Consider the following 72,089-nt stretch of genomic DNA (forward strand, 5'->3'; position numbering starts at 1 on the left):
ACACCGTGAGATTCCTATGTTGCGCATGCTGGTTGGCTTTATGCGATCCTTTCCTAGTCGTTTAGCGATGGCTATCCGTTTGAAGGGTTGTAACATAGGATTCAGAACACCGTGAACTCCAGAAATGGATAGGGTTACTTAGGGCTGTTTTCAAACAATTGTTTTTCCTTCGAGGGCTTGTTTGATTCCGATCTCTGTAATTCAAAAGTGGCAGGTATAAACTTACAAGACTTACTAAGTGTTAGTAAAGATCTTGATCAAATAAATGGTAACCAAGTACTATAAGAATAAGAGTTATTCTGGTATTAGTATTTAGTCAAGAATGTCTTGATTCAGTGAAAGAGTAGTCAACTGCCTTTCGGTGGGGGCTATTCTGACTCACTGGAGTATCATAGCAAAATAATAATGAGAATGGGTACATTATTTTTACTAAATAAATTGGATTAAAAAGAGTTAAATCAATTCTCTAATAATTTTACTTTTTCAGCAATGTCAACATCCATCATACAACTGCTAGCTTCTGAAAAACTTAACGGCGATAATTACAGAACTTGGAAATCGAATATATACATGATACTAGTAATAGATGATCTTCAATTCGTTTTAGCAAAGGAGTATCCTCCATCCCCTAGTCCCAACATAAACCGAGTAATTCGGGATGCGTATGATAGATGGGTTAAAGCTAATGAGAAGGCTCGTGTTTATATTTTAGCCAGTATATCTGATGTATTGTCTAAGAAACACGAGATCTTAGCTACTGCAAGAGAGATCATGGACTCTTTGCAGGGCCTGTTTGGAAAACCGTCCACATCTGTCATGCAAGACGCAATTAAATTCGTTTACAACTGTAGAATGAAGGAAGGAACCTCCTTAAGGGAACATGTTTTGAACATGATGGTTCACTTCAATGTTGCAGAAGTGAATGGAGCCGTCATGAATGAGAAAAGTCAAGTTGGATTCATCATGTAGTCTCTTCCGAAGAGATTTTTTCAATTTAAAACGAATAGAATGATGAATAAGATTGAGTATAACTTGATAACTCTTCTCAACAAACTCCAGATTTACAAATCTTTATTGAAAAATAAAGATTCAGAGGCTGAAGCAAATGTTGCTTCTACCTTAAAGAGGAAACCCCAGAAAGAATCGTCTTCTGGGAGTAAATCTGACCTTTCTTTCTCCAAGAATAGAGGTATTCAAAAGAAAAAGAAGGAAACTGGGAAAGGGACGGCTTCAGTTGCATAGAAAGGAAAAAAGGAAGTTGCCAAAGAAAAATGTTTCCATTGCAATGAAAATGAGCATTGGAAAAGAAATTGCCCTAAATATCTTGCTGAGAAGAAAGCTGAAAAAGAAAGACAAGGTAAATTAGATTTACTGGTTATTGAAACATGTATTGTGGAGAATGAAGATTCTATCTGGATATTAGATTCAGGGGTCACTAATCATGTTTGTTTTTCTTCTCAGGAAACTAGTTCCTGGAGGCAGCTTGAAAAAGATGAGATTACTCTCCGGGTTGGATCAGGGGAGCGTATCTCAACAAAAGCAGTGGGAGCTATTAAGTTAACTTTTAGAAATAAATATCTGTATTTAGAAAATGTTCTTTATGTACCTTCTTGTAAAAGAAATTTGATATCTATTTCCTGTTTGTGGAACATTTGTACAAAGTAAATTTTTGTGTTAATGACGTTCATTACAAAAAGAGGTTTATAAATCTGTTATGCAAACTTAGAAAGTAACTTATATAAGTTTAAACCATCTAAATTTGAAGCTGTAATAACACAAAAATATTTAAAACAGCTAAAACTCAAAGAAAAAGGCAACACATTTCTCAGAGTACCTATCTTTGGCACTTGAGACTTGGCCACATTAACCTCAATAGGATTGAGAGACTTGCTAAAAGTGGACTTCTAAACAAGTTAGAAGATGTTTCTTTACCACCATGTGAGTCATGTCTCGAAGGAAAAATGACAAAAAGATATTTTTTCTGGAAAAGATCTTCAAGCCAAAGAAACATAAAAGCTCGTTCATTCGAACCTTTGTGAACCGATGAGTGTTAAAGCACGGGGAGGTTATGAATATTTCATTAGATTTATAGATGATTATTCAAGGTATGGTTACATTTACCTAATTCATTTTAAGTTTGAAGCTCTTGAAAAGTTCAAGGAATTTAAGACCAAGGTTGAGAACCAATTAGGTAAATCTATTAAGATAATTTAATCAGATCGAGGTAGGGAGTATTTGGACTTAAAATTCCAGGACTATATGATAGAACACGAGATTCAGTCACGACTCTCTGCACTGGGAACACCTCAGCAGAACGGTGTATCTGAATGGAGAAACAGAACCTTGTTGGACATGGTTCGGTCCATGATGAGTTATGCTCGGTTGCCTAACTCGTTCTAAGGGTATGTAGTAGAGACTGCAACTTACATTTTGAATAACGTTCCCTCTAAGAGTGTTTTAGAAACATCTTATGAGATATGGATAGGACGTAAAGCTAGTTTACATCATTTCTGGATTTGGGGTTGCCCGATACACGTGTTGGTGTAAAGTCCTAAGAAATTGGAACATTGTTCAAAATTATGTCTATTTGTAGGTTACCTTAAAGGAACGAGAGGTGGTCGGTTATATGATCCTCGGGATGATAAGGTAATTGCATCAACAAATGCCACATTCCTAGAGGAAGACCACATTCGAGATCATAAAGCTCGTAGTAAACTAGTATTGGAAGAGATTTCAAATAATGCTACAGACGAATCAACAAAAGTTGTTGATCAGCCTTACTCATCAACAAGAGTTGTAGATAGATCAAGGACGCCTGGTCCATCACATCCTACTCAAGGGTTGAGAGAGCCTCGATGTAGTAGGAGGGTTGTGAGACAGCCTGACCGTTTTATGGGTTTAACTGAAACCAAAGTCAACATACCTGATGATGGCTTAGAGGATCCATTAACATATAAACAGGCAATGGATGATGTTGATCAAGATCAATGGATCAAAACCATGGACTTTGAAATAGAGTCTATGTACTTTAATTCAATTTGAGAACTTATAGATAAACCTGATGAGGTAAGACCTATCGGTTATAAGTTGATCTACGAGCATAAAAGAGACCATACGGGAAAGTTATAGACCTATAAAGCCCGGTTAGTAGCAAAGGGTTATACCGAGGCTGTGGAGGTAGACTATGAAGAAACCTTGTCATCTGTTGCTATGATCAAATCAATCAGAATACTCTTGTCTATTGCCACTTTTTATAATTATGAAATTTGGCAAATGGATGTCAAGAATGCCTTTCTAAATGGAGAGCTTCAAGAGAGTATTTATATGGTCCAACCAGGAGGGTTCATTGAACAGAGTCATGAGCAAAAGGTTTGCAAACTGAAGAGATCTGTTTATGGATTGAAACAGGCATCTAGATCCTGGAATATAAGATTTGATACTGCGATCAAATCTTATGGCTTTGAACAAAATGCCGATGAACCGTGTGTACACAAAAGGATCATCAACTCTACTATAGTATTTCTAGTTTTGTATGTAGATGATATCCTACTTATTGGAAATAATGTAGGATACCTAACTGACATTAAAAATTGGCTAGCAACCCAATTTCAGATGAAATATCTGGGAGAGGCACAGTATGTTCTTGGGATTCAAATAGTTCAAAACTAAAAGAACAGAATGCTAGCCATGTCTCAAACATCTTATGTAGACAAGGTGTTATCTAGGTTTAAGATGCAGGATTCCAAAGAGGTCTTTTACCTTTTAGGAATGGAATACATTTGTTGAAGGAACAATGTCCTAAGAAACCTCAAGAAGTTGAGGATATGAGACGGGTTCCCTATGCATCAGTAGTCAGAAGTATGATGTATCCAATGCTATTACTCGTCCAAACATATGCCTTGCAATAGGGATTGTTAGTAGGTATCAATCTAATCCTGGTTATGAACATTATACTATTGTTAAGAATGAGAACAATATTGTTGATCTGTTTACAAAGGCCCTCCCGGCTAAGTTTTTCGAGGGTCACCTAAAGAGTTTAGAACTACGTGTAGAATAAATAGGGCAAGTGGGAGAAAATGTGGGTATGAAATGCCCTAGTTTATTTTTAGTTTTCTCTCATAGCACTCAACTTTGTTGTAACCCCACTAGGAGTTTTAATCCAGTGGGAGTTTGTTGGGTTGTATGTCCTACAACTCGTAGTTTTGTAAACAGTACACATATATGAAGTTTATTCAGATAAGTGTTGTTGATTTTTTAATAACTCTAAATCTAATAAACTACGAACCCTTGGCTATTGTCATGAATACTTGGACTTTATGTGGAGAAATAAACTTGATCAAGTTCGAGTAAAATAGCCTAAACCGTCTATAGTACTTGGTTTAGGTTGGGTACCTATTTCTGGAGATACTATCGAATATGACCCGCTTTATGATTGTTAAAAATGTTCTAAAGTGTCATAAATGATGTGATCGATTTGCTCATGTAAAGACATGCGAGCGGGAGTGTTCTATACGATTAGGTTATGTAAGACAGACCACAAAATCATCATTGTTATGTATTAACACTGATTACTGTAAACACTGAATAATTTCACTTTTTGATGACCTAGATAAATTGATCTGAATCCTGAGCTATCTATTCACTATTGTTTATTCGTGAGGGTAAGCCCAGCGTCGCTGCTCAATATGTCTCCCATTTCAGGGATAAGACCGGGTAGATGGCTGAGGACATAGAATTTGCAAGATGGAATTCACTCCTACCCATTTTAGGGTTTAGTAGAAAGGTTGTTCCCTTAAGGGCTGATCTCGGATCTTGAACAAAGGACCCCATCTTCTCATTGGCCTGAGAGGGAATGGATTTAGTGATTATAATCCTAAATCAATTGTTCATTAGAAGGACAATGGTACTTACGGAGAAAAGATGTAACTCAGGGGTATTTCGGTATTTGACCTAGCTGAGGTTACGAATAACCTGTGAAGGATCAACTTATTGATGAAGGTTATATCAAATGAACACATAATATATCTACAGTGAAGGGAGTGCAACTACAGGCTATAGTGGACAGTCCTGTTAGTTAATGAATGTTGATTAATTAGGTTAAAGAGTTTGACCCGTTAGTCTCGAATCGTTGGAGTCCATGATCTGTAAGTCCATCGGATCTCCTTACTAGTGCATAGGTTGCTTAGGACTGTCAGGTTGCTAGTCTTTCGATGGTTCCCAACCCCTTTTCTCAAAAATCCCATTTCCTTCCATGAGAAACTATGGGAAATTTTGGAGTAGTATCCCGTTGAGTCATCTATCATATCAGCAGGTTTGTTTTGCTTCAATCTCCCTTATACAAAGAAAAAATTGAAGATTTAGTTACGATTAGAAAAAATTCCACCTAGAGGTTTCTATTGTATCAATCTACCCTTGTTTAATTCCTGTTGAAGCATATACTCAGGGGGTGGGTGCAGGGCGGACGATTTCAAAGCGGACTCCCATTCATTAGATAGAGAAGATTGCCAAGATTTCGTGATCCACTGCCGAACTTATTCCTTCCAATTCAACGCAATATGCACAAAATTGAATAACTAGGTGAAGTGAGAATTTTAAATGTTCAAATTCGGCCTTAAGGGAAATTGTATTTTATATGAGATATAATATACAATTAAATAATTTATTTATTAATTAATTGTTTTTTAGAGTATACTTGATCATTAGCATGAAAGTATTTTTTAAACTTGATTAATGTGATTAATTAAAGCTAGGTGTCTTAAAAAATTTAATATGTGATATTAAATTTGTTTATTTTTATTTAATTGAAATTTTTTTAATTAAATAATCTCCAAATTTGAAAATTGTATTTCATTTTTTTAATAAAAAAATAGTTAGTGGAAAAAATCCTATTGTTGGATTTTCTCAGTAACTAAGTGGACATTGAAGTGACATTTCCCAAGCTTGACATCTAGAGATTACATGCTAATGAAGTTTGAGGTGGAAGACATGCAAAATGGGATTTTGTATGTGTTTTCTCTACAAAAGGCTTTGTGTTTTATTTTTGCAAGACTAATGCTTTCTCAACTTTTGACCTAAATTCTTCCACCTCATTTCTCTTTACTCTTCTTCTTTCTATAGTGAAATTTTGGGATTGGTGTCCTAATTCTCCCGGAGTCTCGTTGTTTTGTAAAGATACACATTGTTTAATGAATAAAATAACTGTTATTTAATTCTGGCATTTGCTCATATCCAATAAACAAAGCTCCTTGGTTATCTTATGTGAACTTAAGTATGTATATGTGATATACAAGTGGATCATGCCTTAAATGATAACCTAAATAGGTCTGTAGTATAAGGATTAAGGTGGGATACCTGATCCTAGTGACACTACGGATACAGCCCGCTTTTTAGAGGTTTGCAAGTGTTGTAAATACTACAGATGATTGATCCTGACCATTCTTATGGAGACGTGCGAGCGAAGGTGTCCTATACAAAGAGTTTGTATAAGACCTGAACCACGAGATGACTAGACTCTGTATATAACGTCGTTGATACTAGAGACTTGCATCTCACCTAAACGACCATAGGTGACATGACCTCAATCTTAAGTGTTTTGGGAACTCCTATCTTTGAGAGCGGTCCTTTAATTAGTATGGGTGAGAGTGGTCAGATTGCCAACTCAACATGCCTACCTTTTTGGGGACTTGTCTGATCTAGGAGCTGGAAACTCAATCCACAAGATGGAATTCACTCCTTTCCCGAAGTAGGGATAAGTAGAGAGATTGCTCCCTTAAGGGCTGATTCTGGGGCTTGAACATAGTGGCCACAACTTCATTTTGGAAGAGAAGACTCAGTCATAGTCCTCATAGTAGGACTATGACTTATGTTCATTAGAAGGATCAATGGTACTTAAGGAGACAGATGTAACTACAGGAGCATAACGATTATTGGCACAACTATACTTACGAGCGATCTATGAAGGGTTGTTGCACTGTTGATTGGTTAAGATGGACACATAATATATTTGTGGTTAGGAGAGTTCAGCTGTCGGTCTTTAGTGGAGTGTCTGGAAGTTAACGAATGGTGGATCCCGTGACTAAAGACTTTAGTCAGTTATTCAAGTACCGTTGGAGCTTCGAGCTACAGGTCCATGAAGTCCCCTTGGTAGCTCAATGGATTCAGTTGAGGATCAGTTCTTGGTGTTGATTTGAAATGTTCAAATTGACAAGAGATATTTTGATTATATATGATATAATCGGTATGATGTATGAGATACATCTAGTGGAGGACTGATGTGAATGAGATTTACATTAAGTACTATGGAATAGAAAAAGAACTATGGTTTATATGTTTCATGAGATGAAATATTAAAACTATAGATTATAAATATAGTATGATAAGTTGGTTATCATTTATATTCATAATAATATTAATTATTGGATAATTAATTCTTTTTCTTTAATAACCAAATGAGTGGGTGGTTATTGGATTCATGGTAACTGTGAGTTTAAAAGGAAAATGGTTTTCCTAATTTGAGTAAGATCTTACAAACGATTGAAAAGTTTTTCAGAAAAAGTTTTAGAGATTACTCTCTCGACAAAAAGAAACTCACGGAGTTGTCAAGTAAATATAAATTTACTAAACGACGGCTAAGGCGAGCTAAACGACCGTGCAGTGGCGAGCTAAATGATCGTACAGTATTTATCAAACGATCACATAGCTTTTGCTAGACGATCGCTTGCCCAAAGTAAACATAGTGTCTGTAGGCAACAGACCGAGCTAAATGATCGCATAGCTTTTGCTAGACAATCGTAAAGCTTTATTTAAACGATTAGGCATCGACCAATACGATAGGTCTCCGATTTCTCCCACTTGCCCAGCCATGTACGATCGGTGTTTCCTCCTTCGTCTGCCTCATACCAAGTCCGAACAGAGCCCACCCTCTGGATTCTCACACCGAGAATACCAAGGTAGCCTTGTTGGTGGTGTCATACTCAACTCGACACTGTCAAAGTTCTGTGGAGGCCGTTCGTGCTGTTGTTGAGGAGTTTGTGGCCGAAGCGATTGTTGAGGACGAGTGCGAAGAGTTCATGTTGTGCTGCAATTGTGTAGATCGAGCGTTTGAGGTTGTTGTTGTTCGAGTGGTCATGCGCAAAGAAGCGTGGAGACGAATCTTCCAATGTTCGTAGAGTTTTCCCTTTGTGCATTTGTGGTTATTCATGTTGTAATTTCTGTAGTAATTGTATAACCGCTTGTTTGAAGTCGATTGTAAATGTATTGTTCATTCATGATTGTGGTTTGGAATAATCTTGTTTTTGTTGCTCATGGAAATCTCGAATTTGATTTCCTTCCATTGGTATTAAAGATAGGTTCCCTAATATTCCAAATTGCAACTCTGAATTGAACGCATTTTTTAGTCGCAGTGGGTTTCTGCATTTGTGGTTAACCATTTTCTGCATCTGTAGTGCGTTGATGAATGTTTCGGGTTTAAATTTCCTTTTTGTTAAAGCTTTGAGTATTACAAAGTGTTAATTGTAAGGGCCCCTGTGTTTTTAGGTGAAATTAACATCACAATCGAGTCTGTAATTCAAAAGGTTTGAGTTCGTCGAGTCGTTTATGATGAAGCTTCGATGCATGGTGATGCAGTTCTCAATGAAGAAGAAGACCAAGCGTTGGTCGAATCCTGTAGCCTCAGGTAAACGATCATTAGGATTTAACTAAACGATCGTTTAGATTTTTCTAGACAATCGTGTAGTATTTTCTAATCGATCATTTAGCTAATATTAAGCGATAGGGTAAATCGTTTACTCTATCGCGTAGTGTTGGTTGCCCAATCACGTAGGGGCTGGAGGTAGACAATCGTAGAGGGAGCATGTAATGCTCGTCGTTTAGTAGAAGGTGCGTGCCAGATGATTGTGTAGTTAGCAAGCTTCATCTCTTAGTTACTACCTATGCGATCGCGCGTATGCGATACAGAGGCGCTAGCTAAGTGATCGCTTAGGCGATGGTGCTTCGCGGTATCGTAGTCGTTTAGACAATCACGGAAGGCGGGCATTTTGCGAAGCACGCTAAGCGATCATGTACTTCAGGTTTCATCTCTTCGTAAAGGTACACGATCATGTAGTAATAGCTAAACGATCGTTTAGATTTTTATAGACGATCGTATAGTAAATGTTAAACGATCGTTTAACTCTGGGAGCGCTGATAAGCAATAGAGCAAAGAGTTTGTATTATTGTGTAGACAATCGTGGGGTGCTTAGTACATAATGGTTGGTTGGAGAAGCGATACTTTGTCTGAGCGGTTCATGACCCGGTTCACCTGTTTGAACTGGAGACTCCTTGTCTTTTTAATAGTTAGCTTTCCTTTTGTGTTTTTAAGGAAATTTTACCCAGTTCATTAACTTTGGTTGCTTATACATGTGATGTATAGTGCTTATATGCCAAAATGTTTGTCATATAGTTAAAACCCACCTTAGGTTGTGCAATTATTCATGCATCATGTATTATAAATGTTATAATATTGCATAAAGAAATTACTTGAAAGCATGCGCATGCATCATAAAATATAAGATTTACATTTTTCATGCATTGAGCATTCTCATGCATCATCCTTTTATTATAAATGTTATAGTCTAAGGGTGAATGGAAACATGTTTTGCTTGTTTCATTGTTGTTTTGTATAAGTGTTATATAAAAGAAGTAGCAATGAATGGACAATGCATTGAGCATGACACTTAGGCTATTTATAAGCGTTATGAATGCCTTGCATGTGTTAGCTTAGCATTATGGTTGTTTCCATTTATAAGTGTTATAAAGGAAATTAGACCTAAAATCAATATTCAGAGTTGCATGCGGACTTAGGTGAACTCAAGTTTTTTAAAAGGGTTTTAAAATTGGATTGAGATAGACCTAAGTTCAAGTGATTCTAAAGAGTTTAGTAACCTAGATTAATCTTTTAAAATCGGTTTAATAGGATTAAATTGGTTGAAATAAAAGATTAAATTTGTTGTAAACCTATTTATAAGGGACTTTTTATCTAAGGCGGGTTCTGTCTAAGCTGGAGTTCTTAACTTGACGGAAACGTAACACCCCTACCTGGGAACCTACCTGAAAAAGTGAATTAGATAGATTTTCAACAAGCATGCGACGATTTGGTCAAAGATTCCGTTAAAGAGTTTAATGGATGATGATCAAAAGTTGTTTAACTATCCAAGGTAAAAGTTACTCTTGGGAAAACCTAAAAGTCACTTAGTTAAAATCCTTAGCCATGTTTTTTCTAAGTAAGCTAAACCCTAGGCTATAAAATACTCAGAGGGAGGAAGAGGCGTATCAGATATGTCTATGATTCCACTCACATTTCTCGCTATATGTTCATACCGTGAGATTCATGCTTGGGCTCGTGGTGCCTAGGATGCATCCCTCTTCGGATGGTGTTTACATGAGTCAATATCAAAGTGGACGGAGAGAGTGTTTATAGTAAGTGGGTGAAGAGTGTGTGTCAACACGTTCTATGGTCTCTGTCATTGGTTCACATCGTGAGATCATTCTCTTCTCCCTCGTGTCGCCTTTGGTGCATCCCCCTTCGGATGGGTTTTGTGCAGTTGGTCAATATCAAGGTGAACTCCAGAAATGGATAGGGTCGCTTTAGGTTTTTTTATAGGACACCCCAATCGGACTTTTTCCCTTCAGATTAGCCTTTTGGGATGGACCTCTAGGGCTTAAAATGGCAGGTCACACTTACGGAAGATTGTTAAGTAAGTTAATGTTCTCTTGGCCAAATTAATGATGGCTAGTCGTTATAGAAGCAAAAGTTGTTTTGGTATTAATGACTGGTTGAGAACTTCTCAATGTAGAGGAGGGACAACTGACCTCCCTTCGGCGGCTTTTGTCCTAAAGCTTTGAAGTGTCATTGCGAAAATAGATGTCACGAAGGGTTCATGTTAGTTTTACTAAAACCTTATTGGATGTTTTTTTTTTGTTTTACAATGGGTATTTGCTTAAAACCTAACGTAGGTCAATGTGTTTTTCTTTTTAGAAATTGGTGAGTATTTCCGTTTAAAGTTTTTAAAATGATCGATTATTTATAGTGGAAAGAATCGTGTGAAACGAATTTCGTGGCAAACAACTTCGATCCCACTCTTTTCCAAAAGAGGAGACAAGACAGTAAATATGATTTATTGGTCTTGGAGATGTGTCTGGTAGAGAATGATGATTCTGCTTGGATCCTCGATTCAGGCTCTACCAATCATATCAGTTTCTCTTACTAAGGATTCAGTTCCTGGCAAACGTTGCCACAGGGAGAGATGAGTACTGGTGAGGTTATTTCAGTTGTTGTTGTAGGCAGGCTGAAGTTATTTGTTGACAAGAAACATTATCTGTTACTGGATAATGTTTTTGTCGTTTCTTTTATTAAGAGGAACTTAATCTTGGTTTCTTGTCTCATTGAACAAGGTTACACTGTCTCCTTTTCTGAGAATATAGTGTTTATTTTCAAGAATGGAGTGGAGATTGGTTATGGTTCAATGGAAATAACTTATATGTACTAAGGGCGTTAGTCATAAAAGCCTTGTTTAACACTGAAATGTTCAGTACGGTAACAACAGCTAAAAGACCAAAGGTTTCTCCAAAATAAAACGCCCATCTTTGGCATCTTAGGTTAGATCACATCAACCTCAATAGGATTGAGAAGTTGGTGCAAAGTGGACTTCTAATTATTTTAGAAGAAAACTCCTTGCCAGTATGTGAATCATGTCTCGAAGGTAAGATGACCAAATGACCTTTTACTGGAAAAGGTTACAAAGCCAAGGAAGCCTTGGAGCTTGTACATTCAGACCTCTATGGTCCGATGAATGTTAGAGCTCGGGTGGGTATGAATATTTCATCTCTTTCATAGATGATTATTTAAGGTTTGGGTATCTTTTCCTAATGCAACGTAAGTCTGAAGCTCTTGCAAGTTCAAGGAGTATAAGGCTGAAGTTGAAAACTTGTTAGGTAAGAAGATAAAAACACTACGATATGATTGTGGTGGAGAGTATATGGATGATAGAACATGAGATTGCATCCTAACTCTCGGCCCCGGTACACCTCGGTAGAATGGGGCATCAGAAAGGAGAAACAAGACCTTGTTGGATATGGTTAGGTCTATGATGAGTTATGCTTATCTTCCATACTCGTTTTGACATTATGTAGTGCAGACTGCATGTTATGTCTTGAACAACGTTCCCTTGAATAGTGTTCCTAAAACATCGTTTGAGTTATGGAGAGGTCGTAAAGGTATTTTACGCCACTTCAAGATTTGGGGTTGTTCGGCACATGTGCTAGCAACTAACCCAAAGAAGTTGGAACCGCATTCGAAGGTTTGCCTCTTTGTAGGCTACCCTAAGGAAACGAGAGGAGGATACTTCTATGATCCGAATGAGAACAAAGTGTTTGTTTCCACAAATGTTATCTTCTTGGAAGAAGAGCACATGATAAATCATAAGCCACAAAGTAAGCTCTTTTTACGTGAGATCTCTAGTGAGACTAAAACTGCTGAAGTTCAACAAGATTTGTTGAACAGGCCGACAGATCAACAAGAGTTGTTGAGGTCAAAACATTTAGTCAACCAGCTCAAGAGTTGAGACTACCTCGATGTAGTGGGAGGGTTATGAACTCACCAGATCGCTACATGGGTTTGACTGAATCCCAGAACGTCATTACGAATGATGGGGTCGAGGATCCGTTGTCTTTTAAGAAAGCAATGGAGGATGTTGATAAAGATAAATGGGTTAAGGACATGAACCAAGAAATAGAGTCTATGTACTTCAATAACATCTGGGAGCTTGTTGATCCATCTGATGGGATAAGACCTATTAGGTATAAGTGGATCTATAAGCGAAAGAGAGGTGTAGATGGAAAGGTGCAAACCTTTAAGGCTAGACTCGTGGCAAAGGGTTATACCCATGTTGAGGGAGTTGACTATGAGGAAACTTTCTCACTTGTTGTCATGCTTAAGTCTATCAAGATTCTCCTGTCCATATCCATATTTTATGATTATGAAATATGGAAAATGAACGTCAAGACTGCCTTTCTTAATGGTAATCTTGAGGAGACAATCTATATGACTCAACTAGAAGGATTCGTAGCTCCAGATCAAGAGCAAAGAGTTTGCAAGCTTAATAGGTCCATTTATGGGTTGAAACAAGCATCTAGATCTTCGAACATCAGATTTGACACTACTGTCAAGTGGTTTGGCTTTGACCAGAATGTTGATGAGCCTTGTGTTTACAAGAAGATCATCAACAGCTCAGTAGCTTTCCTGGTACTATATGTGGATGATATCCTACTCATTGGGAATGATGTAGGGTATCTGACTGACATTAAAGATTGGTTGCCTGCCCAAGTGCAAATGAAAGATTTGGGTGAGGCACAGTATGTTCTCGGGATCTAGATTATTCGGGATCGCAAGAACAAATGGTTAGCCCTATCTTAAGCATCATACATTGATCAAATGTTGATCAGGTACAGGATGCAGGATTCCAAGAGGGGTTTGTTACCCTTCAGGAATGGAATCATTCTAAGGATCAATGTCCTAAGACACCTCAAGAAGTTGAGGAAATGAGACGTATTCCCTATGCTTTTGCTGTAGGAAGCTTGATGTATGCAATGTTGTGTACTCGACCTAACATTTGCTATGCAGTAGGGATTATCAGTCGATAACAGTCCAATCCAATATTTAATCACTGGATGACAGTCAAGACGATCCTCAAGTATCTTCGGAAAACGAGGGACTACATGCTTGTGTATGGAGATAAGAATCTGATCCTTACAGGATACACAGACTCTGATTTTTAGACTGATAGAGATTCTCGAAAATCGACTTCGGGGTCAGTGTTCACTCTAAATGAAGGGGCTGTAATCTGGCGAAGCATCAAGCAAGGATGCATCGTGGACTCCCTATGTAAGTCGAATACGTAGCGGCTTGTGAAGCAGCTAAGAAGATTGTTTGGCTGAGGAAGTTCCTTTCAGATTTGGAAGTTGTTCCAAATATGGATTTGTCGATCACTCTTTATTGTGATAACAGCGGGGTTGTGGCAAATTCGAAGAAACCTTGGAGTCATCATCGGGGTAAGCACATAAAACGGAAATATCACCTGATCAGGGAGATTATGCATCGAGGTGATGTGCTAGTCACGAAGATCGAATCGAAGCATAACATTGCTGATCGCTTTACAAAGGCCCTCACGGCTAAAGTGTTCGAGAGTCACCTGGAGAGTCTGGGTCTACAGGACATGCGGCATTTTGTCTATGGCAGTGGGAGATGATACTGGGGTATGCCCTAGTTTATAGTATATTGTACATTTTTATATTGTATTGCACATTAGTCTCCCGAGTCATTAGAACAAGTGGGAGATTGTTTAGTTTGGTGTCCTAATTCTCCCGGAGTCTCGTTGTTTTGTAAATATACACATTTTTTAATGAATAAAATAACTGTTATTTAATTCTGACATTTGCCCATATCCAATAAACAAAGCTCCTTGGTTATCTTATGTGAACTTAAGCATGTATATGTGATATAAAAGTGGATCATGCCTTAAGTGATGACCTAAATAGGAAGGATTAAGGTGGGATACCTGATCCTGGTGACACTATGGATACGGCCTACTTTGTAGAGGTTTGCAAGTGTTTTAAACTACTATAGATGGTTGATCCTGACCATTCATGTGGAAACGTGCGAGCCGGGGTGTCCTATATAAAGAGTTTGTATAAGACCTGGACCACGAGATGACTAGACTCTGTATATTATGCTGTTGATACTAGAGACTTGCATCTCACCTAAACGACCATAGGTGACACGACCTCAATCCTGAGTGTTTTGGGAACTTCTGCCTTTGAAGGTGATCCTTTGATTAGTATGGGTGAGAGTGGCCAGATTGCCAACTCAACATGCCTACTTTTTTGGGGACTTGTCTGATCTGAGAGCTGGGAACTCAATCCAAATGGAATTCACTTCTTTCCCAAAGTAGGGATAAGTAGAGCAATTGCTCCCTTAAGGGCTGATTCTGGAGCTTGAACATAGTGGCCACAGCTTCTCTTTAGAAGAGAAGACTCAGTTATAGTAGAACTATAACTTATGTTCATTAGAGGGATCAGTGGTACTTAAGGAGACAGATATAACTATAGGAGCATAATGGTTATTGACCCACTGTACTTACGAGCGATATGTGAAGGGTTATCACACTGCTGATTAGTTAAGCTGGACACAAATATATCTGTGGTAAAGAGAGTTCAGTTGTCATTCTTTAATGGAGTGTCTGGAAGTTAATGGATGGTGGATCCCGTGACTAAAGAGTTTAATCAGTTATGCACGTACCCTTGGAGCTTCAAGCTATAGGTACATGAGGTCCCCTGGTAGCTCAATGGATTCAGTTGAGGATCAGTTCTTGGTGCTGATTTGAAATGTTCAAATTGACAAGAGATATTTTGATTATATATGATATAATCGGTATGATGTATGAGATACATCTAGTAGAGGATTGATGTGAATGAGATTTACATTAAGTACCATGGAATAGAAAAAGAACTATGGTTTATATGTTTCATAAGATGAAATATTAAAACTATAGGTTATAAATATAGTATGATCAGTTCGTTATCATTTATATTTATAATAATATTAATTATTGGATAATTAATTCTTTTTCTTTAATAACCAAATAAGTGGGTGATTATTGGATTCATGGTAACCGTGAGTTTACAAGGAAAATGGTTTTCCTAATTTCAGTAAGATTTTACAAACGATTGAAAATTTTTTCAGAAAAATTTGTGGAGATTACTCTCTCGGCAAAAAGAAACACACGAAGTCGTCAAATAAATACAGATTTACTGAACGATGGCTAGGGTGAGTTAACGATCGTGCAATGGCGAGCTAAACAATCGTACAGTATTTACCAAACGATCGCATAGCTTTTGCTAGACGATCGCTTACCCAAAGTAAACGATCGTGTAATGTCTGTAGGCAATAGACCGAGCTAAACGATGAGCTAAACGATCGCATAGCTTTTGCTAGATGATCTTATAGCTTTATCTAAATGATTGGGCATCAACCTATACAATAGGTCTTCTTTCTCCCACTTGCCCAGTCGTGTACACGATCAATGTTTCCTTTTTTGTCTGCCTCATACCAAGTCCAAACAGAGCCCACCCTCTAGATTCTCATACCGAGAATACCAAGGTAGCCTTGTTGGTGGTGTCATACTCAACTCGACACCGTTGAGGTTCTATGGAGGTCGTTCATACTGTTGCTGAGGAGTTCGTGGCCGAGGCGATTGTTGAGGACGATTGTCAAGGTTGTTGTTGTTCGAGCGATCGTGCACAAAGAAGCGTGGAGACGCATCTTCCAATGTTCATAGAGTTTTCCCTTTGTGCACTTGTAGTTATTCATGCTATAATTTCTGTAGTAATTTGATAACCGCTTGTTTGAAGTCGACTATAAATGTATTGTTCATTCATGATTGTGATTTGGAATAATCTTGTTTCTGCTGCTCATGAAAATCTCGAATCCGATTTCCTTCAAAAATTCCCTTATTTTCACTAACATAACGGTCTCATAACCTTGTTCTTCAACCAGAGAATAGCTAGATTTACCGTTGGTGGTGTCGATCGAGCTCAGGAGAGGAAGATTGCGATGGTGACTTCAAAGGTTGTATTTTCTATCCCTTTGCATGCTTATTCTTATTTTTATTGCAATTAGAATGTTATCGATTTCATCGCTTCCGCTATGCATGCATTTTTTCTTGTTCCATCAAAAGCAACACTAGCATAGTCAAATTCTAAATACCTTGCTTGGGGCACAATGGTTCTCCTTGTCTTGTCCCTTGCTAAGGAATAGTTTTGTATGTCTACTTGTGCCTCTTTTTGTTCACTTGACACACTTTCACTTGTCTCAGTAGTGTTTTCACCTTCAACTTCTAGCTTCTGGAAAGAAGTAGAAGCTCTCTGTTTATTTTGAGACTCCACCTCAAACCTTATACTACTGATCTTAGGCATAGGTGTACGTTGTTACTCAAACATCATGATATCATTTTCTCTGAAACAACATCTCTACTTTGATACGTCTCTCCTCAATAGGATGCCATAATCTGTATTCTTTCACTCCAGGTGTAAAACCTAGAAAAATGCACTGGACAGCCCTAGGTTTCAGCTTACCTTGGCTTTGATGCACATATCCTACACTCCCAAATATCTTCAAGTGTTCCAACTTTGGAGGCTTTCCTATCCATCTTTCTTCTGGTGTTTTCAGCTGAATAGACTAATGTGGACATCTATTTAGAGTGTAGATTATGTAGGACACTGCTTCTGCTCAATATTTCTCAAGCAAAAGAGCATTAGACAATTGACATCTCACTCTTTCAAGCACTGTTCTGTTGAGTCTTTCAGCAACTTCATTTTGTTTAGGTGTATACCTCACTGTTTTGTGCCTTACAATTCCATTCTCTCTGCAAAACAACTTTTCTCCACAAAACTCTAAACCATTGTCAGTTCTTAAGTGCTTAATGTGTTTAGAGGTTTGTTTTTCAATCAAGGTTTTCCATTCTTTAAATCTCCCAAAAACTTCATCCTTAGTTTTCAAAAAATAAACCCAACTCTTTCTTGAATAATCATCAACAAAAGAAAGGAAATACCTTGATCCATTTAGTGAAGGAGAGTGTGCTGGACCCCATAGGTCAGATGCACATATTCAAGTATCTCCTTGGTAGTATGCTACCCTTTAGGGAAGCCTTGCCTAGTTACCTTGCCAAGGATGCAATGCTCACAAAACTTCAAATTGTTTCCAACCCCTTTAGGAAGAATCCACTGTTTGGAAAGAACTTGCAGCCATTTTACACTAATATGAGATAGTCTCTTGTGCCAAAGCTCATCCTCTTTAGGATCCTCATCTGAAGCCATCAAGGCTGACTGTGTCATCTGCACATCTTTAATGACATACAAGCCGTTTATTTTAGTAGCCACCAACACCACCTTTGAGTCTTTGATTATCTCAAAAGTGCCTCCAACTTCTCTATATTCACAACCAATGGAGTCAAACATCCCCAATGATAGGATATTTCTCCTCAACATAGGAACATGCCTCACATTCCTGATTAGCTTCATTGAACCATCTTGTAACTTCAAGGAAACAAATCCAATGCCAACTGCCCTGCAGGTATTATTATTTCCCATATAAATTACCCCTCAATCCCACTTTTTGAAGGTACAAAACCACCCTTTAGACGAGTCTGGTAGGGAGTATAGTAGGATAAAAGCCTCATTTTCTTCCCCAATGTTGTCTCCAATTGATCTAAATTCTGATGACAATCTTTTGAATTCATTCAAATTTTCAGTGAGGGATTTTGCACCATCCATTTTATATGTGAAAAATCTTTCCCCCAAGAAAGCTTTATTAGAAAGATCTTTGTTGAGGTAAATCCCATTTAATTTGTTCCAGATATCATAAGCAGTTTGTTGGTCAACTATCTGCCTTAAAACACTATATGTAACATTTAAAACAATAGTTCCATAGGCGTTTACCTCTATTGTCTCTTTTTCTGCATCTGTGACTGTTTCAAGGTACTTTGTTGGGTCTGTGGTGGCTAGAAGTGCCTTTTGTTGTCCTAACACTGCCTCGGTCTTAGCTTTCCACAATTCAAAGTCTGTCTTTCCATCAAACTTTTCAATTTCAAACCTGGTTGTACCCTTTCTTGAATTTCAAGATTGACTTGTCTGAATCTTTGTATGCAAGAATTCAAATCTTGGATAAGTCTTGAATTATTTTCTGAGCTCTGATACCACTTGTGAACCCAGATTAACTATAATTATCTTGTTTTGCAGGCCCAAACTATTCAGCATAAACGGTCTACTTCACTTCAAGATTTAGGGAAGACAATATCCTTTAAGCTTTAAAACTTCAATCGTTTACCTATATATGAGCTCAATCGTGTGGACGATGCTCAGAAGAGCTAGACGATAGTTCAATAGTGTAGATGATACTAAGAAGCACTACACGATCGTTGAGACGATAGTAAGAGGAACTAGACAATTGTGTAGACGATGCAAAGTAGAACTAGACGATCGTATAGATGATGCAAGAGGAACTAAACAATCGTGTAGACGAGACTTAAGAAAGAACTAGACGATCATTGAGAAAGAAAGAACACAAGGAGTTAAGTGGTTCGGCCAAAGGCCTACGTCCATTGTACAAAAAGGGAGGGTATCTTTATTGCTTCTTCTTTTAAACTTCTTTACAGAATGAATGCTCTCTCTTTTATTCTCTCATTCTTTCGCCTTTTATACAGGCTCTCATTTTCAACGGAAGAAGCGCTTGGTGAGTTGGTGGTTACAACAAACAAAACAAAAAGAAGAAACAAAGATAAACTGACATCTGCTTCTTTGTTTGTCTTGGTTCTTTCTGTTACATATAGTATAAAGGGGAAGAAATTGATGGTTTGGCCCTTTTTTTTTTTGGTGGGGAGGGAGAGGGGTAAACAAATGAATAATTCTAAACATGTATACTTCACCATTAACTATTGCAATAATATTGACTTTTTATAACACCGCCATCACATTTTTCCTTCTAAATTATGCTTAAAATGACTATATGGGTTTACCAACACAAAACACATCATATTTTTATGTTCTTCGGTTTTTCTAACACACAATGCATAATATATATAGGTCTGCAATGATTTTTAACATGAAAAACCATCCATCCATCGATCAATCCATCAAAAAAGATAGTCTCAAACACAAATTAGCTAAGAAATTGCATGTGTTGCACCAACCCTTTGTGTAGGCAAAACCTTTTATGAACACAATCTATATATGTCTTCTAGGTGGATAATTCAAAGTGGGCAACCAGGGTGCAATTTTAACCATGAAATGCTGCAAAGAAATTGAAAGGCATAACCATTTCATCCAATATTTTATGGCCATGAAAGATAAGTAAAAATTTGCAATGTGATTGAAAAGCTACCAATTGAGAAGTAATAAAATTTATAACACCATTCAAATTCAAATGCTTAGCACTTGCAAGCATGTCAGAATAAGTTATAAAAATTAGGCTCATATCCACGCAATATAAATTTAACAAAAGTAATAAAATTGGTCCGTCCAATCTAATTTAAATGAGGCATTGGAACTGAAAAGTAAAAAATCCCCTCACTGATTCACGAACTTACACATGAAAATTGATTGTTATGTAATTCTATCTAATTGTCATCTAATTACCTTCTATTTTTTGTCAATTCGTTAGGCTTCTTAAAGCCATCTGATTACTTTCGGATTGTTATCTAGTTACTTTCTATTTTTTGATACATAGTTACTAAATTCTGATATTGCTAACCAGATTGCCTTTTGATTGTCACATGATAACTTTTTATTCTTTGACACATGGTTAGTTGTTTATGATAATGTTATCTAATAGCCATATGATTGCCATTGTCATTCAATCACCTTTTATTCTTTGATAGTTGTTTATAGTATTGCTGTCTGATTTTCTCCCCATTGTCTTCTGATTATCATCAGAATACCTTCTGATCTTTGACATATAATTAGTAGTTTCTGAGTGTCATTTTGATTTTTTTTTTTTTTTTTTTTGTCGATTAGTTAATAATTTTGGGTTGCCTTTTGATTGCTTTCTATTTTCTGTAACATAGTTTCCAACAAATTTGAAATCAGTTTCATACCTCATGGTTAAAACAAAATTAATCTCCATCCTTGCTCTCCTTATTATAGCTCAACAAAATACATGAAAAGGAGGAAAAGAAGTTATCAAAGTTGTATAAATACATGCATTCAAGAGAGGGATAGTTATGAAAGATATTCATTTTTGTAATCTACATTCAAGATCTAAAATTCTTGCTGAATAAAGAAGTTTATTTGCTGCTTTCACATTGGATGTAGCTGTTAACACTAAACCACTATAAATCCTTGAGTTCCTTCTTCTTCCTTTGAATTCTCCCTTTTACGCACTAGTTTTTTTAGCATTCTTCTTTATCCTTCAAGCCAAATGAGAGAGGACCTTTGATTTTGCATGTCTGAAAAGGAAAGAAATGGGATAGTGTTTAGCTTGAGTGTGAAATTGGTTAAAGGGAAAATTGATGTGTGACTATTGATTTTGGCAAAGAAGTCACGTGGAAGAGAGAAAGAGATTGGTACTTTTTTTTAAGAGAAATTTCTTACCTTTCATTTGATATTTTCAATATGGACCCACTCACAACTGGTGTGAGAGTCAGGTTCTTCTGCAAGAAGCAAATCAAGAAATTTCATGAACTCAAATCTTGGTAGAAGATGGCAACTACAAGGTATGAAATTCAAAAATTCAATGGCAATGGAGATTTTGGCTTATGGTGTAAGAAAATCAAAGCAATCTTGCTTCAACAAAAGCCACTTAAAGCCCTTGAAGACCCTAAAACTCTGCCCAACACTATTACAGTAGAAGAAAGACAGAAAATGGAAGAGCCTGCCTACAGTATGCATTAGACATTGTATTAGGCAGATTGATGAAGAAGAGACAACCTATGCAATCTGGACAAAATTGAAAGAACTTCACATCAAGAAAGACATTCCCAGCAAGATGTACATCAGAGAAAAACTTTTTATTTACCGTATGAACAAAGCTAAATCTCTTGATGAGTTCAAGAAACTTACAAAAGAATTCGCAGCAACGAGAGATAAATTGGGAGCTGAAGATGAAGCTGCAATTCTTATAAATTATCTACCGGAAGCATGCAAGGATGTGAAGATGGCACTGAAATATAGAAGAGATTCCATTACCTTAGATTCTGTAATTTCTGCCCTTAAAATGTAGAGAACTTGAATTGAATACATGAAGTAAAGGAAATGGGGGGAAGTGGAGGAGCTGAATTCACTTTTTTCAAAAGGGAAGAACCATTTCAAGAAGAATAAACCATCCTTCAAGGGTCAGAAAAATCCTAAAGAAAAATCAGTGCTGAAATGTTATATTTTTCATAAAGAGGGCCATTTCAAAAGAAATTGTTCAAAAAATAAAAACAGAAAACTATGGAAGAGACGGAGAATATGGAAGAGGTATGGAACATAGAGATGAACACGTCTCTACTGGGGAAGACGCATTTGTTTTTTCAGAGGTGTTACATACCAATGAGGAAAGGGCCATAAAACAGGATGTGGGAAATTTGAAGGAAGACTGGTCCTAGATTCAGGATGTACCTACCACATGTCTTACTCAAAAGATTCGTTTGTGACTTATCAATCAAGTGATAGAGGAGCTGTTTTCATGGGGGATAATCACAATTGCAAAATTGTGGGAATTGGTTCAGTTGGTTTGAAGCTCAAAGACAATAGAGACATCCTCTTGAAAAATGTGAGACATGTTCCTGACCTAAGAAGAAATCTAATATCTATTGGGATGTTGGATGACCAAGGGTCTTCATTCCATGGGAAGAATGAGCAATTTACAATTTCAAAGGACTCCAAGAGGATTTTCACTGGAGAAAATTTCAATGGCTCTGTTTCATAAAGAACGTTGTTTCTTCTAGCTCAGCTCTCATCTAAGAATCAAAGAAGGTTGAGGAGATTGAATTATGGCACAGGAGGCTGTCACATATCAGTGAAAATGGCTTGAATGAATTGATGAAAAAGGTCTAGTTAAGACCTGCAGCACAAAAATGTTAAGATTTTGCGAACACCGTGTGTTTGGACAATTCAAAAGACTGAAATTTTTAAAGGGAGAACACTCACCAGGCTATCCTTGAATTTGTCCATGCAGACTTATGAGGTCCATCAAGAAAACCTTCATGGAGTGGTTCCAGGTACTTCTTATCCATTATCGATGATTACTCTAGGAAAACATGAACTTTAATGTTAAAATCTAAGGATCAATTCTTTGATAGATTTAAAGAATGGATGATTAGAGTTGAGAATCAAACTAATTGTAAAGTTAAATACTTAAGAATCGATAATGGAATGGAGTTTCTAGGGAGCATGTTCACTGATTTTTGCATTAATAATGGTATTATAAGACATGAAACAATTAGTTATACTCCTCAACAAAATGGTGTAATTGAAAGGATGAATAGAACTATCATGGATGTCTGCTCTCTGAGGCACAACTACCTAATATTTTTTGGGCTGAAGCAGATGCTACGACCACTTTCACTATAAATAAAAGTCTTTGTGTGCCTATCAATTACTTAACTCCTCAGGAAAAGTGGATGGGTTCTCTACCTACTTTGTCTTATCTAAAAACTTTTGGTTATGTTGGCTATGTAAATATTAGACAGGATAAATTAGAATCAAGGGTTGTCAACTGCATGTTCCTAGTAAAGGGATTGAATCCCAAGTGGAAAATTCAAATTCAATTGGAAACAAAATTGAAAATGAAGAGAAAAATGTTAAAAAATATATTTTACAGGATAAAAAATAAAGATGAAAATAGGAAATTGGAGGACTTGTCCCTGAAGAAGGAGACGTATTTTGTGAGAGAATTACAGGGATAATTTTTCACTAAGTGCCAACCTAAGGAGCCATTTTCAGATGGAGTGAAAAATCTGTCAAAACGTGAAAGTACATGGGGAGTTAGAGATTAATGGGCAGGAAGTTATAACTTCCTAATTATTCAAAAAACAAATATAAAACAAATATTATTTTGAATTTTAAATAAAAATATATAAAAACTAATTTTATTATATATTAATAAAATTATTTGTTATATCACATCTAATATAACCTATAGTTTATTAATCTCTCATATAACCTATAGAATTAATATGAATCACATTCATATTAATTTTAACCTATAGTTTTATGAACCATATTCATATAACTAATATTTGAATCATATTCAAATATTTATTTCTCCTGCTAAAACTTTATATTATAATGTATCATTTACGTATAGAATTAATACGAATCACTTCAAAGTTTTAGGAGGCATTTAGGACAAGAAGTTAGTTGTAAAAACTATATTTATCTCTCTTTAAAACTTTAGATAATAATGTATCATATACATTATATTATTTATATATCATATAATTATATATATATATATATATATATAATGTATCACATACATTACATTAATTATATCTGATATAATTAACTTCCTTAAATTAATTTGAACAATTAGAATTAATAAAAAAAAATTAATTTGATTCTCATTAATCCTAATTGAGCTAACAAGGGAACCTTATAACCTATAGATTGAAGCTCCAATAATACTTAATTAATCAATTAAACTCTTTAATTAAATTAATCAATCGTCATTCTATTGGAATACAGAAACATGTAGTAGAAGAAAACAAGATTATTAAGCATTCTAATTCCTTAATTTTGACACCAAAATAAGCATATTCATAGGGTATTAAGAGGGTTTCAACACACACCTTTGAAGATCCTCTTCAAACACGAATTTGAGCTGCAAATTCTCCTATTTTGTTGTGGACCACTACTAGAACTTCTCTACTATTATTTAGGAGTCTTAGATTGAGTTGTAGAACTCAAAACAAGCTTGAACTTAGGGAATTAGAGGAGAAGTTTTCTGGTTTTTTATTTTGTTGAAGAACAACTTCTTCAATCTTCAAAAACTCCAATTCAGCAATTGCATCAACTTTTTCACTCAATCAATAGTGGTTTTTATTACATGGCACTCATGCAAGCTGATCACTTTAAGTGATTCTAGCTCCTCCTTGAATTTGAGAGTGGAATTATGTGTAAAAAGATGACTAACCTTCTTACTTGAAAGTGGGAAAATCTCACATTCCCTTTTGATTTTGAAATTGATTTTCAAAATTAAAAAAAAAATCCAATTTTAATTCTTTAATTAAAATTAAAATTTTATTAATTTTACGAAAATTAATTCAATAACTAATTTTTCTTATAAAATTAATAATTAATAATTAATTCTATTAATTTAATATCAAATATTAAATTAATTTGTCACAGGGAGAAATGACTCTTCGAGTCGGTAATGGTGAGGTTGTTTCAGTTGTTGCTGTACACAAGCTGAAGTTATTTTTGGATAAGAAACGTTATCTGTTACTGGATAATGTTTTTGTAGTTCCTCATATCAAGAGGAACTTAATCTTGGTTTCTTATCTCATTGAACAAGGTTATACTGTCTCCTTTTTTTAGAGTAAAGTGTTTATTTTCAAGAATGGAATGGATATTGGTTTTGGTTCAATGAAAATTAACTTATATGTACTAAGACCATTAGTCATAAAAGCCTTGTTTAATACTGAAATGTTTAGTACGGCAACGACAGCTAAAAGACCAAAGGTTTCTCCTAAAGAAAATGTCTATCTTTGGCATCTAAGGTTAGGTCACATCAACCTCGATAGGATTGAGCAGTTGATGAAATGTGGACTTCTAAAGAGTTCAGAAGAAAACTCTTTGCCGATGTGTGAATCATGCCTCGAAGGCAAGATGATCAAACGACCTTTTACTTGAAAGAGTTACAAAGCTGAGGAAACCTTGAAGCTTATACATTCTGACCTCTGTGGTCCTATAAATGTTAGGGCTCGAGGTGGGTATGAATATTTCATCTCTTTCATAGATGATTATTCAAGGTACGAGTATCTCTACCTAATGTAACGTAAGTGTGAAGCCCTTGACAAGTTCAAGGAGTATAGGGCTAAAGTTGAAAACTTGTTGGATAAGAAGATAAAAACACTACGATTTGATCGTGGTGGAGAATATATAGACCTCCAATTTCAGAACTACATGATAGAACATGGAATTATGTCCCAACTTTTGGCCCTAGGTACACCTCAGCAGAATGGTATATCAGAAAGGAGAAACGGAACCTTGTTGGATATGGTTCAGTCTATGATGAGTTGTGCTCATCTTTCAGACTCGTTTTGGGGTTTTTTAGTGGAGACTGCATGTTATATTTTGAACAAGTCAAAAACTGTTTCTGAAACACCTTTTGAGTTGTGGAGAGGTCATAAACGTAGTTTATGCCACTTCAGGATTTGCGGGTGTCTAGCCCACGTGCTTGTGACTAACCCAAAGAAGTTGGAACCGCGTTCAAAAGTTTGCCTCTTTGTAGGCTACCCCAGGGAAACGATGGGTGGATACTTTTATAATCCGAGTGAGAACAAAGTGTTTGTTTCTACTAATGCTATCTGCTTGGAAGAAGACTACATGCGGGATCATAAACCACGAAGTAAGTTTGTTTTATGTGAGATTTCTAGTGAGCCTGAGACTATTGAGGGTTTAACAAGAATTGTTGAACAGGCTAACAGATCAACAAGAGTTGTTGAAGTCAATACATCTAGTCAATCAGCTCAAGAGCTGAGACTGCCTCGACGTAGTGGGAGGGTTATGAACCCATCGGATCGCTATATGGGTTTGACTGAACCCCAGAACGTCATTTCTAAAGATTGGGTTGAGAATCCATTGTCTTTTAAGCAAGAAATGGAGGATGTTGACAAGGATGAGTAGATTAAGGCCATGAACAAGGAAATGTAGTCTATATACTTCAATAATGTCTGGGAACTTGTGGATCAGCCTGATGAGATAAAACCTATAGGGTGTAAGTGGATCTACAAGCGAAAACGAGATGTAGATGGAAAGGTGCAAACCTTTAAGGCTAGAACTCGTGGCAAAGCGTTATACCCAGGTCGAGAGAGTGGACTATGAGAAAATTTTCTCACCTGTTGTCATGCTCAAGTCTATTAGGATACTCCTGTCCATAGCCACATTTTATGATTATGAGATATGGAAAATGGACGTCAAGACTGCCTTTTTTAATGGTAATCTTGAGGAGACCATCTACATGGGTCAACCAGAGGGGTTCGTAGTTCTAGATCAAAACAAAGAGTTTGCAAGCTTAATAGTTCATTTATGGGCTGAAACAAGCATCTAGATCATGAAACATTAGATTTGATGGTACGACCAAATCATTTGGCTTTTATCATAACGTTGATAAGCCTTGTGTCTACAAAAAGATCATCAACAGCTCAATAGCTTTCCTGGTACTGTATGTGGATAATATCCTACTCAAGGAATGATGTAGGGTTTCTGACTGACATTAAGAAGTGGCTAGCTCCCAGTTCAAATGAAAGATTAGGCTGAGATGTTCAGTCGACTCCCTTCCCCTTTGTGGGGGGTCCGGACCCTACGAGCTCGGCCAGCCTTTACCTGACCAATGACCTAATACTACGCAGGCTCATCAAACAGCGCCTATCTATTCTATTATGGTCGACTTGGAGACAGAAGAGGAAGACCATCATCCCTATCCGGGTACGCCGATTTTCTCAAAGATTAGAGATGGAACTAGTACTATATCTCTGTCTTTGACCTCTCGATTGAGCAATCATTTTTCGTATCTGTGGTGTACCGTTAAGGGGGTTGGTTGGGCTTAGTAAAGTCTTTTAGGAGACTGTTTGAGGCCATACAACGAATTTCGAAGTTTGCATCGAACTTACTTTGGGAAAAACGTATTAGTAGCTTATATGCCATGGGAAGGTTACAATTTTGAAGAGGCGGTACTAATTAAAAATCGAGTGCGAACTCCCATTTCATTTTTTATTGAATTAACCGCCATTTTCGAAACAAAAGAATTTCGACATATTTCATTTTATTATGAGAATAAATCCTACTACTTCTGGCGAATGTTGCCGTAATCGAATGTATTTCTCATTCTACATTCTCTCTTACCAAGCTCTCGTACTCCCCAGGGTTGAGAAGGCTGTCCGTGAGCTAATTGGGGCAGCACTTTTTCGCCTTCTCTTCACTATGGATGGGAGGGCTAGTGGACACGGGGAGGCCGGAGACGGACGACCACGATCCCAACCTTACCAGCACCGGAGGTTTACTAATCAATGAACCCCCCTGCATTCCAAACAATTTCAATTGTGGAAATTTATGAAATATAGTGGGGCCCCCCTTATTTTGAGTGCCCTAGTAGTCGCGCTCTTACCCAGGTGCTACCTTGGCTCTTGGAGGAAATTGGATCCAGGTTGGTTTCCCAACCCAATGGATCGTAACCATAGGGAGACTCTCAATTAAGTCACCCCTTCTCGATTCAAGTAGAAGGCAACTGCATTAACAACCTCGATTCCAATGCCGCTTCTTCCCCATTTGCTTCTCTTTCTCTTACTATCTTGAGTCAAAAAACGTAACGAGAATTCTCAACCCAAGATGTTAGAAGGTGCAAAATCAATGTGTGCCCGAGCTGCTACAATTGCTTCAGCGGGAGCTGTCATCGGTATTGGAAACGTGTTCGGTTCTTTTATCCATTCCATGGCGAACTGCTTCCCCCCTCTCCCTCTTGGTCGAGCTGCTTCGCCCTTACTCTTATAAAAAAAAGGCAGGCTAGCCCCTACTCCTTCTTTCTTCTCCTTCATTGTCATTGGTCGTTTTTTTTTACATAACATTCTCGGCTGCCTCTAGTCCAGTAGGAAAAAAACTTGTAACCAGTGACTAGATACGCTATGGAGCTACGTGTTCTATTTACGCGCTACTAAGCACGTCGAGACTCTCTTTCAAGTCGCTACCATATAGTATTCATCTCGACTTGGTGATAAAAAAAGCATCAACATTTTTTCTTATCTCTCAGAAATTTCATAAAATGAAGTTTCTAGAGATCCCTGATGACCAATCCTTGCATGAATTGCTAATGATCCAATAAGTCCAACAACATTAATTCCTTCAGACGTATCAATTGTGCCTTCTGCTCTCTTCGATTTGGCAAGCAACCGAATGAAGATCGATCGCTTTCAAGTGAAAGATGTTTTCAATTCCCTCTCGTATGTTCTAGGGATCCAGATCATTCGGGATTGTAAGAACAAGTGGTTAGTCTTATCTCAGGCATTATACATCGATCAAATATTGATCAGGTATAGGATGCAGGATTCCAAGAGGGGTTTGTTAACCTTCAGAACTGGAATCGTTTTGTCTAAGGATCAATGTCCTCAGATATCTCAAGAGGTTGAGGAGATGAGACGGATTCCCTATGCTTCAGTTGTTGGAAGCTTAGTATGCAATGTTGTGTACCAAACCTGATATTTACTATGCAGTAGGGATTGTCAGTCGTTATCAATCCAATCCAGGATTAGATCACTGGACAGCGGTTAAGATGATCCTCAAGTATCTTCGGAGAATGAGGGACAACATGCTCGTGTATGGAGATAAGAATTTGATCCTTACAGGATACACAGACTATGGCTTTCAGACTGATAGCTCGTAAATCGACATCGGGGTCGTGTTCACTCTGAATTGAGGGGTTGTAGTATGGCGAAGCATCAAGAAAGGATGCATCGTGGACTCCACTATGAAAGTCGAATACGTAGCTGCTTGTGAATGAGCTAAAGAGGTTGTTTGGCTGAGAAAATTCCTTACAGATTTGGAAGTTATTCAAAATATGGATTTGCTGATCACTCTTTATTGTGATAACAGCGGGGCTGTGGAAAATTCGAAGGAACCTCGGATTCATCATCAAAGAAATCATATCAAACGGAAATATCACTTGATCAGGGAGATTGTGCATCGAGGTGATGTGATAGTCATGAAGATCGCATTGGAGCACAACGTTGTTGATCCATTTACAAAGGCTCTCACAGCTAAGTGTTCGAGGGTCATCTAGAGAGTCTGAGTCTATGGGACATGCAGCATCTTGTCTATGGCAAGTGGGAGATGATACTGAGGTATAGAGTATGCCCTAGTTTATTGTATATTGTACTTGTATTTTTCATGTATTATACATCAATCTCCCGAGGCATTAGAACAAGTGAGAGACTGTTGGGATTGGTGTTCTAATTCTCCCGGAGTCTCGTAGTTTGTAAACTGTACACATTGTTATGAATAAAATAAGAGTTATTTTATTTGGCATTTACTCATATCCAATAAACAAAGCTCCATGGTTATTGTATGTAAACTTAAGCATGTATATGAGATATACAAGTGGATCATGCCTTAAGTGATAACCTAAAAAGATCTGTAGTATAAGGATTAAGGAGGGATACATGATCCTGTGACACTGTGGATACGGTCTACTTTGTAGAGGTTTATAAGTGTTGTGAACTACTACAGATGGTCGAACCTGAACATTCATGTGGAGACATGCGAGCAGGGGTGTCCTATACAAAGAGTTTGTATAAGCCCAGACCATGAGATGAATAGTCTCTTTATATAACGTCATTGATACTTGAGACTTACATCTCACCTAAACGACCATAGGTAACATGACCTTAATCCTGAGTATTTTAGGAACTCCTGCCTTTGAGGGCGGTCCTTTGATTAGTATGGGTGAGGGTGGCAAGATTGTCAACTCAACATGCTTACCTTTTTGGGGATTTGTCTCATTTGGGGGCTAGGAACTCAATTACACAAGATGGAATTCACTCATTCCCCGAAGCAGAGGTAAGTAGATAAATTGTCCCCTTAAGGGTTGATTCTGGGTCTTGAACATAATGGTCACAGCTTCTCTTTGGAAGAGAGGACTCCGTCATAGTAGGACTATGACTTATGTTCATTAAAGTAATCAATGGTACTTAAGGAGTTAGATGTAACTACAGGGACATAACAATTATTGGCCCAGCTGTACTTACGAGCGATCTGTGAAGGGTTATCGCACTGTTGATTGGTTGATATGGACACAAAATATATTTGTAGTAAGGATAATGCAGTTGTCGGTCTTTAGTGAAGTGTACAACAATTAATGGATGGTGGATCCCATAACTAAAGAGTTTAGTCAGTTATTCACGTACCATTGGAGCTTCGGAGCTAAGGTCCATGAGGTCCCCTTGGTAGCTTGGATTCAATTGAGGATCAGTTCTTGGTGTTGATTTGAAATGTTCAAATTGATAAGAGGAAATTTGATTATGTATGATATGATTGATATGATGTATGAGATACATCAAGTGGAGGATTAATGTAAATGACATTTACATTAAGTACCATAAAATAGAAAAGAACTATGGTTCATATAGTTCATGAGATGAAATATTAAAACTATAAGTTATCAATATAATATGGTAAGCTAGTTATCATATATATTTATAATAATATTATGGTTAATTATCTCTTTTTCTCTATAACCAATTGAGTGGGAAGTTATTGGTGGTTTTATGGTAACCGTGAGATAAAAGGAAAAAAATTTTCCTAAATTTGGTAGAATTGCTATTCTCAGAAAGAACTCACAGAATTGTTGTCAAGTGAATTGGTTTCACTAAACGATAGCTAAAAGAGAGGTTAAACAATCATGGTGTTATTATACGATAATTCACTTAGCTGGTCATAGCTAAACGATCGCAGGGCATTATCTATACGATAGGTTGCCTTCGTCTACACGATTGAGCATTCGTCTATACGATAGACTCTTTTCATCTCCCACTTGCTCAATTGTTTACACGATTCTTATTCCTCTGGTCTCTTCCTCTAACTAAGTCCACACAAAGCCCACGCTTCTGGATTCTCACACCGAGAATACCAAGGTAACCTTTATGGTGGTGTCTTCACTCAACTCGACTGAGTTCGAGGTTTTAGAGGCCGTTCATTGGGTTTGTGATCTTAGAGATCATTGAGTTCGTGTTTGCTGTCGATCATGTTGTGAGATAGAGGCAAAGTAGAATAAGCGATGTTTGAAGCAGGGCATTTTCTTCAACCATGTCTCGAAAGAAAGTGTTGCGGTCGTTGTGTTCGAGCGTTCGTGTATTGCCGTCTTTGAGACTGATCGAGCATTCATGATCGAGGAAGTTTGAAGAATGAGTCTTCAAAGGTATGTATTTATTATCCCTTGAACGGATTTTGGAACGATGACCAAACTCCCTTGACGGCAGCGTTATAACCATCACCTGACGTTGAAAGGCAGTAAGCATCGTATTCTAGATAAGTAGTTCTCGTCGTAACACCCCTCCAATGCTTCAACTCGACGCTATTAGACAGTAGCTATCGAACAGGGCAACGTTGCAACTCTCAGTGCTACGAACTTTAACGGACAATTTCTTCTACGCATACGCAACCGAGCATCAAAGCAGCATTGTAGCGCCTCCCTAACGCTTGAGATCTGATTTAGCCATAGTGTTGCAACTCTCTTTATAGAGTTGCAATGCCGTGATTGTTCTACAAATAGAAATCTTTGCTTGCAACTGAAGGTGTGAAGAAAAATACAAAAAGGAGGACGATTGGGATGATTGAGACGAGTTCATCATTCTTCCATCCTCATTCTTTGATTCTTTCATGTTTCTATGTAAGGCTAGGCAAAATCTTCCTTGAATTCAGTTGTATGTTCGGTTTCTTGAAGATTTCTAGTTAATTGTACTGAATTCTGTGAATTCTTTGGATTAATTTGGCTTAAATTTAATGGAATTTTATTGAATTGATCTGTTGAATTGATTGTATTAAAATTCTTGCTTGCAAAATCTTCATGGCGCTATGCATAATTGATGATTTAGTTGCACAAACTAGGATTGCATGTGTTAGGCTAAGACTTTTTCTATCTTATGCATGTTTGCCCTAGTTTAATCTTGCCCAAATCAATCGTGCTATAAGATTAGGCTTTCCAACTTGACGTACATCTCAACGCGTAAACCCTTTCATAATGCACTTTAATTTTAACTTTGATTTCGCTGAGAAATAAGAGTTTTAAGTTCAACTAGGGCCAATTTAGTTTAATATCGAATTTGGTTAATTGGTCTATTAGTATCTTTAATAGGTTGTGGAGTTCACGGATTCAATGTTATTAATTAGTATCTAATGATTGAAATTGACATACATATTATTCCCAAGTTCCTTTTTACTGTTTAACTCTAACCCAATCGTTTACTCATTATCGTTTGAACTTCTTTTGTTTACATGTTACTTTTTAAATTTCTTTTACACAAAAAAGAACCCAAACCCCCCTCATATGAACTCTTTAATCGACCTAGATAATCAATAGTTCTCTGTGGATTCGATCCCCTTTTTACTATTTTTACTGCGCTTTTGGAATAAGTCTTAGGATCGGTCATTATATTTCTTTGTTAGGGTCAGTGATTGTATGCGACAACGTTTCTATTTAATCTGAAAATCCCGAAAAAATTGGCATCGTTGCCTGAGAAAGTTGGTAACTAACCTAGGAAAATTTTAAAATTCTAAATAAAGGAAAAAGAAAAAAGAAAAAGTGTTGTTAATTTCCTTTGGTTTATGATCCGCTCCTCTGGGAGTGCAGAGATTGCCTATTTTGTAGATATTGCTTAAGAGGAGAGGTGAATCCGAAGGGAACGCAAAAGAGAGAGACTAGAAGAAGAAAATCATCAAGTGGCTAACAATACAATAGAAGCCATGGCGGTAGAGGTTTGGGAGAAAACTCTGCTGGAGCTAGCTGAATCAGACATGGATCAACAGCCCCTGTGCATAGTCTTTTCTCCAACCACTGTGTCATTCGAACTCAAGCTTGATTTGATCAACCTGTTACCAATCTTCAGGGGAATTTCTGGAGAGAACCCCCACAAACATATCAAAGACTTTCATATGGTGTGCATAAGTATGTGACCCCATGGGATTACAGAAGAACAATTAAACCTTAGGACTTTTCCTTTCTCATTACAAGATGGCACTAAGGATTGATTGTACTACTTAGCCCCCAAGTCAATAACTACTTGGAATGAACTGAAAAGGAAATTTCTTGAAACAAATTTTTTGGCTTCCAGAGCCAATTCAATTAGAAAAGATATTTGTGGAATTAAACAAAATATTGGAGAAATGCTGTCTGAATACTAGGAAAGATACAAAAGATTGTGTGCTAGTTTTCTGCATCATCAAAAATCTGATTAGTTATTAATCCAATATTTCTATAGTGGCTTACTTTCTAGTGATAGGAGTTCTATTGATTCTACTACTGATGGAGCTTTTGCTGATAAGACATCAAATGAGGCTTAGGAATTAATCTTGTGCATGGTTAAGAATGATCAAAATTTTGGGACCAGTGCTACTGAGTTTGATTCATCATCTATTTCTAAGGTAAAAGAGTTGAGATCACAACTTTCTAACTTGACTACCCTTGTTACGCAAATGGCATAAGGGAGAGTAGCCCAAGTAAAGAGTTATGGAGCTTGTGGAGAACCAGAACACTCTTCAAAAGCATATCCTCAAGCCCAAGTAAATGTAGTTAAAGGTTACCAGAGGCAGTATGACCCTCATGCTCTTGTATACAACCCAGGATGGCGAGATCACCCCAACCTCAAATGGGGAGATCAAGGACAAGGGCATCATAGTTCGCACCATTCCAACAACCATCATCATTTTCTTCAGATATTTCATTACAGGACATCATTAAATCTTTGACTTGACCATTCTTTAAAATTTCAACAAGACATTCATCAATTGCAAAAAGACTCTATTCCGTCCCCGCCCCACCCCGATGAATATATTATATAATTATGTTTATATAAACAAAATACGAGTTTATAATAATTATTATTATAATTATTATAATAGTTATAATTATTATTATTATTATTATTATTATTATTATTATTATTTTATCTATATACTTTTTACAAAAATTGTGGTATAAAAAGTTAGTTATTTTCTAATTTTCATTTCAACCTTTTCATACTTTAATACATTTCTAAATTGTTTTAACATTTAAGACTTTCTACCTTAAGCCATAAATGTTGTAGTATTTAAATGGAAAGCTGAACTATGATATTGTAATATTTAAATTTTAACTTTTAGAAATTATAGGATTATATTATATTTTACACATATAATAGTATTACTTTTATAATGAATTTTTATACTATTTTCTTTGAATGAAAAATTTATTGGAAATAACTCATTTAATATATATAATTTTATTTGGTTGAGAATAAAAAAAATTGCTAAAAATGAATATATTAAAAAAACCAAATAGAAAAATTTTCTCGATCCCCGCGAATTCCCCATGAGGAAACCCCGCCCATATCCCCATGAGGAATTTCACAGGGATGGGGAATGAAATAGGGGGGCGGGGATGGAGACAAGGAAGCCTTCCCCATCCCCGCCCCGCCCCCGTGGACATCTCTAGTTATAGTTGAACTATAATTAATTATTCATTAGAGGGATCAGTGGTACTTAAGGAATTAGATATAACTACAGGGGTGAAACGGTAATTTTGACCCAATTGTACTTATGAACAATTTGTGAAAGGTCAACGCACTGTTGACTGGTTATATCCAATGAGACACAGAAATATATTTATTGTGCGAAGAGTGCAGTTGTCGATTTTTAGTAGAATAGTTAATGAAGGTTGATTAATTTAATTAAAGAGTTTAATTAATTAATCAAGTATCATTGGAGCTTCAATCTATAGGTCCATAAGATCTTCTTGTTAGCTCAATAAGAATTAATGAGAATCAAATTAATCTTGGATTAATTTGAATTGTTCAAATTAATTATAGGGAATTAATTATATAAAATAAAATTAATATAATGTATTTGATAAATTATAATATGAAGTTTTAATGAAAGAAATAAATATTTGAATATGATTCAAATATTAAGTATATGAATGTGCTTCATATAAAAACTATAGGTTAAGATTAATATGAATATGATTCATATTAATACTATAGGTTAAATGAGAGAATAATAAACTATGGGTTATCTTATATATGATATAATATAAACCATAAGTTATATGTTATATGTGATATAATATATAGTTTAATATAAGAATATATTAATTATGTGTATATATATATATATATATTAAAATTCAATTTTTTGAATTTCAGAAAATTAAAAAAATGGAGAAACTTATTTTGATAACTCCTCTCAACTCCCATTTTCTCTCTTTTACGTGAAACACAGAGGAGAGTTTTTAAGCATTCAATTTTCTTGATCTTCTTCATCCATCTTCCTGCCAATCAATCTATGTGTGAAAATTCTATCATAAAACTCTCCCTCCCTTTACGTCAAAATTAATACATAAAAGCCCACACGCTCTCTATTGATCCTCATCCTTGAGAATAATGAGGAAGATTTGTGGTGGTGTCTTTTTTGTTACACTGTTCATTGTGTAGGTGATGCCGAGTTCACGAGATCAAGAGAAGCAGTGGATTGTTCGTGCTGTTGGAAAGGACATGCGAAGAAGTGAGACTTCAAGGATAAGTTTCTGTTTTTCCTTTCTTCTCTGTAAATGTCAGTAGAAGAAGCATGCTTAGTTAATTGTGTTTATCGTAGTTTCCGTCTCTTTGAATTTTGTGTTCTGTAAAATGAAAACAAGACAAATTGCATTCATTTTCTTCCTCATCGGGGAATTTCAATCCCTTCAAGAGCAAGAGAGACAACTGAGAAATGGGTTTAGGGTGAAGGCTGTGTTTAAAAATGAAATATATTTGAGGGTAAAATGGGAATACAGACAAAAATAAAATGGCTCTAAATTTTTTTATATTTCTACAAAATCTAAAAAACTCAAGTTGCATTTGTTATTCCCTTAATTAGTTTTGCCCCCTATTATAATTTTCCTATATGTAGTCATAAACAAAAAATATAGTATAGATAAGCACAAAGCACACTAGTCATGTATAACACAACAAACAAACTCCTCAAGTAGAATTGTTTGAAACTAATCTTAACAAAATTGACTTGGCACTTAACTAGAAGAAATGTTTGAAAGAGTTTGAAACCAATCCATGATACTGATAAGAGCATTTAAGGATTAGAAGCCGATCTAATTCACTTCAACTATGTTTGAAAAGGCCTAAACATAACTTTAATACTTAAAACTCACCGAAAAAACTTAAACCTTCGCTAGAAAAATGGTCAAACTGATCTAATATCAATCCATTGTTACAAAAAGAGAGGTTCTAAAGTTTAGAAACTAAGTTACAACATTTAGAAAAGTTCAATAGGAAGCTTAGAGTGTTTTACCCACTAAATTCTATCCAAAAAGATTTGATCGCTTGATGGATGGAATTCGGACAAGCTTAAACTTGCATATTTGAAGCCAAATGGGAGTGGGTAATATTAAACAAAGGTAAAAAAGGAAAAAAATAAGGGGAAAAAAAAGAAACAGCAAAGTGAGAACATAACAAAGAACGTTATTTTATAACTCATAACATTATTAGAGTCCATCTCCCAAAGAAAGAAAGTGAAACATACAAGAATTTCAAGTTTGTCAAGTTTGCAAGTTAAGGTGGATCGCCTGAATAAAATAATTGTCATTAAGATACCTACACATCACATGACATTTAGTCAACCATTAACAGTTTATAAGGAGACAATAAAAAAATAAAACACTGGAGCAATTTTAATGAAAATAGAAACATTCATAAACAAGAACAAGTTTCGATTGTCAATCCTATCCAAATGGGAAATAGAAACTTTTATAGAAAACTGTAGGGATCCCAAGTTTCAATACTAAATTAGGGATCATTACCAAAATCTAACCTAAACTAACTTTACTAACCTTAAAATTTTCTCAAGATCTTATTTAAATAAACATTCTCCCAATGACATTCACAACAACATCTAACCCAAGGTCATCGATGCTAAACTACAACATGCCTCATGCTCAAAACCACATAAAATAACATTAGGCTCCTAATGTTACCCATATGCATCTTCAAATATTTCAAACAACATGCTTACATTCACATAACAACATAACAGCCACACAAAGTATTACACTTTATAAAAGTCAATCCAAGAGCATTCAAGCATGCTTAAACATATCATAATAATAAAAACTTCTATAATTCAAGGAGTCGTCGGAGCTCGAGGCATTGGCCGTACATCCGGTTCACTTAGGGGAGGTCATCAACATAGTGGGTCTCGCGCCAAGGCTGCACTTGCTTCGGTCTTCAATCGTCGCCACTCGTGTGCTGGTGCCACCAGAACATCGCATGCTCACTAGCTCAACGTCAACAGAGAAAAGGTCTAGTACACGCATATGGGAAAGAGAAAAGACAAGAGAGAAGGCGAGGTCGAGCAACGAATGGGTGGCTAAGGTTTCTTCTTCTCTTTTTCTTTTTCCTTTTCTTTTAAAACAAAAGCCCATAAGATAAAAAAAAATAATATAAAATAAAATTTTAAGATTCTTATTCACTTCCAAATATAAATTCCCATTTTTCTTAAAAATGATACCTCAAGTAAATATTTAAAAGATTTTGGTAAGTTCTAGTATTAAACACAAATGAATAACAAAATATTTGGAAAAATTCAAGTATTAAATTTCAAAATTTTTAGGTTCAATATTTTAATAAAAATGAGACTCTTTTCCAAAATCTATTTGTGTGTTGTGTGTGTTTTAATAAAAAAGAGACTATTTTCCAAAAAACTATTTGTGCGTGTGCGTGTGTGGGACACTTGAACATTAATTTTTAAAAGAGGTTTAACAACATAATTTGTATCAAAAACTATTAATATGTGTGCGTGCGTATGTATGTAAACAGACGTGTCAAAAACTATTAATCTTACAAAAATGAAAGTTCTAGAACAAAAAAAGAATATTGTGCATGTTGGGCCTTCTTCTTGTTGATTGAATATTAAAAGAGCCCAAATGATGAATACTGTGGCCCTGCTTACTGATCTAATTCATGAGTCCAAATATTTTGTCCCAAAAGAATTTGGTTTGATAGAATACTTGGCTATTGTTTGTCCACGAACTTCTAACTGATATGCTCCACGTGGTTTGCTCCACTAACCCTTGCCTGATGGAAGTGAAAGAAAAATTATTCTGATGGGATGATTTTCATAATTAATTTCTTTTCTCTCTCTCTCGTTCTCTCTTTCGATATTGTAGAGCTTCTTCTAACCCTAATCTTTTCTGTTTGTTTTGTGCAACTGCTTGAGTAAACAATCGGTATTCAAAAGCATGCAATCTTGTAGAAGAAAGAAGGAAGAAGAGTGCTATACAACGATATACGTGGTTCGGCAAATGATGCCTACATCCACGGGAAGGAGAAGAGATCTTTATTCTAGAGCTAAGTCACAACTTTTATTTTTACAGATTTCAAGCTTTCTTGAAGCTATTGTATATTGTATGCTACGAAATTTGTAAATGATGAGTACTTATACTATTTTCTGATACAAGTGGTTACAATAACAAACTATAAAAAATTAAAGAAATGTGAATGGTTGTTGAATATGTTGAATGTTTGAGCTTATTTTCTTCAAATCTCCACCTTAAGCTCAACATGCAAGCTCTTCTCCTTCCAGATTTAACATGTCTTCACCCTTTTTTAGGAAGTCGGAAGTCGATCTGACCAATATAGTTTGCTAGCTTGAGTTTGGACACAGGTTTGGTAAGCATGTTGGCTGCATTTTTGGTAGTATGAACTTTAAGCACCTCGACTTCTCCTTTCTCTATTATGTCTCTTACAAAATGATATTTAATATCTATGTGTTTGGTCCTTGAATGATACTGAGGGTTTTTGGATAGATGAATGGCACTTTGGTTATCACAGTAGATCTTTACTACTGTTTTATTAATACCAAAGTTCTTCATCAATCCCTTTAACCACAGTGCTTCTTTTATTGCTTCTGATAAAGCCATGTACTCTGCTTCTGTGGTTGATAATGTTGTGATTGACTGTAAATTTGCTTTCCAACACAATAAATTAGGACCAAATAAGAATAGATAGCTTGTTAATGATCTTCTTTTGTCTTGGTCACCTGCAAAATTTGAATCAACATATCCATATAGCTCTAAATTTGTTTCATTAGTACTTTGATATGTTAATTTTGACTGTTTAGACCAAATTAGATATCTTAAAATCTATTTTGTTGCTTCCCAGTGCCTTTTTCCAGGGTTAGACATGTATCTACTGACAAGACTAATGCTGCATGATAGGTCTGGTCTAGTAGATATCATTAAGTACATTAGACTCCCTACTGCTTGATTGTATGGAATTGATTGCATTTAAGTCAAATGTTCTATGTCTGTTTCTTTTGGTGAGTTTTCTGAGGAAAGTTTAAAATGACTAGAAATAGGTATAGTGATTGGTTTTGCATTAGACATATTAAATCTGTTAATTACTTTTTCACATTAGCTTAATTGGCTAATGATTAGAGTTGAGGAGGCCCTGTCTCTTTGAATTTCCATTTTTTTTATACTGACCCAAATCCTTCATGTTAAATTCTCTCTTTAGGAGATTTTTTACATGAAATAAATCCTCCTTAGATTTCCCTGCTAGTAGAATATCATCAACATAGAGTAGTGGATTGACTTTGTCCTTATAAGTAGATGAATTAATATAAGAACAGATATCATAGCATTAAACCTTCTGTACCAGCATCTAGAGGATTGTTTAAGACCATATGTAGACTTATTTAGGAAACAGTATAGGTCTTCCTTCCCTCTTTCTTCAAACCCTTTAGGTTGAACCATATAGATAACCTCATCTAGATTTCCATGAAGGAAAGCAGTTTTAACATCTAGTTGATCTAGTTCAAGGTTGTACTGAGCAACTAGAGATAAAAAAAGTCTAATAGAGGTTTGTTTTACTATTGGTGAAAAAAATTCAGAATAGTCTATGCCTTCTCTCTATGTAAACCCTTTATCCACTAGTCTTGCCTTGTACCTAGGCTTTTCTTCTTTGGTAGAACCCTCCTTTAGTTTATATATCCATTTAAAGACTATAGGTTTGCATCCTTTAGGAAGAGGGGCTAGGATCCAAGTATTATTGACAGTGAGTGATTCCATTTCTTCACACATAGCTTGAATCCAAGACCTAGCATTAAGACAGTTTACTGCCTCTTCAAAAGTGGTTGGTTCTTGGTCATTATGAGCTATTGTGGCATTTAGGACTAGTTTCATGTAATTAGTTTCAGTATATCTAGCTGGAGGAACTATCACTCTTCTTTGACTATCCCTAGCCAAAGAATACTGACTTAAATCAGGTACAACTTCAGTATTCACAGTATTCTCATTTGAGATTTCCTCTTCTTCTTCTTCTTCAGATTCAATAGGATGGTTATGGGGAGTGGAAGAATCTTTAGGTGTCTCCACCTCAATCCTAGCAGTACTAGGGCTATTAGGAACTTCATAAGTTGTCTTTTCTTTTTGGATAAACATCTCTTTTTCTCTGAAAGTGACATCCTTGCTTATGATAAACCTTTTCTCAACAGGATTCCACATCTTAAAGCCTTTGACACCTTCGGAGAACCCAACAAACATACACTTTACTGCCCTAGATTTTAGTTTCCCCTAATTTTGGTGAATATAGCCAATACATCCAAATACCCTTAGATTTTCTAGGTTAGGTGGATGTGTGGTCCATTTTTCTTCAGGAGTTAAAAAGTTTAGGGAGCAATGAAGACACCTATTTAAGGTGTACACAGTGTAGCTTGCTACCTCAGCCCAATATTTTTCACTAAGGGTTGCATCTAAGAGAAGACATCTAACCTTTTCCATGACTGTTCTATTTAGTCTTTCAACTACTCCATTCTGTTGAGGAGTGAATCTAATAGTCCTATGCCTAGTTATTCCTATTTCTTTACAAAAAATTTTTAACTCTACACTACAAAATTCCAATCCATTGTCAGTTCTTAGATATTTAATTTCTTTAGAAGTTTGCTTCTCTATCATGAGTTTCCATTCCTTAAACCTATCAAACACTTGGCCTTTAGTTTTAAGGAAGTAGACCCAACTTTTTCTAGAGAAGTCATCAGTAAAAGAAAGTAAATACTTTGAGCCACTAAGGTTAGGTGTAGAAGCTGGACTCCATAGGTCAAAGTGTATATAATATAGGATAGCTTTTGTGGTGTGTTGTGCTATAGTGAAACTTTGCCTTGTAGCTTTTCCTAAAACACAGTGTTCACAAAAAGTTAGATTTTCTAAGAGACCTTTAGGTAGAATCCCTTGTTTAGATAGGACTTCTAGGCTTTTAGCACTAATGTGAGATAATCTTTTGTGCCATATATCAGCCTATGTGATCTCATTTGTGGTGGCAACATATGCCCCTATCATTGTTTCAACTCCTTTGACCACAAATAAGTCATTTATCTTTTCCCCAACTAATATCACCTTAGAATACTTTAGCACCTCAAGAGTTCCTCCTTTACCCCTGTACTCACACCCTGTTGCATCAAGCATACCTAAGGAGATTAGATTTCTCTTAAGAAGTGGAATATATCTCACCTTTCTAAGGAGTTTAATAGTTCCATCCTTAAGTTTCATAGAAACAGAGCCAATGCCTTCTATCCTACAACCTTGGTTGTTTCCCATATACATCATTTCTCCTTCAATTTCTTTAAAGGTGTTGAACCAAGGTCTCATTGAGGTCATGTGGTAGGTGCATCTAGAATCTAGGACCCAATCATGTTTTCCTAAAGGATTTACATGGTTGAATTTGTCTAAAGTTGAGGCTAAAGCATCTGAGTAGATAAAGGAGCCTTCTACAACAAATGCTTTGGGCTGTTTGCCTTTTGAGTTCTTTTCTTTCTCTTGATTCTTTCTTTTTAGGATAAAACAGTCTTTGATTAAATGTCCTTTCTTTTTGCAATACTTACATTTTATTTTCTGTTTAGACTTATTATCATCTAAGTTATGTGGTTTTCTGTCCTTTGAATGATTTTGTTTGAAGTTTCCTTTAGCAAATAACCCTTCACTACTAGGATGATCCTTTCTATCAATCTGTAACTCTAGCTCTCTGGTTCTTAGGGCTGAGATTATAGTATTTGTGCATATACTGTCTCTTCCATACTTTAGAGCATTTTTAATTTCTTTATAGGGTTAAGCAAAGAGTTTAGAAGCACATAGGCCTCATTTTCATCACCAAGTTTTTCTTCTAGAGTTTTAAATTCAACAACAATTTTCTTAAACTCATCTAAGTTATCAGTTAAAGTTTTAAATGAATCCATTTTAAATGTAAAGAATTTCTCCCTAAAATACATTTTACTAGGAAGATCTTTAGTAGCATATAACTCTTCTAGTTTAGTCCATATCCTATACGCAGTTTTTTTATCCAAAACTTGTCTAAGAACACTGTCACTAAGGTTTAGAACCAACGTACAATAGGCTGCCACCAAACTTCTTTTTCTTAGGCTATCACAGTGGCAGGGAGTGTTGATGGGTCAAGGAGGGCTCTGTGAGCTTTTTGCTGGCCGAGAATCATCTTGATTTTAGCCTTCCACAGGCCAAAGTCTCCTTTGTCATCGAATTTCTCTACTTCGAATCTTGCTATTGACATCTTTGGATGGAAAAACTTGAATCTTGAATCTTCAAGAACTGAAATCTTGTAAGTCTTTTGCTCTGATACCACTTTGTTAGGTGTGCTTCTTGTTGAATGAATATTAAAATAGCCCAAATGATGAATATTGTGGCTCTACTTACTGATCCAATTCGTGAGTCCAAATATTTTGCCCCAAAAGAATTTGGTTTGGTAGAATACTTGGCTATTGTTTGTCCACGAACTTCTAACTGATGTGCTCCATGTGATTTGCTCCACTAACCCTTGCCTGATAGAAGTGAAAGAAAAATTATTCTGATGGGATGATTTTCATAATTAATTTCTTTTCTCTCTCTCTCGTTCTCTCTTTCGATATTGCAGAACTTCTTCTAACCCTAATCTTTTATGTTTGTTTTGTGCGACTGCTTGAGTAAACGATCGGTATTCAAAAGCATGCAATCTTGTAGAAGAAAGGAGGAAGAAGAGTGTTACACAACGATATACGTGGTTCGACAAATGATGCCTACATCCACGGGAAGGAGAAGAGATCTTTATTCTAGAGCTAAGTCACAACTTTTATTTTTACAGATTTCAAGCTTTCTTGAAGCTATTGTATATTGTATGCTACGAAATTTGTAAATGATGAGTACTTATACTATTTTCTGATACAAGAAGTTACAATAACAAACTGTAAAAAGTTAAAGAAATGTGAATGGCAATTGAATATGTTGAATGTTTGAGCTTATTTTCTTCAGTGCAAAATGCATTTCAAGAGCTCACGATCATTAGTCATCTATTCAAACAAAAGTAATATACCCGAACTTAAAAATTAAGCTCAGAAGGATTTGGGGAAAAAACAAAAGTAGAAATGAATGAACTTCATTGAGTTTCATTTTTAATTGGACAAATTCAAAATTGAATTCTAAGCATAGGATTTCTTAAATTTTATTTATTTATTTTGTATTATTATTATTTTGCTATTCAAATTAGAAACAACTAACATGTTCAATTAATCTAATATTAATGGATAAAAACATAAATTACTCCCAAAAATTTTAATTTTGTATCATAGGACATTATGAGTATGAAGTCAATTTTGGGAATCCAAAAAATTTAGGGGAAAATATATATATATATATATATATAACTATTAAAAAATAAATAATTTTTTATAATTAAAAGAAGGTAAAAAAACGAGATTAAACTTGACATTTTTAAAATATCGAATTTTGTCTTAGCGTAAAAAAAAGTATGAAAAGCTCCCTTAATCTCCCCTCTTTTTTTTTTAATGTTCTTCTTGAACATTCAAAATAGTATATCACATTAGGAAAAAAAAAAACATATGAATGTAAGTAAAAAAAAAAAAACAAACAAACAAACAAAAGGAATTTAGTGGTTTCTAATTTTATTTTATTTATTTTATTTTGCTTATTAAATTAAAAGCATTTATGAATTAATTATTTTTATTTAATGAATGTTAATCATAGTCATAGATTGATAATGTTGAATTAGAGTGATTAAAAAAAAAAACTCGACTGTAGCTAGTTTTTTAGACTAATGTGATTCATATAATTGAAGCGTAAGAAAAATAATTATTATAAAAAAATTAAATCACTTAAAATTTGAAAACAGACATTCAGGTCTAAAATTTTATCATAATTTATTTAAACTATTGCAAGCTCAGTCCCAAATGATGTGTAAACTTAATCCTATTTTAGTTTATATAATTGAATAACACAAATTTAGCATTAAAATTAAAATTTACTAAGTGTTACTAATATTTTTTTAAATAGTTTTTCTGTCCATTTCCTTTTAATGGTAAGTAATTGAAATCATATATTGATGACACTTAAAAACCGTCATAAGAATCAAAAAATTCAAAATTCTCAAATTTTTTTTCCATCAAAATAACTTTTTCTTTTCCTTTGAATTTAATGACTTTAAAGAACTATTAATGCAAAACAAACCATAACACGTGTGAATTAAATTAGTTATTCAAGATTGAATAGCCCTTAGTCAACAATTCTTATCCTATTATGTACGTGATAATATATTATAATATAGAGTCGTGTTAAACGTAATCTACGAATGGCTTACGAATTGGGAATCGGCAGCCGGCCTCACTAAATCCACAACTAGGGCTGCCAAACATGGCTGCCAACTTGGCAATTTGCAATTTTCAGAGTGTTTCGAAGCTCACAAATATTGGCTATAAAATGGCACCTTCCATTGGCTATCAAATCCCAAATCAAAACTAAAGGAGAGAGAGAGTCTGCAAATCCATACATATATACCGAACCTTCAACATGTCTGAAGAATCTGCTCAAAGTAAGTTCATCCTGTCAAATTACTTTTCCTTCTTCAAATATTTGTTCCGACGTAGCTTTCAAAACAAATGTAATTTCAATGGGTCGAATTTAGTTTACAATAAATCTCATATTTAACTCAAATTAATACAAAGATTAATATACTTCATATGTGAGTATAATATATCTCAATTAGTTAAAACATATATTATCGACTAAAAAGTTGGAGATTTGAATCTTCTTGTCTCCAAATATAGTTGAACTAAAAAAACATTATTTTAGTTATATTCGTGGTTTTTTTAAGGAAGAACAACAATGTTTTATAATAAAAGAATTCTCACTTCTGAGATCTTACTTTTACTTAGCTATATACATGCATTTGAAATTGAATCCATTCAATAGAAAGAATAATAATTCCCTATCTTACTTAGCTATGTACATGCATTTGAAGTTGAATCGTATTTATTTTTATTAACTCTTACATATATTTGATCAATTATCACAAGTATTTTATGTTATAGGATTTAGCTTTATTCAATTTGGAGTTCTGTATAATTTTTTGTTTGATTGTTTATGTAACTTAGAGTTATATTATACCAAAGGATATACTTTGATTGGATTGTAGATGATTGCAAAATTTAACATAAACAGAATTCTTAAACAGGGAAAACTCGATGGCCAGAGCTTGTCTTTATAAAATTTTCTATTGCTGCTGCAATCATTGAAAAAGAGAATCCTGATGTGAAGGCTATCAAGATCCTAGCTGATAGTCCCAGAATTTTAAATTTTGATGAAACCCGAGTTTGGGTTGATGTCAATATTGAAGATGTGGTTGTGAAAACTCCCAGTGTCGGTTAGGGATTGTGATGTATAAGGTCAATCATATGTATATTGTATATGCATATGCTAAGTGAATTGTATGCTTAATTATGTCCTTCAATTATGCTAATAAGTGGTATTTCTATCATTGCTACTCATGGTTCCAACAATTTTTTTATCAAATGTGTTTATTTTTAATAACCTGTTGAATTAATTGTTCCAATCAACAAAGATCAATATTTAGACATTATTCATGCAAGTGTCATCATGGTCTATTTGGTAATTATTTAGTTTTTTTTAGTTTGGATTGTTTTCAAATATAGGAAAATGAATCAAAATATTTACAAATAATAACAAAATATACAGTCTATCTGTGATATACCGTGTAGACAACGATAGACTACTATCTGTATCTATTTGTGTCCAAAGAGCCCATAATGTTTTACCTTTTTTTTAAACAACAAAAAGATGGAAAGGTAAGTCTCCTTTTGTAGTATCTTTCATTTAACCTCTTTTGATTTCTTTCTCATTTTCTCTCGTCCTTCGCCTTCTCTCTCCCTCTCCTCACTTGTCTCCTTCGTCTCTCCCACCCTCACCATTGTCTCCTTGTTTTCTCTTGACGATTTCTTTCTTAGTCACCAATAGCATAGCCTCTTTGTTGTTACCACCATTGCATAGTTACCGACTAGATCTCCATCATCTCACTTCGATTAATAAGGGAAAAAAATGTACTTAAAAAATTTCAGCCCAACCCAATCTGTGTACACCTATAGTAATAGATAGGAACAATCATTTCCATGCCATTCGAATATTTTTCAAAATAAGGTAAAAATCATAGCAAGGAAAGTTTGGATGAAACAATCATCAATTTTATAAATAGAAAACTAAAAATGAAATGGTTTTGATTCGTTCAATAACTATTTAGTTTTTGCTATGGGGCATTTACCCTAACAATAAAATTCCCCTAGAGCTGGGACAAATGCAAATAGCGGGGATGAATTTATTTGTTGGTAAAAAAAAAAAGGTAAAATATTATGGGCTCTTTGGAGATCTACCAATAGGCATTTTTATGTACATAGACTATGATGGAGTAGGCATGTATAAATCGAAAGCTAACAAAATCAATAAGTACTATAATTACAATTAATTTGAGTATAGAGCATGCGGAAAAACAAGTTCAACAAAGAGGGTTTCATAAATATACAACCTTTGTAGATTCACTTCAAATTCTTGCAATCTCCACGAATATGATCTCCAAATCTCCAGTAGACCACCAAGAGGATCTTCTCTACTATCCTCAGCCTTGGATTTGGGTGGTGAAACTCTGAATTGAAAAGGATTTAGGTGGATTTTAGAGAGTTTGAGAGCAAAACAAGTTTTTGCAGAAAATTCTTCAATTCAAGAGTGCATGAACCTCAATACTCTGAATTATGGAGTATTTATCAAGTTGATTCATGCAAGCACTTACTAATTCAACTAATTGATACTTCAATTAGCACTGAAATAGTGGGCAAGGTGTTAAAATGTGGATTAATCCACTCAAAATCCCATTTTCGGGATAAATTCACTAATATGTCAGCATTTCCAATTTTAAAAATGATTTAATTTAAGAATAGATTAAATTTCGATTCAGTTTCTGTAAATTGAATTTGAAATTGAAAATTTGATTTAATTTTAATTAAATAAATAATTTAATATCAATATTAAATTAATAAAACACCTAATTCAAACATGAATCTTATTCATGTAATCAATATCTAAATCATTATTTAAATATTTTAAACTCTTCAATTATGTTTAGTTATGACAAAATTAAAAGTTAATTCGAATATAATTATCTAAACCCTAAATTGAAATTGAACATTTCAAATTCAAACCCTAAATTGAAATTTGAGCACTTCAACTTCACTCAATCTACTAATCTAAGGTTTAATCTTTTACGAGCTAGTAAAGGGACCTTATGGACTAACAGATCATGAGCTCCAACGGCTTAAGATTAATTGGCTAAACTCTTTAAATTGAATTAATCTACACCAATTAATCTACACGCCACTATAGCTCAGTAGTTGCACTCTTTTCACTGTAGATATATTTTTATCCATTTTATTTAACCATAATTAATAAAGTAACCCTTCACTAGTTCGTAATAATGGCTAGGTCTAATGTTGTTTTACCCCTGAAATTACATCTTCCTCCTTAAGTCCCACTGATCCTCTAACGAACAATAGGTTTGTGATCCAATCACTAAACCGAACTCCACTCGGGCCAATAAGAGGATGGGGCCCCTTGTTCAAGACCTAGAATCAGTACTTAAGAAACAACTTTTTTACTATCTTTAGAGATGGGTATGAGTGAATTATGTCTTGCACCCTATGTCCCCAGCTATCTACTCGGTCTACCCCTAAAATAGGAGGATTATTGAGTTGGCACTTGAGCCAACCCTCACCTATGAAAATCTAAGGATAATCCCGAATAAGCAGGGTTCATAGTTAGCTCAGAATTAAGGTCAAGTTACCTAGGTCATCGATTTGAAACAGTCAGTCTTAAATAGTAAATAGCATTATAAAATAAGAGTGACTTATTTCTTGGTTCTAGTCTTATGTAAACTCTTTGCATAGGACGCCCCCACTCGCATGTCTCCACATGAACGATTTAAGATCACATGGTTTGTACTATATACAAAGTGGGTCGCACCCTATAATGTTACCAGAATAAGATACCCAATCCTTATTCATATACTATAGACCGTTTCGGCTATTTACTCGAACTTTATTCATCTGTATGTCTCCACATAAACTCTAAGTATTCATGTAATAGTCATGGATCTTAGTTTATTGAATTGAGTCTTTACAAGTGCAATTTACATACTCAACAACAATTTTGTTGAATGAATGTCAAAACATCTTTATTGATAATAGAATATGTTTGACATTACAAACTACGAGTGTTAGGACATACAATCCAACAAACTAAACACCGTTCTTTGGAGTACAATTCGAGAGTATTATTAGGCAGAGTGGATTGTTTTACTACATTTCGATAATTCATACTTTATGTATGCTCTCCATCTCTGCATCGTCTACCTTCTGTATTGTATTGTCTGAAAGAATGGATGCTTCGATGATTGCAACCACATGTCTCCATACATAGACGGTAGAGAAATTTCTCAACCTAATGATAAGAACCAAGATGAAACCAAACTATATTTAAATATAAAAAATTATTTTTAAAAAACAAACTTACAACGATAACTTTCAAATGATGCTTTTGAGGTTGGGGCATAAAGGTTGTGGTGTCAATAATCATCTCTCTATGTTGAAAATTATTACTAACTCCTTCCAGATTCTATTCTGAAAAATCACCTTTTATTCTACACTACACTGGTTTTCAATGTGTTTAACTTTGGTCTGCTTCAATATTTTTCTTTTTAAAAGGTGATGAAGTTAGCATGTAACTAGTGAAAACAATTTGGATCTTAAGCACTCTAATTCCATCAATTTTAGCAATTAAGCATGTTCAAAAACAATACAAGTAGGATTTTAGAAATTCATATCTTTGAAGAACTCTTCAATTCAGCAATTTCAAGTCGAACTTCCTCTTCAAATGCTTGTTAGATCACCATTTGATCTTCTCTACTATTCTTTAAGACCTTAGATTAGGTGATGCAACCCAAAATGAATTAGAATTAAGGGAAATTGATTAGAAATTTCTTGTTTTGGTATGACATGAGAAGGAGAACTCTTCTCTCTTACTCAATTCCATTTGCATGAATGAATAAACTCAGCCAATAACTTCTTTTTTTTATCAGCATCTACATGCAAATCTAAAATCACTAGGAGAAGACATCAAAACCATTAAAATTGGAAGTGGAAATATATGGTGTCCTAAGTGGGATGATAAACCCACTTTAGGATTTTTCATTTAAATTGATTTTTAAAACAAAACCAATTTGTAATTGAAACAAATTTCAAATTTATAATGAAAAACTAATTTTATAAAATAATAATTCAATAATTAATTTTAAATAAAATCCACTAATTTTAAAATTAATTATATAATTAATTTTAAATTAATTAAATAATTTAATTAATTTTGTTAATTTAATATCAAATATTAAATTAATTAAACACTAATTCTACAATCATGAATCTCTATTCATGTAATTAATATTTAAATCAAATTTAAATATTATCCAATTCTCCAATGTTGTTCAATTCGATAATTAAACGTATAATTATATCGTATATAATTATTGATTCCCTTAATTCGTATTTAAACGCTTCAAAATTGTTCATCACGTTATTCTAAGGTTTAATCTGTTTGTGAGCTAGTAAAGGGACCTAATGACCTACAAATCATGGGTTCCAACGATTCGCAATTAATTGGCTATTGGCTAAAATCTGAATTAATCAACATTTGTTAACTATCGGGTCACTCCACTAAAGCTTAGTAGTTGTATTCACTGTAGATATATTTTTGTCCACTCGATATTACCATAACTAGTAAGTCAACCCTTCTCAGATTGTCCGTAATAACGGTTGGATCAAAAGCTATTTTACTCCGAGATTACATCTTGTTCCTTAAGCCTCATTGATCCTTTAATAAACAATTGGTTTGTGATCCAATCACCAAATCAAGTCCCTCTCAGGCCAATGAGAGGGTGGGGCCTCTTGTTCAAGACTCGAAGTCAGTACTTAAGGGAACAACCTGTCTACTATCCCTAAAAGCGAGTAGAAGTGAATTTCGTCTAGCACCCTATGTCCCCAATCTACCGGATCTTACCCCTGAAATGGGAGGCTTATTGAACCGGCGCTATTGAGTCAATCTTCACCGATGCAAATCTAAGGATAATCCCAAATAAATAGAAGATCATAGTTAGCTTAGAATTAAGGTCAAGTTACCTAAGTCATCACTTTGAAATAGTCAGTTTTAAATAGTAAACAGCATTATAAAGTAAGAGTGACTTATTTCTTGGTTCGATCTTATACAAACTCTTTGCATATGACACCCCCACTCACATGTCTCCATATGAACGATTCAGGATCACATCGTTTGTCCTAAATACAAAGTGGGTCACATCCAATAGTATTTCCAAAATAAGGTATCTAACCTTATTCGTATACTTATAGAGCATTTTGGCTATCTACTCGAACTTGATCCACTCTTATGTCTCCACATAAAGTCCAAGTACTCATGTAATAGCAATGGATCTTAGTTTATTGGATTTAGTGCAATTTACATATTCAATAACAGTTTTATTGAATAAAATCTCAATAACATCTTTATTGCAAATAAAATAGGTTTAATCTTACAAATTGCGAGTTTTAAGACATACAACCCAACAAAATGTTTGAACCATTTTTGTCCAATTTAGAATATCAGTGGTGAATAAGGCTCAAAAGAACCAAAATATTCTTTTTTGTTCAAGTGATTAGTTAATTTCTGATCTTGGTTTATAATCGTACATCGCCGAACAAAAATACTTTTCTTGTTGTTTTTATGCGATGCTCTATTTGGAAATCAAGACCCTTTTCTTTTATCAATATAATTTTGACCGGCGCAAAGTCCATGTATACTCAAATCCAAAATAAGCTACCTTCTTATTACCAGCACACTTTAATTTTCATTTCGGTTATAACCCTTTTATATTGAAAGTGCAGTATATTAACCCCCAAGGAAGAGAAAAAATAAAATAGTTAATAGTCATAATCATTTAAACATGATTCAAAACACCTAAGTTTACTCTAACTTTTCTCTCTCAAAATGAAACTGTTAGACCACCAATTATATTGACATATAATTGGAAGGCAATAAGAAAAAAGCACGTGTTTGTGGAAGTATTGCTTTCAGTGTTTAGAGTCTATTAGGGAACCATAGTTAGTTAAGGAGTAAGGAGGAAATATATATGAAAGAAGGATATGTAGGTGGTTTGTCTGGTTATTTTGTGTAAGGAGTCTTCTCTCTATAGCAAGAGGAAGATAGTCTTCATCTGTTCTTCTTTTAGTTCATATATTGTACCAGTCTGAGGGCTATTTTTTTAATCCAATAAAAACTTTCTGAATTGGAGTCCTATCAAATTGGTATTAGAGATCAACCTAACAAAAATTGGGAAGATAGCTCATAAGAGGTTTGAAGAGAAATTGTAAATGTTCAATCAAGAGATTTCTGGCATCCCGTATCCGAGTAGAAATTCAGAAGTTACCAGAGATCGAGGAGAATTTGGTGCCATTTAGCCAAAAGTATAGAACATATTGGAGTACAAGCACAAAAACATAAGAAAATTTTGTTGACATTTGTGTCTAAGATGGCGAAGGGACGTTTGACAGTGTCTGGAACAGTGAACAAGACCAAAAGTAAAAGAGAATCAGCAAAAGTAATCAAAGAGACTGCTGACGCGCTAACGAGTGTTGTGAAATCAGAAGTGGATGAGGTGATACAACATCATAGCAAGTTCAAAAAGGTAGAGATGCTGATTTTTAGTAGTATAGATCTTGATTCATAGTTTAGAGCAAAGCGTTATTTTCTTATTCATATATTGAAGAAATTGGAGAAGATGGTTGTGGTTGTAATCAGCTTTGATGGAGCACCATTGGATTGGTATTGATCCAAAGAGGAACGTGAACCGTTTAAGGATTGGAAGGATTTGAAGCAATGATTACTCACACGATTTCTGTCGATAAGAGAAGGATCGATCTATGGACGTTTTCTGGCAATCAAGTAGGAATTGATGGTGGAAAAGTATCATAACCTTTTTTATAAACTGGTTGCATTATTACCACATCTACCGAATTAAGTTTTAGAAGAGACATTCATGAATGGGTTAATGTCGTGGATTAAGGATGAAGTGTAGTCCTAAGAGCCTATTGAGTTGGTGCAAATGATGAAATTGGCCAACAAGTGAAAAATCGTGAATTAACTCGTCTCGAAGTAGAGCTAGACAAACAAACAGAAGGTCAGGCCCAAACCCTTGCTAATAATGCTAAACCTATTTTACATGTAGGTGCAAAAGACGATGGAATTGAGAGGAGTAGCAGCGGTAGGTAATCAACGTGATGGTTCAATGAAGAGGTTGTCTGACCTAAATTTCAAGCTAGAAAGGGGAAGGGGTTGTGCTTTCAGTGTATGAGCTTTATTCGATGGGACATCGCTGTAAGGGTCGAGAATAGAGGGAGTTAAGGGTTTTAGTGGTCCAAGCGAATGAAGAAGAGGTGGAACTCACTAATGAGGTTGAACAACCTAAAGAACAAGTGGAATTGAAAACATTGAAGGTGAAATTGGATTTAGAACCAACAGTCGAATTGTCGATTAATTCGGTGGTAGAGTTGATAAATCCTAGAACGATGAAATTGATGGGTAGAATTAAAAACAAGCCAATGGTCATGTTAATCAATTGTGAAGTGACTTACAATTTTGTTCCTAAAAGGCTAGTCACACTTTTACAACTGCCTATGGTTGAAACTTTCAATTATGGTGTAATTCTAGGGTCGAGGTCTGTGGTAAAGGGAAAAGGAGTTTGTAATTCAATGGAGTTTTCAACCGGGAATTGGGTATTGCGAGATTTTTTTCTTCCATTAGAGTTAGGAGAGGTGGATGTAATCTTGGGAATGAAATGGTTACATTCTTTGGAAATTACAAAGGTGGATTGGCACAATTTGACTATGACTTTTAGCCAAGAAGATCGTACATTTGTGTTAAATGGAGATCCCAATTTGACGAAGGCACAGGTGAGTCTACGAAGTGTGATGAAATCGTGGACAAAGTTTGATCAAGGCTTTTTGATTGAGTGTCGAGCAGTGGAAGGGGATTTATCACGGGCTGAATGGTATGGAATTGATGAAGTGTATACGGTGTCTGAATCTATACCTACTTTGTTGGAAAAATTTGAAGATGTTTTTGATTGGCCAGAGACATTACCAGCAAAGCATCGAGCATCACATACATTTGAAGAAGGATACTAATCCCATTTAATGTCAAACCGTATCATTACACTTACCAGCAAGAAGAGAAGATGGAAAAGCTGGGAGATGAGATGTTATCTTCTGGAATTATACGACCCAATACCTCAAGCCTAGTTTTGTTGGTGCACAAGAAGGATGAGGGCTGGAGATTCTGTTAAATTATATAACCTTTAATAATGTCATGATTCCAAATAAGTTTCTAATTCCAATTATTGAAGAGTTGTTTGATGAATTAAGTGGTGCTAGCATATTCTATAAAATTTATTTGAAGGTTGGGTATCATCAAATAAGGATGCATCTGGGTGATATGCAAAAGACATCATTTAGAACACATGAAGGTCAATATAAGTTCTTAGTAATGTCGTTCAGTTTGACTAATGCTCCATCAACCTTTCAAGTATTGATGAATTTGATTTTTAAACCATACCTTCGGAGGTATATGTTAGTTTGATGATATTTAGCAAGAACTTAGAAGAACATTTGAAGCATTCGGAGCTGGTACTGTTTGTGCTACGAGAAAATGAGTTGTATTCTAATCGCAACAAATGTCAGTTTACTTGAGGCAGTGTGGAATATTTGGGGCATGTAGTTTCAGGCTAAGGTGTGAAAGCAAATCTCGAGAAGGTGTTTGCTATGATAGAATGGCCTTTTCCAATTAATGTTCGAAAAGTCAGGAGATTTTTGGGTTTGACAGGATTTTATAGGTGTTATGTATAGATGGAAGTATTGCACCTCCTTTAAGCCAATTGTTGAAGAGGGGTGTTTTTGTGTGGTTTGAAGAAGCTCAATTAGCACTTGAAAAGTTTTAAAATGCCATGGTAACATTGTTATTGTTGGCACTTCCGAACTTTAATCAACCTTTTGTGGCTGAAACTGATGCTTCGAGGTATGGAATAGGAGTAGTATTAGAACAACAAAGACCTATTGCATTCTACAACCACTAGAGGTGAGCATAATAATCGAAAAACTGAGTCGACAGACCAAACCAAAGTCGATCGATCGGAGAAGAAGAGGGGCGGGTCGGTGTGGGTTTGAGAAAATTCCAAATAAAAAATTTTCAATAAAATTTAAAGAATAAAACTGACCGGTCGATCGAGCTATAAACCCCAAAACCTATTTTATTAATTAATTTTGCTTAAGTCTCTATGATTATGAGCTAATGATGTTGGGTTAGTTGAAATGATATGAAGGTATAATGAGAATGTATGAAGGGATAAGAGAAAGGAAAAAATGTTCTAAGTATTGGATGTTAAGCTCTTGCGTGAGATAGATGAGAATTAGTACTTAAAAGAAAAACAGAAAACTTGATGCAATGAAGTCGAGTCAAGCTATGCAACCAGTCATCACAGGCTATGTGGTCGGGTATTTAAGAAGAGAAAAATTTGGCTAAGTATGGCCCATAATAGATGAGGATGGCCATAAAGGAAGTTGAGTTGGCTATCGAGCGAGTAAAGTGTTGGCTAAGACTGGTAGAAGGTGCATGTGACTAGTTTTATGTGATGTAAGTAAAGGCTAAATGCAGATAGCGTGTGAGCAGTCAAGTCGCCTAGACGGCGCTCCAAGTGATGCTAAGGCAGAGTGCTAAGAGGGGTACAAAATGAGGACGACCGAGAGGCTTGAGGTTGGTATTCAAGGTTGCCGCAAGCCTTAGGCGATGACATGAGGAATGGTGTCACATAGATGATGTAATAAGGTATGCTATGGAGATTATTCAAGGGAAGATGGTCGGATAAGGCTTGTGAAAGTGCCTAAGACGAGGTGATATGATTGAAGGTTAGAGTTAAGCAAAGATCAAAGAGGAGCTTCCGTGGTCGCTAGCCCTATGTGATGAAGTTAAGTGGAAGAGTTTAGCTTAATCACTTAGTAAGTGGGACAAGTGGTGGTATTAGAAACGTTAACTAAGGTTTATGGGTCAGATGGCATTTAAGTAAGATAAGTTTACATGCAAACTCAAGTATAAATAGGCATTGCAAAGAAGAAACCTGTTTAGCCAATTTACACATGCTTAAGGAAGGGGTCACTGCCACTTAAAGTTCAAAAGGTGTTGAAGAATTCTCAGGTAAGCACGAGAGATTCCAACCCATTCGAAGGAATTTGAAGCTCAAATTATAAGGTAAGAAAGTTAAGATGTTTATGAGTAATCTCTTAAAAGGAAATTTAGTTAAATAATTTTTGGATTTAAGTTATGAATTTAGAAGTTGAAATCTAGAATTAAAATTATGGATGAACAAGTAGGCAGCTACATCCGAAGAATAAGTAAGCAGCTAAATCGACGAGGTTTGCAACGACATGCATAGGCGATTAGCGAGAACGTATGCGAGCAAAGGTAGTTGTCAGGTAAGGCGTGCGCAGAGTAAGGCACGAGGCTACATGAAGGAGCGTGTCAGCAACCAAGGCACACTAAGCCAGACACGGGACAAATGCTTGTCACATAGGCACAGAGAACGTGTCCTAGCACCTAAATAAGCATCCGTGAGCAAGGGTGGCCATTTTTCAGCCAACTATAAGGTAAGATGGCTAAATGTAGAAGATGAAATGAGATGGTTTAAATGCTAGGGATTGAGGTTAGCTATGCAATGAAGAGTTGAGAGGAATGACTAAGTTGATGATAAGCTTTAATGTTAAAGTTAAGCTGAAAAGGGAGTTGAAGGTACTAACCAAAAGTATTAATTGATGTCTCAGGGCTAATGCAAATAAGGGAGGCCTACAATCCATTGATAGTGTAGCTCAATACTGTGAGTGACATGTTTTATGAATGTTTTCTTATTAAATGGTTTCAATGCATGTTTTATGATGAATGTTTTACTTAAGAGTTTTCAATACATAATGTATGTTTAAGCTTGAAGGTTTGCGGATGTTTTTTTTAAAGAGGTTGTGAACGCATAGGCTATCCGCCATGTGATGAGTTTTCACGAATTAAAGTATGAGTTTTAAGCAAAGTTGTGGATGCATAGTCCTTTCTTTTCAGAAGCTTCAAAGTAAGTTTATAATGAGTTCAAAGAAAAACCTTGAGTTTTATGCGATGAGTTTTAAAAGAGGTTTATGGTGTTACTTAAGTTTTGATTAGTAGAACCATGATGATTTAAGATGTTTCCATGATGTTTAAATGATATTTTATAATGTGATGATGAAGAAACCCGATACTAAAGGTATGAAGGTATCCGGGTCCCTTGATACCTAAGGTATGACGGTATCCAAGGTATTACCATTCCCCTAATACCTAAGGTATGACGGTATCCAGGGTATTACCACATGCACATAAGTACTATGATATTGACGCTAAATGTGTTGAGATTACTCCACATCAGCTAAGGTTTTGACGTTGAGAGATTGAGTAAAAAAGTTCTCTCTCAACTAAGGCTAAGGAATGATGTTTTAAATATATATGTTGATGGTGAGTAAGAATGATATTTTTATAATGTTCTTAATGTAAGTTGAGGTTTGAGTTTTAGATGTTTTCCAAACCCGAGTTTAAATATGCATGTTATTTCATGAGTTAGTGTTTCAGTTGATGTTTAATGAGAATTTTTTTTTTTTTAAATAAGTCACTCACTGGGCTAGTAGCTCACTTTTTCCAATGTTTTCTTTTTCTCCAAGTAGTGATCAATTCACCAGGAGGTAGTTGTTCTGCTATCTGCCACTCAAGTGCAAGTTTTGAAGAAAGAGAAGGAGAAGTTTAGGTTGTTAAGTTTGTCTTATAAAGAAGTAAACATCGTGTACATATTAGAAACAAAGGATGATGGGAATGAAGCCCTACTGTAACGTATATTTTCTGTTACGTATATATATAAGTCTGAGTTATTTCTGATGCATGTGTATAAGAATGTGTATGCTTATAAATTGTTAATCAAGTGCTGTCTATAAGAACAGGTTATGAGAGAGTTAGGATGGGTAGTAGATGTCATAAGAGGGTTGGTATCTACTATCTTCATATCCTCTCCTAGGAAGGGAATCTGGGAGGGGGTGTGACACGAGCAAAACCGACTGATCGACTTTTACTCCTCAACGGTCAATGTCGGTTTGAATATTTACTAAACTAACCATAGTCAGTTCGGTGGCGGTTTGGTAAGAAAACTGACTTCGACTGACCGATGCTCACCCCAAACAGCAACACTTTGTCAATAGAGGATCGTGCCAAACTGCTATATGAAAGGGAATTGATGGTTGTGGTCTTGGAAATTTAGTTTTGGCATTCTTATCTATTGGGAATAAGATTTGTGGTAAAAAAAAATAATCAAAGGGCATTGAAGTTCCTTTTGGAGCAAAAGGTTATACAACCCCAACATCATAAATTGATAGAAAAATTATTGGGATATGATTTTGAGGTAGTTTATCAACCAGGACTAGAAAACAAAGCAACTGATGCTTTGTCTCGTGTTCCACCTGTAGTGCATTTAGCTCATTTATCAACTCCACATTGTTGGATGTTCAAGTTATCAAATCTTAGGTAGGGAATGATACCAAGCTACGGAAAATAATAGCTAAATTGCAAGAGGATGTTGATAATGTTCCCAAGATTCCTTGGTAGCAAGGGATTTTGAAGTATAAAGGCAGATTGGTATTATCCAACACTTCTACTTTAATTCTTACTGTTTTGCATACTTATCACTATTTAGTTTTTAGAGGATACTTTGGTTTTAGTTTTTAGAGGACACTTTGGTTATTTTAGAACTTATAAGAGATTGACGGGTGAATTATACAAGGAAGGAATGAAAGGTGATTTGAAAAAGTACGTAGAAGAATGTGTAGTCTGTCAAAGGAATAAACTATTAGCTTTGTCCCCAAGGGGTTACCTAAGGTAGAGGGATATGATGTGATCTTGGTAATTGTGGATAGGCTAAGCAAATATGGTCATTTTATGGCTTTGAAACATCTATTCATTATCAAGCCTGTAGCAAATGTATTTGTCGAGGAGACAGTTAAGTTACATGGATATCCTACATCAATAGTATTAGATCGAGACAAGGTGTTTGTGAGCCATTTTTGGCATGAACTTTTCTGCTTAGTAGGGACTCAGTTCAATAGAAGTTCAGCGTATCATCCTCAATTGGATGGTCAGACGGAGGTCATGAATCAAAGTGTGGAAGTTTTTCTTTTTTTTTCTTTTTTTTTGTGGAGAAAGGTCAAAAGATGGATTTCATGGTTACATTGGCCAGAGTATTGGTACAATACTACTTACTAAATTTTGATTGGAGTGACTCTGTTTCAAGTTGTGTATGGTCGCATGCCACCATCTTCGTTATATTATGGTGATACGTTGACTACAAATTCCACTTTAGACCAATAGTTGGGGGAACGTGATATGACTTTGTGTATGATAAAAGAGAATTTTGCATGTGGCACAAGACAAAATGAAGAAATATGCTAATCAAAAGAGGCGTCCTGTGGAGTTTCAGGTGGGTGATTTGGTGTTTTTGAAAAGTTGCATGTATAGAGTGGTGGGTAGAATTGGGCCAATAACTTATAAATTGGAGTTTCCTCCTTCGGCTACAATTTACCCGGTGTTCCATGTTTCTCAGTTAAAGGGAGCTTTGGGATAGCATCATGAGTTTCAGCCATTGTTTCCTCATTTTTCTGAGATGCATGAATGGCTAATAGAACCTGCTAAAATCTTTGGATATCAAAAGTATCCAACAACGAAGGCTTGGGAATTTTTGGTGGAATGGAAAGAGTTGTTGAGTCATGAAGCTACTTAGAGATATTTGATGATTTTAAGCAACAATTTCCAGATTTTTACCTTGAGGACAAGGTGGATTTGGAACGGGAAGTAATGTTAGACCACCAGTTATATTGACATACAGTAAGAATGGCAAGAAGGGGAAAGCACGTGTTTCTGTAAGTATTGCTTCCGATGTTTAGAGTTGTTGAGGGACCAAAGTTAGTTGAGGAGTAAGGAGGGAATATATGTGAGGGAAGGGTATGTAAGTGGTCTACTTGGTTATTTTGTGTAAGGAGTCTTCTCTATGGTGAGAGGAAAAGTCTTCGGTTTGTTCTTCTTTTAGTTCATATATTGCACCAGCCTGAGGGTTATTTCCTGAATTCAATAAAAGCTTTATGAATTGGAGTACTATCAGAAACCTGTTATATGAATAATACCATAGAAAAAATTAGAAAATACATAACCTGATATACCGAAAAGAATTTAAGCCCAACGACTTCACATTGTCTCCTTAAGACAATTTTACTCACTCTAGTGTCTGAGTTTCATGAGTAATTGTCTCCTAGGATAGAACAGATTAACTTTCTTATGAAATTAACACACCGTCCACAAGATCCAACAAACTATGCTTTGTGGAAATAAACTGAAAATTTTATGAGAGAAAAATACTTATAAAAAGTTGTTAAAAGCAATTTGAAGAAGAGACATATTTATAGACTATTCGTGGTCATTCGAATATTTGTGTCTCTTCTTCAAGTTGGTTATTTTCAAAAGGACATATTCATTCATGAAACAACGCAACTTTACATGAAAGGTCACATACCATTTATTCCAATAAACCTACAAGTATTGCTTATATAAAGAGGCCTTTAAGATGGTGGAAGATGGACAAAGAGGGATAAGAAAGATCTCAACACACACTTCCATCACACTCTTCCTAGTCAACATATAGTTGAGGGATTCCATAGGAGAGTATCTCCTCTATGAAGAGGGCTTAGGCTAGGTTGTAGTTGAGTTCCTATGGGAAGTGAAGTGAAGTATCTTGTTGAAGGACTTCAAATGGTTGTTGGAGTGAGGTCATCGATAGGCTTAGCCAAGCTTAGTGTGAGTTTTTATTAGGCTTGTTACCTAGGGTCAGTGCCTTAAGGGAGCTTGCATGTAAGAGTGATATGCATTGTAACACTACTCCTGTATACACTACAAGAAAAATGAGCTCCCCCTATGCCTAAATCGGTCGTCGGAAGCTCGATCGTCGGGAGACATGGTGTATCCCAACATCGTAAAGCACCATCAGGAGTTCTTTGGGAACTCCCGATGCCGTAAGGGACCGTTGGGAGTTCCTAAGGAACTCCCAATGATTAAAATAAGCGTTGGGAGTTCCGACACCTTAAGCTACCCGTCGGGCGGCGTCGGGAGATGGGATCTAGTAAAAACCAGATCACCTTCTCCTTCATTTTTTCCCTTTCTTCTCTATCACAAAACCTTAACCCCCTCCCCCCCCCCCCACCATTTTCCCTCTTCCCCGTCACTCCCCCTTCACGCCTGCCGCGCTGCGTCGCCCTTATTTTCCTTCTTCCCCCGCCACTTCCCATTTTCTTTCTTCCCCGTCGTCATTTCTTTCTTCCCCGCCGCCCCATTTTCCTTCTTCCCTTCACGTCCCCGCCGCGCCGCTGCCTGCCCTTCCCCTTTCGCGTCGCCGCCTGCTGCTTTCTCCTTCCTCCTTCGCACCACCATCCGCCGCTGCCTTCCCCCTTCATTGCTTGCGAATTTTTTGTTTATTTTCAAGCTTTAAACAATGTTCGTGTACATCCATTTCATTTATTTTCTCTTATTTTGTATATTAATTTAAGCCATTGTTTTTAATTTCTAGCATGTTGGTAATGTTTAATTTCTAGCATGTTGGTAACGTTGGTAATTAATGTTGCAAATGTTTAATTTCTAGCATGTTGGTGATCTAATGTGAATTATGAATTATGGATTGTGGATGTTATTGCGGATTGAGTTTTTTTTTTATTTCTTAAGGTTATGGATTACTTAATTTACTATAATAGATGTTACAATTTCAAATGTGATGGATTATTGTGAATTGAGGATTATGGATGTTACAATTTATGCAATTTGGTGCATTATGGATGTTACAATTTACTTAATTTTAGACTTAGTTTAGGGGGGAAAATCAATAATATTAGGGGTAAAAAAAGTCAAATCACCTACTAGAAATTATTTAAGATTTTAAATTCTTCGAACAAACTTGGAATTGTTTATTAAATTAATCAAAATTCTTGCTTAATAAAGACTTTGTACTTTGTCCTCTAATCTAGGTTATTGTTTTAGATTACAAGTTGGTCAGAAAAGAATTATTTTTAAAGATGAATAAAGAATGGACTAAACTAAGGAATAAGTTATCAGTGGAGTATAGAGAAGGAGTATCTCAATTTTTAGATATGGCGAAGTTTCATGTTAATGATTCCGGACAAATAAGATGTCTATGCAAGAATTGTATTAATTCAATTTGGAAAAAAATACATATCGTGGAACGACATAACATATGGAATATCTCCCTCATACTATGAATGGATATATCATGGAAAGCCAGTAAACTTATATAGAGGTTTTGAAAGTCATACAACTCATTCAATACAGAATGTTGAAGTAGATGGTATAGAGGGTAATGTTGTCGAAGAAAATGAGATGTTGAATCTTATAAATGATTTACAAGTTTCAATTGAAAACGAAGATGCAAATGAAGAAGGGATTGAGAATGAAATGTCCTCTAATGGTTAAGAAAGAGATATCACAAACTTATTCAAGGATTTAATGACTGAAGCACGTAATGAATTATACCCTAGTTGTTCGTGATTTTCGTCCTTGAACTTTTTAATGAAGTTGGTGCATATCAAAGTTCACAACGGCTGGAGTAACAAATCATTCGACATATTGCTGGAATTATTAAAAGCAACGTTTCTAGCTGGCACCACTATACCTACTTCCTTTTATAAAGCCTAGGTTAAATTGTGTGATTTAGGCCTAGGTTATGAGTCTATTCATGCGTGCAAATATGATTATGTATTGTATTGGAAAGAGTTTGTAGATTTGCAACAATACCCTATTTGTGGTGAGTCTTGATACAAAGTTAATGATGGCAAGGGTTAAAAAATACCACATAAGGTATTACGTCATTTTCCATTGATACCGAGATTAAAACGATTGTTTGCATCAAAAGAAGGCGCTTCTAACATGAGATGGCATAAAGATAAGCGAGTTGAAATGGAGGATGTATTACAACATCCAGCTGATGCAGAGGGGTAGAAACATTTTGATCATAAATTTTCTCATTTCGCTTTAGATCCCCGAAATGTTCGTTGTGGGGGGTGGGTTGAGATTGGTTTAGATTGTTTTGTGAAGAAAGTTTGAGTTTTTTGTGTGTTCATTCTTGTTAAGTTTGAATATGTTGTAGGGGTGCGTAGAGTTCGGTTGTAATCATTTTGGAGTTGAATTTGTAGGTTTTGTGTGTTTTTTGATGTTCGGGAGGTTTCATGTTTGTCGTGGGGGTGGGTAGAATTCGGTTGTAATCGTTTTGTCGTTGAACTTGGAGTTTTTGTGTGTTTATGAATGTTTATAAAGTTCTAATGTGTTTTGTGGGGGGTGGGTTGAGATTGGTTTAGATTGTTTTGGGGAGAAAGTTTAAGTTTTATGTATGTTCGTTCTTGTTTATGAAGTTTGAATATGTTGTGGGGGTGCATAGAGTTCGGTTGTAATCGTTTTGGAGTTGAATTTTTAGGTTTTTGTGTGTTTTTTTATGTTCGAGAGGTTTCATGTTTGTCGTGGGGGATGAGTAGAGTTTGATTATACTGGTTTTGTCGTTGAACTTGGAGTTTTTGTATGTTTATAAATGTTTATGAAGTTCTAATATGTTGTGGGAGGTGGGTTGAGATTGGTTTAGATTGTTTTGGAGAGAAAGTTTGAGTTTTATGTGTGTTTGTTGTTTATGAAATTTATGAAGTTTGGTTGGACGATTATGAAGTTCTAATGTGTTCTTGTTTATTTATGAAGTTTGGTTGGATGACTATGACATTTGTGGATGTTTTGTTTATGAACTTTAAATGTGTTGTGGATGTTTAAAGATGATGACATTTGAATGATTTTGTTTTATTGTAGGATGTTGTTCGGAGATGAGATTGGACGATTGTTCAAGATGTTATGTTCCAGACGTTGTTTCCTTTCTTGTATGTATTGACATTGTTTTCATTTTATTTCTTCTATGTATTTGTGAAAACAAATTTCTTTTATTTAGTATCGACTTTGTTTTATTGTAGGATATTGTAATTTTTCATTTATTTGTTATAGTATGTACTTCCTTTTCTTTGTTTTATTTATTATATGAATTTGTTTAAGTTGGTTAATTATGTTTTACAGGTTATTCAGATCAAATTTTAAAAAAATTACAAATTATAAATTAAAAGTATTTAAAAGACAATTTTCAACTAATGAAGGAACTCCTCACACATATTTTACTGTGCTAGGATTTCCTGTAACTCCCAACAAATAAAACAAACCGTCGGGAGTTCTCAAACTCCCCATGCATGAAACAAATCGTCGGGAGTTCAAGAACTCCCGACGCATAAAACAAGGCGTTGGGAGTTCTTCAACAACTCTCAATGCCCTATACATGTGTTAGGAGTTCTTCGACAACTCCCGACGCCTTTGTTTCATGCGTCAGGAGTTCCTCTCCCAACGGATTTTTCCCGAACAAATTCCTGCTGATCCATTATTCGTCGAGAGAGGCTCTTCCGACGCATTTTCCACCATTTTTCGATGAATTGTGACGTTGGGAGAAGTTCGATTTCTTGTAGTGATATGAGATTTGTATAAAGGGGTTAGGAAAGAGTTTCCCATAAAGGTTGGCTTTATGTGGCCTTATTGTGCGTGTTCACATTTCCTTACTTGTCCAGTAGTTGTGCGAGTCTTGGGAGAGGCTTGTGGAAGAAAAAAGAAACAAGCTGAGGTAGCTGATAATTGATAAAGATAGATGGTCAAGGTTGGATTTGTTTTCCATGATTTATTGATTTTTTAAATTATATGAGGAAATGGATTTGTAGCATTACCTAGTCAACAAAAAGTTTGAAATCTATTCATGAGACTTTTTCATTGTTCTTGGGTCTTCTATGATTTTTCTTTTTAGACTACCAATATATACTTTCGTTGAAATTCAATAAATGTGGATATAAATATATACACATAAGTATTCAAATTGTCCAATATAAAAGAGACACAATTGGAAATAAGAACATGAAAAAAGTGTGGACAGAATTTCATAGAAAAGATTTATGCTCTGATACTTATTGTGGAATGAGAAAACATAATATTTTCTCTACTTAATTAGGAAAGAAAACTAATATATAAATTCGATTAATTAGTAATGACTGACTAATTACAACCAGTAGCAACTATAACAATTACTATAACAACTTAAAATGCACTAGTAAACTTGAACTAGTACATCTAATACGATTTAATTAGTTTAAAGTACCTAGTTTAGGATTTAGTTTTATATTATTATAGCTCCTAAAATAACATGCATCATCTCACTTGTATTGTAACATCAATTCCAATCAACCCATTTTGGAACACAATAAGATATTTTGTTTTTAGTACAATAAGGATAGGAGCATCCGAACCATTAATCTCGTGATTACTAATACACTTGTAAAACATTACAATTTCCTATGTTAAAATCTCTGTTTTTTAAGGTAATGTCAATTAGGTCCCTTCACTCCCAAAAATGAATTTGTTGAAGAGTAAGATTATCGCTGATATATATGAGCTGATTTTGTTTTTTTAATTGTGATAGCCTCTTAAAAACATATATTCCTAGAGACAAATTTGAAATACATTCTCAATGGTGTAAAATGGTAAGACCTTGGTGATCTAGTCCAATAATTTCATGAGTATATAGATATATATAACCTTGTTGATTTTGAAAGGTTGAGCTTAAGTTAGGTTAGGCTATCTAAGTCCAACCCTTGTTTGGAGTAAGAAACCTTCTAAATCCAAACTCGTATTACTGTTCAACTATGTAGGTTACCACTTTTTTTTTCTAAGTACAACAATAATTATCTCATTTTTTTAAACTACTTTTCTTTCTTTTAGCCCTTTCTCAACTTTAATTTAAGTAGTATTCATGATACTATTCTTCAATAAATTTTTTTATTTAACAGCAATTTTTCAACAAATTAAAGATAGATCAACCATTGAAAAGGCAATTATCAAAATTTTAAAAAAAAATGAAAAGGTAATTTTCATTCGTCTTCTAAAAAAATTATAAGAAAGAGATCAAAGTCAAACTATAACATTAGCACATGGAATTGCTTTCAATTCTTTCCCTCTTGAAATTTGGACTCTCAAAAATTTGTTCGTTCCTTAACCCTCAAATACAGGTCCGTCGCATACCCTTGGGCCAAATTAGCCACCCTTGACCTCATCCCCAAACAATGCTGAAGGTGACTCTCATGGGGACCTGGATTCACCTAGCCCAAGACTCGTTTAAACTTCGGGTTAGGTATTTCAGTCTCAAATCTTCCCTTTTATGTCCCATTCAAACTCAAATAATGGTGAATTTAATCGGACCCTTCTTCTGGTGTGCAAACCAAACCATAACAGGTGTGAACTAAATTAGTTATTCAAGATTGAATAGCCCTTCGTCAACAATACTTATCCTATTATGCACGTGATAATATATTATAATACAGAGTTCATGTGTTAAACGCAATCTACGAATGGCTTACAAAATGGGAATCGGCGGCCGGCCACACTAAATCCACAACTAGGGCTGCCAAAGATGGCTGCCAACATGGCAATTTGCAATTTTCAGAGTGTTTCGAAGCTCACAAATATTGGCTATAAAATGGCACCTTCCATTGGCCATCAAATCCCAAATCAAAACTAAAGGAGAGAAAGAGTCTGCAAATCCATACATATATACCAAACCTTCAACATGTCTGAAGAATCTGCTCAAAGTAAGTTCATCCTGTCAAATTACCTTTCATTCTTCAAATATTTGTTCCGACGTAGTTTTCAAAACAAATATAATTTCAATGGGTCAAATTTAGTTTACAATAAATCTAAAATTTAACTCAAATTATTACAAAGACTAATATACTTCATATGTGAGTAGAATATATCTCAATTAGTTAAAACATGTATTCTCGATTAAAAAGTTGGAGGTTTGAATCTTCTCGCCTCCAAATGTAGTTGAACTAAAAAAAGATCATTATTTTAGTTATATTTGTGATTTTTTAAGAACTACAACTATTTTATAATAAAAGAGTAATCACTTCTAAGATCTTACTTTTACTTAGCTATGTACAGGCATTTGAAGTTGAATCCATTCAATAGAAAGAATAACAATTCTCCTATCTTACTTAGCTATGTACATGCATTTCAAGTTGAATCCATTCACTAGAAAGAATAACAATTGCCCTATATTTATTTTTATTAACTTTTACATGTATTTGATCGACTATCACAAGTATTTTATGTTATAGGATTTGGCTTTGCTCAATTTGGAGTTTTGTATAATTTTTTGTTTCATTGTTTATGTAACTTGGAGTTCTATTGTACCAAAGGATATATTTTGATTGGATTGTAGATGATATCTATTGCAAGATCTAACATAAATATAATTCTTAAATAGGAAAAACTCAATGGCCAGAACTTGTCTTTACAACATTTTCTATTGCTGCTGCAATCATAGAGAAAGAGAATCCTAATGTAAAGGCTATCAAGATCCTATCTGGTCGTCCGAGAATTTTGAATTTCGATCAAACGCGAGTTTGGGTTGATGTTAATATTGAAGACGTGGTTGTGAAAACTCCTAAGGTCGGTTAGAGATTGTGTGATGTATAAGGTCAATCATATGTATAATGCATATGCATATGCCAAGTGAATTGTATGCTTAATTATGCCCTTCAATTATACTAATAAGCGGTATTTCTACCATTGCAACTCATCGCTCCAACATTATAATTATCAAGTGTGTTTATTTATAATAAATTGTTAAATTAATTGTTTCAATCCACAAAGGACAATTCTTAGACATTATTCATGCAAGTATCACCATTGTCTACTTAGACAATGGTAATTATTTGGTTTTTAAGTTTTACAAATTAAATTATAGTTACTACTTTTACACCTATAAGTTAGCCATTTTCTTACTAAAACCAAGGGAAGTTAAGAAATCTAAAATAAAGCAGATTTCTATATTTTGTTTTTATTTATGGGATTCAACTAAGAACTCAATGTCTACTCAAAAGAGAATTCAATGTTTCTTGTTTGTGGATATCTCAATAGGACGGACAACCCCGTAGTTTGCTTCGAAACAAAACAATTAGAATTAGATTTGTTGAATTGGAATGTGTTTTATCCACCATATAGGGAATATTTCGATCGAGAAGATTTGTAGACTTAAGACAAAGAGAGGAATCTATCTATAGTTGTTAATAGGACTACTTCATCCAATGTGTAATTCAAATGTTTATTAAAAAAAAAAAAAAAAAAAAAAAAAAAAAAAAAAAAAGGTAAAAGTCATATTGAGGAAAGTTTGGAAGAAATAATCATAAATTACAAAAAATAGAAAACTAAGAACGAAATGGTTATAACCCACTTAATAACTATTTAGTTTTTGTAATGGTCATTTCCGCATTCCCTAGTTCTATTTGGGACAAATGTAAAGGACAGGGATGAATCTATTAGTTAGGGAAAAAAAAGGTAAAACATTATGAGCTTTTTGGAGATCTAACAATAGGCAATTATGTGCTTAGCCTAAACATCGCTCTTTGGGGTACAATTCCAAAGTCTTATTAGGCAGAATGGATTGTTTGCTACATGTTATAAATGTTTTCGATAATTTATACTTTATGTATGATCTCTATCTTTGCATCGTCTATCTTCTCACAGTAGTTGTTTTGTATTGTATTGTCTTAAAAAAGTTGACGCTTGAATGATTGCATATATGGAAGATAGAGAAATTTCTCAACCTAATGATGGGAACCAAAATGAAACCAAATTATATTGAAATATAAAGAATAAAAACTAACTAGATAAACCATATATTTTCGAGGTTCTTAGGAAACTTCCTTCTTGAAATCTCTCTCAGGTTCTAATTCACTACAAACTAATGCATACCATTGCTCTTTTTCTCTCACTCTATTTATAACCAAAAAAAAAAAAAAAAATCTTTTTTTTTACTATTTACTTATATACCTTCAATAGCACTCCTATATAAACAACTGCCAAATAATGCTTTTTTTTTAAAGTACCAAGTAATGCATTTGAGATTGGGGGCTACAAATGATATTTTTAGCTATATCCTCGAGGCTGTGATGTCAGCAATCATCTCCCTCTACTGGAAATCATAACTCCTTCCAGGTTGTATTCTGTAAAATCACCTTCAATGTGTTTAATCACCTTTTATTCTGCACAACACTGGTTTTCAATGTGTAACTTTAATCACCTTCAATATTTTTTCTATGCAGAAGGTTGGAGCCATTTTGCCCGGTTTACAATATCAGTGGTGAATAAGACAAAAAGAAACAAAATATTCTGTTTTGTTATTTCTATGTGATGCTCTTTTTAGTAATCAGGACCCTACTGTTTTATCAATATAATTTTGGCGGACTCAAAGTCCATGTACACCCAAACCCAAAATATGCTACCTTCTTATTACCAGCAATGTTTAAGGGATTGTTTAGAATGACCTTTTAAGAGCTTAAAAACTTGCACTCAAACACTTTTTTAAGCACTTCAAAAATGATTCCAAACACCTGAATTTCCTCCAGCTTTGCTCTCTTAAAATGAAACCTACAAGTATTGGATTGTCAAATATATTTTAAGTGTCACTTTTTTAAATCTTTCATGCAGGGAGAGAGCTGATCGGCCTTTCCATTGCCCCGATCATCAGCATAGGAGAGAACTTGCTAGAGTATACTGGACACATGTTTAAGTTTAACATATAAGCTGTCACGACTGCACATCTCTCAGCCACTCCTAAAATGGAGGGAAGTGGTTAGGAGCAGTGTTTCAAGGCACAATAGCCCTCTGGAGCCTAGGCGCAAGGCACACAAAAAGGTGCAGGTTTTTTTTCATGAGGCGCACTATATATAAAAAAAATATAATATATATATACACTTTATATAAGTTTATTTACACAGCCAAAACATAGATGGATAGAAATGTGACTTAAAGAAGAATATACAAAAAAAATAAAAGATAGATGAGATTTAATATTAGTCATTGTCATTCAACACCAAGTTAAGTGAAAGGACATCAAAACAATCATAAATACAATTCTAAAATCCTAAAGATCGAACTCATCTTCACTAAATAGGTCTTCATCCTCATTCTCTCCATCATTCGACTTATAACCATCTATATCTTCTTCGTCGATCTCAAAGTCATCCAAATTAACTTGTGTGGGGGTGGGTTGGGACGGTGGTTGTGTGGAAGATGAACATGAACATGAAGCATTAGTCTTAGACTTAGTTCTTGAGGTACCAGCTCTAGAATAATTGACAAGTTCTTTTGCTCCAACAGCTCTTGAAACATCGCCCCATATTAAAGAATCATCGTCGAAAAAAAGATCATCATCCTTTGAATTGTCATTTATTCTTCCAATCAGCCACTCATTACTATCATCTATCTCTTTTAAAGAGATAAGGTTGACGATGTTCCGAATATTATATCGACACTTCAGTGCTCTATTATATTTTATTAATACTAAATCATTCAGACAACTTTGAGCAAGTCTATTCCTTTTCTTACTATGAAGCTGCAAGTGTACACAACAAAAGTTTCATTGTTAACTTCAATTACATTCACATCTAGAGGCACTACAAATAACAGAAGATACCTAACCTGTTCAAAAACGCTCCAATTACGTTCACATCAAGAGGCACTACAAGTGAGACCTAAAATTCTCACAGCGAACTTTTGCAAGTTTGGAGTTGATTGTCCGAAATCATCCCACCATTTCACTATAGATCAAAACTATATTAGTAGTTTTCAATTCGAAATGATATTCAATGTACTTTAATCAAAGATTTAAAGTTAAAGTTTACCTAGAGATATTTTGTCTCTCTATCGTATTGCTAAATACTATCCAAATAGTCCTTCAGCTTTCTTGTATTTGGTTAGCTCTCCAAGTATCTTTTCTTGAATGTCCACAGAAGCAACCATCTTTGTTATACATATATACAACCCATTAACAATTTCATCATCAGCGTGAATATTTGGATTCGAATAATAGAATTTTGGGTTTAGATAATATCTCGCTGCATACAAAGGACAACGCAACTGAAGCTCCCATCATCGATCAATAATTGTAAAAATATCTTTGTAATTTTCTTTCGTACCGTCGAATGATTTGGCAATGGCCTCCTTAACTCTATCCATAGCCTCATAAATGTATCACATGGGAGGCTTCTTCTCCCTATCCACCAACCTAAGTACTCGTATTATAGGGTCGAATACTTTAAGAGCAAATACGATGGTATTCCAAAAAGTTGTTAACAAAATTGTTTGAAAAACCCATTTTCCTTGTTCTTTGCTCCATTTGTTGTTTTTCCATTCGTCCGAAGTAAACATCTTTCTCAAATTGTTTATAATGTTATGCAAGCTGTAACAAACCGAGTCTTAGCTAGTCTAACCAACTCCTTTTAATTAGTAAACTGCCTCATCATGTTTAACAATCCAGAACGAACATAAATGAAATTGCTAACCTCCATGTCTCTTTTCAGTGTTTTACGAATATGTGGGATCTTGTATATACCCTCCAACATCAAATTCAAGCAATGAGCGACACTTGGAGACCAAATTAATTGTGGTCGTTTTGCTTCTAACAATCTCCCTATTAATAAAGTAAAATAAGAACATATTTAGGCTTCTTAAATGTGAGAATAAGCGTAAGACCTAAGAAATTTAAGAAAGAGCTAGTACTTTGTATTCTTACCTGCCATAATATTAGCTGAGGCACTATCTATAACAACTTGTGCGACATTGGCTTCTCCAATACGTTCTGCACCACATTTTTTGGGTTCGATGTAAAATATACATCCATTGGACCCTTTTGTCTTGGCTTATTTGAACTTGGTGCCATTCTTTTATTCGAATTACTTACACACACTTCATCTTCGTCCTCATTCTCAATGCCATAGTTTTCCACATCAATGTCCACAATCAAATTTCTTTGATCTTTAATCTCCTTTCTCTTAGACATATACTCTGTAATCTCTTCTTT

General features: G+C 35.1%; 2 protein-coding genes, 2 long non-coding RNA genes and 1 pseudogene across 8 annotated transcripts in view; 2 read left to right on the plus strand and 3 right to left on the minus strand.

Moving 5' to 3' along the window:
• Positions 1-489: 489 nt before the first annotated feature.
• Positions 490-1,242, plus strand: LOC150038277 (uncharacterized). Its single transcript, XM_090312578.1, has 2 exons — positions 490-951; positions 1,060-1,242. The coding sequence occupies exons 1-2, from the start codon at positions 490-492 to the stop codon at positions 1,240-1,242; spliced, it is 645 nt and encodes a 214-aa protein (XP_090168704.1).
• A 19,450-nt stretch (positions 1,243-20,692) lies between these two features.
• On the minus strand, positions 20,693-23,085 carry LOC150038278 (uncharacterized). Of its 2 annotated transcripts, XR_016526102.1 has the most exons (4): positions 22,717-23,085; positions 21,646-21,745; positions 21,178-21,236; positions 20,693-21,032 (listed from the first exon to the last, which is right to left on the minus strand). It is a non-coding gene; the product is annotated as an uncharacterized LOC150038278 (long non-coding RNA). The 2 variants fall into 2 exon arrangements; XR_016526101.1 differs by lacking the exon at positions 22,717-23,085 and having other exon boundaries at positions 21,646-22,708.
• A 22,070-nt stretch (positions 23,086-45,155) lies between these two features.
• Positions 45,156-46,334, plus strand: LOC120069480 (uncharacterized). Its single transcript, XR_005479553.2, has 2 exons — positions 45,156-45,383; positions 46,026-46,334. It is a non-coding gene; the product is annotated as an uncharacterized LOC120069480 (long non-coding RNA).
• Positions 46,335-68,841: 22,507 nt separating this feature from the next.
• The window catches only part of LOC150038279 (FHA domain-containing protein At4g14490-like), an 8,260-nt gene continuing 5,012 nt past the window's right edge, over positions 68,842-72,089 (minus strand). Inside the window, exon 2 of one of the 3 annotated variants that reach the window (XM_039021249.2) lies at positions 68,842-69,231. The gene's annotated coding sequence lies outside the window, so the exon portion shown is untranslated. Of the gene's footprint in view, positions 69,281-72,089 lie in introns of all 3 variants that reach the window. The other 2 variants (XM_039021252.2, XM_039021250.2) reach the window with 2 other exon arrangements.
• LOC120069476 (uncharacterized) overlaps positions 69,560-72,089 on the minus strand; it is a 6,021-nt pseudogene continuing 3,491 nt past the window's right edge. The window contains exons 1-3 of the transcript XR_016532319.1: positions 70,912-72,089; positions 70,709-70,827; positions 69,560-70,622 (exon numbers count right to left, since the gene is read on the minus strand). The exon at positions 70,912-72,089 is cut by the window's right edge and continues 3,491 nt beyond it. The product of XR_016532319.1 is annotated as an uncharacterized LOC120069476 (transcript). The remainder of the gene's footprint in view (positions 70,623-70,708; positions 70,828-70,911) is intronic.

The sequence above is a fragment of the Benincasa hispida genome, chromosome 1 (genome assembly GCF_027475165.1).
Source record: "Benincasa hispida cultivar pf3 chromosome 1, pf3_genome.v1.1, whole genome shotgun sequence".
Classification (NCBI taxonomy): Eukaryota; Viridiplantae; Streptophyta; class Magnoliopsida; order Cucurbitales; family Cucurbitaceae; genus Benincasa; species Benincasa hispida.

Coding starts and splice junctions, on each gene's coding strand:
- LOC150038277 (XM_090312578.1), top strand. CDS start 490: ATGTCAACATCCATCATACAACTGCTAGCTTCTGAAAAACTTAACGGC. Junction 952..1,059: donor TCATGAATGAGAAAAGTCAA/GTTGGATTCATC, acceptor AACAAACTCCAG/ATTTACAAATCTTTATTGAA.